Consider the following 60948-nt stretch of genomic DNA (forward strand, 5'->3'; position numbering starts at 1 on the left):
TAGTTCATTTAAAGTGTGTAGGTGTAAGAATTTGGAGCACTGTTTCAGGGGTTCCCATCTTAAGAAAATAGAGGGGAACCCAGCATGGTAGCCTAGCAGCTAACGTCCTCACCTTGCAAGCGCTGGGAAACCCATATTGGCATCGGTTCTAATCCCAGCAGCCCTGCTTCCCATCCAGCTCCCTGCTTGTGGCCTGGCAAAAGAGTCAAGAGCAGCCCAAAGCTTTGGGACCCTGCACCTGCATGGGAGACCCAGAAGAAGCTCCTGGCTCCTGACTCCTGGCTTCAGATCAGCTCAACTCCTGCCATTGCAGCTACTTGGGGAGTGAATCATCAGACAGAAGATCTTCCTCTCTGTCTCTCCTTCTCTCTGTATATTTGGCTTTCCAGTAAAAAAAAAAATAAATAAATTTTCCAAAAAGGATAAAGGAAATTGTCCCTTCATCTGCCTTTTGGCTTTAGTGGACCATTTCATGGATTATTCAACCACACTGGGGAGAGTGCATCTTCTTTCCTATTTTTACTGGTTGAAATTCTAATCTTTTGGGAAACATCTTCACAACCACAGGCATCATTTTTTACCAGTTACCTGGGCATTCTTAGCCCACTAATCAAGCAAACACAAAAAAGTGAATCATCATTGTGGTATAGTTCCATTGTTGGAAAAACAAATACAAGTGTGATAATCCAGAGAACCCAAGCAGGAGTCAGAAGACAGACAGCTCTTGTTCAAGGAATTTACGCACAGTTGACAGCACATCAAGCAGCACCCATAAGATTTCTCATAGAACGGGAGTCCATGAACACCCAGTAAGAATTTTCAGATAGTTCAATGCCCAAATAGCAAGCAGCAAGGGCCTGAAGAAAACAGAGAACTAATAATCAGAAGGAAGAGTATTTTAATAAATAGGCCTTAACTAAAAATGAATAGGAGTGCATGACTAAAACAGTGTAGAGGCGAGTACTTCAGCTGGCAGTTGCAGCACTGACTGGAACACTCGTGTTCCACATCACAAGACCAAGGTTTCATTCCTGGCTCCAGCTCCTGACTCGAGCTTCCTGGTAACACAAATCCTGAGAGGAAACAGTAAGGATAGTTCAAACAGCCGAGCTCCTGACACCCAGGAGGGAACCCTGGGTTGAGGACTTCCGGGCTTTACTCACTGGCCAGAGTCTGGAAATGAACCAGTGGATGGGAGGATTTCTCTCTGTGTGTGTTTCTCTCTCCCAAATAAAGATGTTAAAAAAATGAACAAAGCAAAAGGATTTTAAATAGGCATAATTGATATCCTTATAGAGATTTTTAAAAGCTAACACATCATTGTAAAGTAAGATAGTAAAAAGTACAGAAATTTCAAATTTAATTATTATCTTTCTGAAACACTTAACACATGAGTGGACTAGCAGAAAACTATAAATGAAAAGTAAATGGGCAAGTGGCCCATCAAACAGAGTAATTATTTTAAAATACTGTTTGAGAAATTGTTGAACTCTCAAGATGGAAAAAAATGAAATAAATTTAATAAAAATACTTAACTTTGTTATTGCAATTATTTTCACATGTATGAACAGAACATTCATAAAGAAAATAGAAGAAATGCATAATTAAAGAAAACTAACCAGTGCTGTAGGAAAGTATAAGCTTTCAGTTTGAATGTTAATCATGACAAACTAAAATAATTTGTACATGGTACACAATTGTGGAATTTCAAAATACCAAAGAATAAATGGAAGTTCTTAAAATTTCTAAAAACACGGAGGAAGTCCATTTAAAAGACAAATGTTTCAATTGATACAAACAATCTATTCTGCAGACCTGAGGGAAGCCTGATTACTTAAGGATTAAGCCTAAATAATCATTGATGAACAATGTCTAAGGAAATCATTTTGAAAATGCATCTAAAAAGCCCAAATGATTACAAACAAGACAGAAACAGGGATGAAGACAGAAGAGTGAAAGTGTGCTAATGTATTTTGTTGATAAGTATGAATTAATGATAGATCAATTTTCAAAATATGTCTTAAAGTATAGAAGTTGGTAAAAGCTTAGATACCACATATTTGCCTTAATTTAAGATGAAATGATGTCAATATGAAAAATAGTACCTGTAAAATATAATATTACCTCAACCTCAAACAGCCCATCTCACATGCAATAAGATATTGTGAAGTAACCAATGAACCAACAATCAATGTGAGGAAGATTGCTGTATGATCTACATCAAAGAACTGTAAAACCTAATATACTTTTAATATCCTATGTTATTCTGTATTGGGGTGGGAGAACAGAGAAATCTTCCATCTCCCTAGAATGTGTGAGGAAGACATGAAATATAACCTACCATGATCATAACTGGTAACTCATAGACAACAGACTCAAATCAGCATTAAACAATAGTGAAACTACAAAGACATATAGGGAGAATCAAGAGCAATCCTGACAACCTCTTAACAGGAGGTCTTATGCATGGAGCAGGGGGCGGGGGACCCCAGAGCGAAGCAGGAGGACAGGAAGAGGCTTATATCTCAACCCTGAAGACTCCCGGATCCTCACCAAGGACTATCAGTACCAGCACCAAGGACTACATCCCAACTGCCAAGGAGACCATGGGAAATTGGAGTACCTTCAGAGACCAAGAACTCTGAAGTCATCCACTCCCGCTTGGATCTACCACATGGGATGGGAGAAGTCCAAACCCTTCCTCGTAGGATCCAAGGACATCAGAACAACAGCCAGGAGCCCTGAGCAGTCCGCAGAAACAGAAGAACAATAAACTTCTTTCAGGACTATGGAGTGGAGCTTTCTCTCTGGTACTCGCTTGGTTCCAACTTTGGGTCCCCACCCTCTCTGGCAATCACCATCAGGATCGCTCTCAAAAACCCCTCAAAACAACCAACCAAACAAACAAACAAAAAAATTTAGAATAGACAGAGAACAACAAGGAAACCTTAGAATCAGACAGGAAATGATCAGCGTGGATTCACTTATACCTCACTAGGTGGGACACAAAGATTAGTTACTCCTCACTAGGTTATTGAAGATTTCTCTGCACACCCCTCCTAAAACTGTTGTGCACCTAAACTGTTGACATATGTCTTGTTACAGTTATAAGCCAGTCTAGACTACCAGGAAAAAAAGCCAGGTTCAGCAGAATTATGCTTCAGCGCTATAAAATGCTAAATACTATATTGAACATAGACACAAGACAGCTGAATACTAATTTATAGCTATTTTAAGGTGTATAGAACCCTGTTGTATATAAACTAAAATTGAAATGTCAATGAAGAAGTGACGGGTTGTGGTTAAGAACTTACTTTTTTTTTAATTTTTTAACATATTGGTTACTCAATACTATGTCAATTAATTCCACAACGTTATAAATTGTTGCTGATGCTATGTTGGGACTTTTAATGGACCAAGATGATACTCTGCTGGCTCTACCTTCAAACCAGAGATGGTCTCCCCAAGAAGTCATTGAAACTTATCTGGACAATAAGATGCTGGACTCTCTGTTTGGTATATGCTTGCAATGAAAGAATCTCAACTGAACTTGAACTGTGGTAATGCAACAAGGTGGAGGAATCCACCATGAGGGGAGGGTTTGGAGAAGAGTGGGAGGAATCCCAGTACCTATTAAAAGTGTGTCACATAATGCAATGTAATTAATTTTTAAAAAAGAAGTATAAAAGTTGGTAACCTGAAGATGAAAACAAACACATAAAAAGGGTGGGGAGAAACTCAAAATACATACATTTAGAAGTAGAGAAGAGGATCATGTAGATTTTGCAATAAATAAAAAAAATCAAAATTAAAAATGCCAAGAACATTGTGGATGATCCCTCTGAAGAGAACAGGACCCAAGGTGATGCCGAGAAACATCACGACACAGGGGCAAGGCCAGTGAAGCAACACATGTTTTATTGAACTCAACAGGATGGATGGATGGATAGATGGATAGATAGATAGATAGATAGATAGATACATAGATACAGAGATACAGAGATAGGGCAAATTAACTAGGTAACCATGGAAAGCCCCTCTAAAGATAGCAAACAAGGAAATGAAGTACCAATCACCATGAATGGATTCTAATAATCAAACCAATTAACTGAGGAAGGGGATACTCCGACTACAAGCAACTAATGAGGAAGGAGGCACAGGGAGGCGCAGCTCATCCCCAGCCATGCTTGGCCAGTGAGGCAGCCACAGTCCCACGCTAAGTCCTGCTAGCACTCTAAGTCCGCTGAGAGTGTTTGAGTTCCAGGATCCTCAGGCATTCGATGGACTGATCCAAGGGTATATGTCCACAAACATGATCAATCCAGCAAAAAAGGAGGAAGAGACATGGAGAGAGAGCAGGAAAAAAGAGAGATCAAAAAGTTTAAACATATGATTAGTACAAAGTAAATATAAACAACCCCTTTGCCTCACCTTATGCTACTTCGCTTCTCTAGAGGTAACGGCCAACAATTCAATTGCTCTGTTTCCATTTTTAACGCAGTTACAAAGATAAATTTGACAAGGAGAAGGAAATAGACAATAGACAAGGGTACATGACTGGAAGGAGGTATTCCTTGTTTCCTTCCTTTTGTCTAAACAGCAAATCAAATGCACATTTTTAAAAATTGGTAAGAAAAACTTTGCCCATTCTCCACCAAAGTAGGATAAATTATGTAATAAACCTGTATACATCCATTACCCATATACAAAATTTACCAATATTTTGTTAACTTTATTCAATCACACCCACGTTCCTAAAGCATTTTCAAGAACATCCTACACCATTTACCACTCATTTTGTAGCCACTCATTTTACATTCCTAAGTGATGTGAATTGCTCTTTACGTACTCATAGTCTACACATTATAGTCTCATCTCACAAATTTTATAACATCTTGATTGTCAATCAAACCCATGTTTCTATTTTCTGCGATTGTCTCAAAGAATTTCTGTTGTCACTGATGCATCTTTGTACAGTTAAATCAAAATTCTTCATGATATAGTTTATTGTTTATTTCCAGATTCTTTACAATGGTGGACAAGAATATAATATATGGTTTTGGTATAAAATGGGGGAAATTGCTATTTTATTGTAATTTCCTCAGTTATAAATGAGGTCAGATGTATTTTAATATTCTTATTAAATTCTTTTCTGAATTTTTAAAAAATAATCTTTGTTCACCATAGTGCTTTATTTTTATTTTGTGTTTATAAGAGCTCATTATATTTAGGTAATTTTCCTTTATTCTCATTGCATTATGTTCCCCCTAATCTATCTTTCTGTTTGTTTCGAATTTCATAACTCCTTAATTGTCATGTCTGTCAGTCTCTCCAAATTATCTTGAAGTGTGTTTATGCTATATTAAAAAATTGTCAGGAACAGTCCTTCTCTTGAGAATTGTTTTCTTCCAAGCCAGAAGTATAATCATTGATTGAAAAATCTTTCCACAGTTTTGGAGGCTTATTTTTAGACTGAATCTTAAAAAGACATTTTTTAAAAATGATTTCAGGTCTACATAGTTTTTCCTTCCACAGTATATAGAGAAAATTAAAAGTAAAGTCTCTGATCCAAGCTTCCATGTTTTGTATCTTACCCCCAAAGGACACAAAACTTTTCTCCAAGAGAAAATAGTTCCCTTATTATTAGCAATATTGAAATGATAAAATTCCAGAGCAACTGAAAACAATCCCAAGCAGGTTACTGAATGTAATGTTAGTTTTCCAGGAATTTTCACAATGACCTCATTATTCTTAATCAGAATAGCATTTTGATCAGATTATCTCAAATGTATCTTTGAAATCTTACCTCATGAAACCTAGAGCTCTAAGAGACCAAGCTTGGGAGCTGTCTCACAGCAGTACACGCAGGAGGAAAATAGCATGATAATTTTGAAGCATATTTGTAGAATATCCTTTTTATGCGTATTATTTCTAGTGAGGGTAGAACAGCTGCTGGGAGGAGGGGTTGGGGGAAAAAGACACCGGAAAAAAATGTGTATTGGAAAGTAGAGAGGAAGATCATGTAGATCTTGCAATAAAAAAGAAAAAAATCATGTCCAACTAAGATGCTGAAGAACTTGAAATTTATTCTCTCCCTGGCTCTCTTTTTCTCCATTTATTCTAAAACCAGCATCATTATTTACCAACCTCAATATATGTGGAACAAAAGATATATATCCTCACAGGACAGGACTTCAAAATAAAATTTAATTCAAAGATAAACAACAGTTTCCCCCAAAGAGTCAGCCTCTTTATCTTTTCAACAACCTTTTACTTGTGTAGCAATTCCTCTAGCACTCTCTCTCCACAAATGCAGTATCCTAAGCTTTGAATCCTAGAAGCTACTCTCCTAAAGCATGTCATACACCCTGTGTCCAAGTATGGTCAGTATGAGGTAGCTGTCACTGAGAACCCTTTGGAAAATTAATGGCTAACTAGAGAGGGCAGAATGGGAGGACAGATGGCTCTGTCACCACCGCCAGCCTGAGAGGCCGAATGAAACTCGGAGTCTGGGCAAATACTGCTGGGTTTTGTGCACTTGTTCCTTTGTTAATCCATCCTCCATGTCAGCTGCTGTCCTTCATTGTTTAGCTTTGGGAGCAGTCAAAAGGTTGATTCATTTTCTACATTTTTTGTTTCTTTCAATTTATTCATGACTCAAAGAATACGCTTCAAAAATTGTTCAAGACACCCCCTTCATAATGGAAATTTTTCTCTATTATTTTTTAAAAGAAAACAGTAAAATTTCTGTTTGTACAATTCCAAGAAAAATATTTGTCTTCATGATTATTTAAATTCTTTTAAGAAATTCTGTGTAAAAAAAAAAAAGTTGGCAGATGATACTTAATATCCTAAGGTTATACCCAGCTAACTCCAACACATAATTGGGTTAATGCAGTGAAAGGGGAAGAAAAGGTCAACACAGCAGAAGCCTGCGTGACTGGATCAATTTTGCACTTTTCTGTCATGTCTGACTCAATTAAATACCCTTTGTTTTCCAATTGAACTTTAAATCAGGAAAAGATTCTGCAAGAAGTTATAAAATTCTCACAAAATCTTTTCCATCCTTTTGGCCAGTCTTCACTCTCACTTCCCTACTTCTGTTGGTAACAGCTGGCTTCAGCAAATAAGCAAAGTGGTTTAGTTTGTCAAGTGTTAAGGCCACGCTGGAATTGAGCCACACAAAGCTGACTTCGGAGCTAAATTCACCTGCATTCTTGGTTTTTTGTAGTAAGCCCAACATGCATTCTTCCCAGGGAAATTAATTGACCCACAAATCCTTGAGATTCCCCACCAGTGTCTAACATTCTTCTCCTTCAATTTCTGATTATAATTACTAACTAAATATCACTCCTATGACTCTGCACCAGGACTGACCACCAACTTTACTGGAAATGTCAGTGATTCCTGAGTTTCCCCTCTACTGCTGTCTTGCTGAGATAATGGTCGTAGAGCTCTGGAAGTCAATTGTACTCTCACAAATTTTTGTAAATCTTAAGAAAGTTCTCACATTTCATACACTGTTTCTATAAATTGTGTAACTAAATCCAATTCATGACTTAAGTCCATGGCTTGCCACATAGTCATAGGAATTTAGAGAAAGTACCTCAAAACAACGCACACAACCGTTGTGTAAATATCCCATTTGGATGCTGAAGGAGTGTACTAGTGTGTTAATATGCAGGGGGGATGAGGACAGGCAGAATAAGGAGGGAGGAAAGGGAGGAGGGCGGGGGAGTCATAGATAATAATAATAATAACAACAATAATAAAGGTCATGCTGAGAGACTCTTCAGCCACAGTCTCACAGTCAGAACTGAAATTGCACAGTCACCACGTGATTCTCTCATTGGCAAATCTGGCTTGTAAACTCACGCCGTTCATAAGCGATGCAATACTCAATATGTGATATTTCTCTATCTTTTACTAAACCTTGTTGGTTACTACATCCAAGTGAAACAAAGTCAGAAAGTCCCTTATTTAAACACACACACACACACACACACACACACACACACACACACACACACACACACAATTTGATAATTGCATATGATTTAAGAGAAAATTTGTGTCTATAAGGCTTCTTTCCAGACTTATCCATGAATCATTCATGACCCATAAAATCTCAGCAACTCCACTCAAGCCCTTGAATATTAACATCATACTTTTTGAGCAGCTTTTGTACTAATACACCAAGCACTAGCCCCAAATCCACCACTCTACACTCTAAGGCTCCTGAAATTCCAGCAATCCCAATGTTCTCTGCTCAAGTGTTCACTGCCATCCTAATATAGCCCAGTGCGTTATGTATGCTCCATGTTCTTCTCATCTCTGCAAATACTGCACACTGCTCTGTAGCAAAGCAAACTCATGAAAATTTAGAATTAGCTGGAAACAGATGAGTTGCTCAATATTTTTCGGTTCAAAATAACTAAACAAAAATCAGAAATCCAAAGAGTTAAACACATTTTGACACCATGAGTTCTTAAGTTTAGGGTATTACTATGTTTTGGACCAATCATTGTAGAGCAATAACAAAAATATTAAAAAGTGGTTTTCAAAAAGTGTTTCTGGGGTCAATTGCTAGTGGCTAAAGTCTTCACCTTGCACTCACCAGCATCCCATATGGGTGCCAATTCTAGTACCAGCAACCCTGCTTCCCATCCAGCTCCCTGCTCATGGCCTGGAAAAGCAATGTAGGACGCCCCAAAGCTTAAGAAACCTGCACCCTTGCAGGAAACCCAGAAGAGACTCCTGGCTCCTGGCTTCAGATTGACTCAGCTCCAGCTGTTGCAGCCTCTTGGGGAGTGAGTCATCAGATGGAAGATCTTCCTCTGTCTCTGCTCTCCTCTGTATATCTGACTTGGCAATAAAAAATGAAATAAATCTTTGAAAAAATTGAAAAAATGAAGAACAACATCACCAAAGTGATTTTGTCTCAGAAAAGTCTAATAATATTTTATTTTATAAAATATGATTTATGTTAGTATATATTAGATATGCTACTTTTAGTAAATTGATAAACCAATGTTAAACTTCCCAATCTTATGTCAAATATGATAGTCATTGATAAATGTAACTACTTACACAAAAAACTCTAGAGTCCCCAATGGCATTTGAGTGTAGAAAGTTCCTAAAATTAAAAGATTCAATGGTTGCTAGCACAGGACAAAATATTACAATTGTCCACCAGAATCCAGAGTGGTTGAAAATTATGAGTATCAACAAGATGCCACAAGAGGAAAATTGCACACTTGACCTCATGTCACAGGTTGCAATCAACACTGAAAATGTCTTCAGGCTGCATGCATGATGCATGTGAGTAACCTAGATGAAATCTGTGCTCAGGTTTTCCTGCATCCAATAACATGTCTCATTATATACACATGGTATTGCAATCCTTCTTGCCCCAAAACTCCAGCATCCAATAATCTTCTGCTGGTGAATTTGAATAAGGGGTAGATGACATGAATGATTTACATGAACTGATTTAGACTAAAACAGATGAAACAAGAAAAGAACTTTCCATGTAAACAAGTCTTGCTGAGTATAGAACTAGATCAGAGTGGTGAGTCTCATGGGAGGCTTTACAAATTTAATTGGGAGGAGAGATGATATTCAGAGCAATTTTTTCTTGTTTGTCACGGTTTCTGATTGATCTGATGAGGTCTAGTTTTGCAGTTGTGTCTGGGAGGGCTCACAAGGGGCACTGGACAGGACTTAGAGGGAAAGTGGCTTTACTTTGAAGAAACTGGCAAAGATAGATGAGGAAATTCTGTGGTGGCAACAGTGTTGACAGTGGGGCAAGTCAACAGAGAACCTGTGGCACTTGAAGAAACGGGTCCGGCTGGAAGAAAGATCATCTACAGGTAGGAAAAGTAGAAAGCACAAGTGAGTCACAGAGCTGCTGCACACGGGTAGAAGAGGCTTATGTCTGAAATCCATCTGCACGTTCTGTCAATGGTGTCTTCATTCTGCTTGCTTGAAATTCCAACAACAAGGGGCTGTTATGGGAAACCAAAATGATCATCTTTGAGTTTCAATTTCCTTAACAAATGAATGTGAAAATACACAGCAGATAAATGGGTATTATGACAAGGCAACCTGCTGGGGTTTCCAATATTCCATATTGGAATGTCTGGTTTGAGATCTGAGTGGCTGCATGAGATGCCCCAAATGCGTGGGCCCCACCACCAACAGCAAAGAAGTTCCTGGGTGAAGTTCCAAGCTCTTGGTTGTGGCCTGGTCAGAGGCCTGGATATTTTGAGCATTCAGGAATGAATGGAAGATGCTGGACTGTCTGACATTATGTGTACCAGTAATGACAGGGCACGCTTGAATAACAGTGATGGAATCAGGACTGCTTATGAAGGACTATACTATTGCAGCCACATGGAGAAAATCCATTGGGATGGGGTGTGGCTTTGGAGGGGGGAAGCCCAGCAGAGATGAAATTGTACCATAAAATTGAAAAATTCAAAATGAAAATGTAACCAAAAAAATAAAGAAATCTTAAAAATATGTATTTATCTGTTTTTATTAGAAAGGCAGCTTTTGCAGAGAGAGGAGAGAAAGAAAGGTATTCCTTTCACTGGTTCATTACCCAAATAACCTTAACGGCCAGAGCTGAGATGATTCAAAGCCAGGAACCAGGAGTTTCTTCCCGTGTCCCACAAGGATACAGGGGGTCACGATTTGGGCCATCCTCCACTGCTTTCCCAAACCCAAAAGCAGGGAGCTAAATGAGAAGTGGAGCAGCTGCGACAGGAACCCATGCCCGTATGATTTGTTGGTGCTATCAGGTGGATGATTTGCCTGTTCAGCCACTGTGCCTACCCGAGGACAGACTTCTTTTAAACTTTAATTTGAGAAATAACATCAATGTGAGTGTCTGTGTACAAACTACTGTGGGAAGAAGGACATCTAATTAAATGTGGCATAGCGGCAGGAAACTTCAGCAAGGCCTCCAGTGGGCTGTTTCAGGAATCTGTCAGATATGTTGGAGCAAGCAAAGTAAAATTAGAGTTGTTTTCTAAGCTGATAAAGCAAAACATTGAAAATTTCTAGGAGGCAAAGTATTTTGTTTTTTTCTTCTTATTTTTTTTTCTTTATATTCCCTTAATGTTTGAGGCCTATCAGAGCAGAGCACTCTGGCAACCTGAACGCTGTTCACAGTGTGCTTGAGCCAGTAGGAAGCCACAGAGGAATTTCAAGCAGAGGAATTGTGCCACCCACAGTGGCAGCTGTAAAATGGGGTGCTCTGAGCAGAATCGAAGCTAAACGTAGCAAAGCTGTTCGTTGCTGTGGTGAGGACATGAAGGGAACTGATTTTTTTCTGGTATTAGGAAATCGTTGTTTTGTTTTTATAATTCATTAAAAAAATCTTTTTGTCATTTTATTTTCCGTATGACTATGACATCAATAAAAAGAAAACAGATTCATTGTGGTTCATGGATACAATTCTTTTTTTGTTTTTTTTCAACAAAGATTTTTTTTTAAAAGATTTATTTATTTTATTGGAAAGGCAGATTACATTTACAGAATGAGACAGAGAAAAAAGTCTTCCATCCACTGGTTTACTCCTCAAGTGACTGTGACATCCAGTGCCAAGCCTATTCAAAACCCGGAGCCAGGAGATTCTTCCAGGTCTTCTATGTGATTGTAGGCTTCCAAGGCTTTGGACCATCCACCCCTGATGTTCCAGGCCACTAGCATCCAGGGAGCTGAATGGGAAGTGGAGCAACTGGGACACAAACCAGTGCCAAGATAGGATGCAGGTCCATGCAGGCCCTTGTATGCGGAGGAGTAGCCAATTGAACCATCACACCAGACCCCATAGATTCTAGAATATAAAGATATTCCCTCTTTTACCCCACCCTCCCATCCCTTTCTTTCTTTTATCTTTCATTCTTTTGTTGTTTCTTCTTTTGATTTTTGAGATGATGTATTTCTCGTTTACATTATAGTCCAAGAATAGAGCTCCAGCTAATAAAGATTTCTTTGGGAATACAGGCAGAGGCTATAAGCAATGACCAAATGGGAAGTTTGCATTTAATTCATTTACAGTACATTGTAACATGATCACAGGTCCCTGTAGCAATATATCACTCTTAACCACTGGTTTGACAAAGATGTAAATCAAAATTTGACAAAAGTGTATTTGTAATATTAATACTATCTTTTAAAAGATATTATTAATGGAAAGAATATATCGATTTTATCTCTGGGGCTCCAAACTTTTGCTGGTCTTTGAATGGCTTCATTTTCTCAAGAAAGGATACAATGATGTGCTACAACTTGTCTGTGTTAATTTCCATCAAAACTATACTCACTATCCACTCCAACCTTTGCACTTTCTTTTCCTTCTTTACCAATGTTTGGCTATACGGTCTTAAAAATCTTTCTTCCAGAATTGCTGAAATCAGAAACAATCATTTTCCTCTAAATTCCTCTATAGAATCACGAGAGTAAATAAGTTAATCGTTCACTACATAAGGTAGAACATCTCTTACATTAAGCCGTTACTGAATTCCTTCTACTGTTTAATTTTTGCTGTGATCCTGTCTTGTCTCTAATAATAATTGCTGCACTTCTTGAAAGGAGGAAAAAAATTCTTTCATGCTACCATGACAATGGTGAAGAGTCAAAAATAATAGATTTGAAAAAAATATTCTAAAACATTCTAAAGGTAAAATAGTATCTAAAGGTTAAAAATTATTATTTTTCTATGCTTAATTTTTTAAAAGATTTATTTATTTTTATTGCCAAATCAGATATATATAAAGAAAGAGAGACAGAAAGATATTCGTCCAGTGATTCACTCCCCAAGTGACTGCAATGGCCGGTGCTGCACCAATCTGAAGCCAAGAGACAGGAGCTCTTCCATGTCTCCTATGCAGATGCAGGATCCCAAGGCTTTGGGCCATCCTCAATTGCTTTCCCAGGCCACAAGCCAGGAGCTGGATGGGAAGCAGGGAGCTGGGATTAGAACTTGCGCCCATATGGGATCCCAGCACGTTCAAGGTGAGAATTTTGGCCGCTAGGCCATGGCACTAGGCCCCTTTGCTTAATTTTAAGGAAAATCTCTCTTACATCAGAAACTTATAAAATGAAAGAGAAATCTTGTTCTTCAAACTCCAAACTCATTCTTTCCATAATGCAAGTTGTCTACAAGATTTGACATCTTTGAAATAAAATACCTGTTTATTTTGCTTTTCACCATCAATATCAAGAATTGTTATATTGTTTCTGCTCTTTATATGTTCCCACTGCTAGACCTATAACAGATTTGTAGTACTGTGACAATACAGGATAATCAGAAGCCAGTATTCAGGTTAATTATGTGGTCTACTTTAACTCTGCTACTGGAAAATAGAAACAGTTTTCTAAAATATATGGGAGTTACCATGACCCATAGATGCATTCAATTCTTCTTAAATAGACATCTCTTTGTTGAAGACAAATATGTCTTGTCACAATTTGGCTGCCTAATTTTAGCTGCAACTGGGGCTTGCTTAGCCATCAAGCTCCAAATCCAGGCCAGAAATAGGCAGAAGAGTGATGGTCGTGTGTTGAACAAGATCCCAGGCAACGGGCCAGCACACACTGGAGCTAGGGTGGAATTTCTTGCCTTGTGCAAATGCAGTGCTAAATCTTCCACTCCCTCTTCTCCTTTTCTCTACAAGTGGATCTCTCCTGTACAGTGAGCTGTCACCTGAAACTAACAAGGAGGATGTGCCTCGCAGCAATCTGAGCTACGATAAAAAGTGCATGACCTACCAGCTTTGACATGCCAACTTGGACCACAATTTCTGGAATGGTTAGAAAAAGTGTTGTAGCATAGTTCATCTTACTATCTTACTTCATGAATAACCTCTAAAATTTCACAGGGTACATCTTTGAAAGTTTTAACACCCTCGGTATTTAACATATAGTTCTTTTCGTACAGTAGGAAATGGGAGTTCCTGTTCCTTCAACCTTTCTCAATATCTCATTTGGAATGAACTTAAATTACACTTCTAAAACATGCATTAGCAAGTATAGTTCCAGCTGCTAAGAAATGATAACTATTACAGAAATCAACCTTTGCCCTCCAGAAGACCACAGTCTAGGAAAAGGAAAGACACACAAACAGCTGATGATAGCACAACTCTTCTAATAAGCAACCAAAATATCTTTTAATGGGTTAAAGACAAACTGCTAAATTCTCACTACAGAATACCATTTAATACGTTTTCAAATGTACTGTCAGCCAGTGAACACATAGCAAGGAACCTTAAGTGCATATTGCTACATGAAAGAAACCAATATGAGAAGGCTAAGTATTATAATTAAATACTTCCAAATACAGTGCTCTTGAAAAGGAACAACTATGGTGATAGTAAAAAGATCAGCAATTACCTAGGACTGGGATTTACACAGAGGTCGATTGCAGGGTATTTAGGCCAATTAAGCCACACCATGTGACACTGTAACAGTGGATTTTTGTCATTATATATTTTATAATATATAATATATATTTTCTCAAACCTATAGACTGTATACCATCAAGAATGAACCCTCATGTAAACCATGGACTCTGGTTCAATTGTGACAAATGCATCATTCCAGTGGTGGATAATGACAATACAAGAGGTTACATGTTTTTAGGGCAAATTTCTGTATCATCATCTTAATTTTGCTGTAAATTTAAGTCTGCTTAACAAACAACAGAAAAAAATCTGATTCTTGAGGGCCAGTGCAGTGGTGTAGCAAGCTAAGCCTCCACTTGTGGTTCCGGCATCCTGTAAAGGTAGATGTTTCATTTCTGATTCAACTCCCTGACTGTGACCTGGAAAAACAGTGGAGAATAGCCCAGGTCCTTGGGTCCCTAAGCCAGTCTCAAAATGACAAAAATTATATTCTCTCTCTAATGTAACAAACTTCATGTAGACAAAGTGAAAAATAAGTGTGTATATACCTATATATATATAGGTTATCAAGCATATACATATATTCTCAAATTACATTGTATAATAAAGATTAGCATACTAAGAAGTAAAGGTGTCTTTATTTGGGAGTGTTTCTAGTCTCAAATAAAAAAAGAATTCCCAATGAAACAGCAAAATACAATTGGAAGTATGATGCTAGATGTTCTATTTTTGCCTATACTACAATGCTGTAATACATGTAAATATCAGAATGTTGGACTTGTGATTGTTACTAAAGGACTATACCACTGTGATAATGTGGGAGAAAGTAAGGAAGATGGAGGGCAGAATCCCTACACCTACAAAACTGTACCAAATAAAATAATGAGAATAATAATAATAAATAAATATCAATTTAAATGTAATTTTAAATGACATTTTTCATGTAACTTGTGAAGATTGTATGAGAAAGTGAAAGCAGCTTCATTTTCATATGTAATGCAGAATATCTGATTATTATTCCATCTCTCTACATTCAGTTATAAAATTAAATATAAAATTATCTTCCTTTTTAATGGTTCATGTGTAATTTTATATATTTGATGCAAAATTCATTTGTTCATTTCACCTATTAATAATTTACTGACAATATACACTGTCTAATCCTTCACTCAAGCCAGAGAATTCTTATGTGTACACATGTGCAGGGATGGGGTCCAGGCATTGGCAGCCAAGTTCACTTCCCAACACAATCCTGGCCTTGATCTCCTGCAAAGTCTGTGCTCTCTCTCAGGATTTTAGCCATTGCTTCTGCTTGCAATTCTAATATTGCCATTGCCATCTCCAGTTCTAGTTCAAACTCCATTCCTGCCCATTCCTTGGGTAACTACTTCCCTAAACTGCACATGTATCCCAGGCCAACTGTCCAACTTCTGCTGCCACATACCTGACCTCACAAATGTGCAGTCGGCTACCTGGCATGCCTCTGCCTCTATTGGCTGTACTCCATTGTTTGAAGTGACATCACACACAGAGCACAAATTCAAAGATAAAATTATTCCAAATGTAAGAAGTCAGTAGCAGACCATTAAACCAAGGACAGGCCTTGTGTAACTGTACGAGTTCCTTGCCTGTGAAGCCAGGCTTAAGGATGGGGAAAGTCATGTATAATGAGAATTTTAGATTAGTTTGGGGATAGGTTTTAGTGTTCTTTGAATGTCCCAAGAAAGAACTTATGGTATTCTTTAGGCACAGAAGACTGTGAAGCGAGAAGGGGCCATGAACTTTGTGTTTTAGCATGTTCACTTTAGTGTCTAATCAGGTAGATGATTGTAGATAAATCAGCTAAAAGAAGATATGTTATTTAGGAAAGTGACTTAAAGGATGCATTTGAGGACAGTAACATATTCACATTATGCCACAGGATTTTGAGGTGATAGTAATAGTTTCAAGAAATATCTAGAGTACTAAATTGTGCTGAGAATTTTTTTTATTAAAAAATGTTACTTCTAATCTTAAAGCAACCTCTCTAAGGGGAACAATATCATCATTTTTCCAATAAGGCAGCTGAAACCTCTGAATGCAGTTACCAAATAGCAGTTACTAAATAGTCTTATCTATAACCATGTCACTTGTATTTGCTAGATTAACAAGCTCTTAAGATGTAAGGACAGCATGGTCATCATGGTTAAGAACACTAAGTTACATTAAGGGTAAATCTTAAGTATTCTAAATACACACACATAAAACAATTATGTGAAATGATGGATGTGTTAATTAGCTTGATTGTTCTGATCTAGCCATAATGCACATAAATGTTAAAACGCAAAGTTCTATACTAAGTACATTCTTGTCATTTATATCACAACAAAATCAAGGAGGAAATCCTTGGAGGTAAAGAACCAAGTTCTCAAAGAGGAGACGCTGAACTACACTGACACGCTTACAAGCACCTAGTCAGCATTCTGTAAGTCCTCATATCCCTTTCCTTTCCCAGATGCTTTCTAGTCACAGTCTCATAGTGTTAAGATTTGATTTAGCTTAGCTTAGTTCTCCCATTTTCTATTTTGTCACTAGCTGGTATTGTCTATCCCACCCTGCCACCTCACACTTTTTCCCAACTCCAGTAACTACAGATTTGCCTTCAAATCTATGGGAGGTATGCATATTTTTCAAACTATGGAGACATCACATTTATTCAGTGTAAGAATAGCCTGTGGAGAGACCTGGTTGAGAGAAATGAAAGAGATAAAGATGTAAATGAGTGAGGCAATTAGCACTCAGATAGCACCCAATAAATGTCAACAGCACATCAGCCTCATGCAGGAGAAGCATTTCAGAAAGAAGCTGCTATTCCCTACACCGAGAGATTGAGAATCCTTCTTCTGTGTGCATTCCTGGGCTGCACACAAGAAGAATCTCAGGCCAATTATGAAAACCAAAATGCATTTGTCATTCAATAAAAATGTACTGAACATCTGCTACTACAAACGTCCACTACCATGGTTACTATTTTAAAATTTGTTTTTTTCCTATCCATTTTACAATTAAGATCTCAAAATATTAGAAGTGGGAAATGATCGTAGTGCTTGAGAAGCCAGTTGCAATGTCTACATTCCATTTTGGAGTGCCTGGGTTCAATACTTGAGCTTCTGACTTCAGTTCCCTGCTAATTCAGATCCTGAGATGTAGCAGTGATGTCTGAAGTCAGGTTCTCGTCACCTACCCGAAAGGCCTGTGTTTACTTGCAACCTCTAGGCTTCAACATTGGCACTAGGGTAGTAAACTAAAGATGAGTTCTCCACTCATCTGCCCCTCACATAAATTATTTTACAAATATACTGAGAATTTATAACATTAGGACATATTATAATTTTTATATACATAGAAACGTAAAGATTCACTGATTTAATCCATCACTTCTTAAGTCAGTTCTCAACAACCAGCAGCACCCTGTTAATGTCAGCTTGAATAAGTCAGAAATTATCTCAAGAACTGGTGCTGTGATGAAGTGGATTAAATGGACTCCTGTGATACAATCCCAGATTAGAGGGCCAGTTCAAACCGTGGCTGCTCTGCCTCCAAGCCAGCTGCCTGCTTAACATGCCTGAGAAGGTAAGAGAAGAGGGTTAAAGTACGCAGGCCCAGCCAACTGTGCAGGAGAGAGAGATGGAGTTCCAGGCTCCTGGTTTCATCTTGCCATAGGGCCCATCTCCAGCCATGTGGCCATTTATGGGGAGACCAAGTGAGATTCTCCATCTGGCTCTCTTTTCTTCTCTCTGTCTCTGTCTCTCTTTTTCCCCCTTCATCCCTCCTTCTTTCTCTCTTCTATCCCCTATCTTTCTCTATGTTACTCTGCCTTTCAAATAAATGAAAGACCTTTTAAAAAGAAAAAAAGAAACTATTTCATGATAGGAAATTCTACATAGCCAGATCCCTAATATACCAATCCTGTATGTATTTGTCTTTTAAAAAATGGATATTGACAAGGTTAGCCACTTTTTAGGAATACAATGAAGTTCAAATTCAAGTCCATGCAATGGACACTTATTGGTAGGGGAGAAGCATTTGAATTTACTGAATAGTGACTTTGTAGCATCTACTAAGAAGCTCATTTACATACATACCCTCATTTACATTCACAATGATCATTATCACTGTTCACACTCATGAAAAAACTGAAACTCAAAGAAGCAAAGAAATTAAACACATATCGAATGATATGTGTAGTAGTACACATGATGTACACATGTGACATGATATGTACATACATGATATGATAGTAGTACAAAGTGAAGTCTAAATCTGATGCTACTTCTAATTGATTCCAAGTAACCTCCGGATGTCAGAGGTAGAACTTATGGATACACACAATATCTTCAGATCACTTGATTAAACTGGACAGGAAGAAGTACATAAGGACAAATCTACCCCATCCAAAATATGTGGACTTACTATGCATGACTGGTTCAATGCCATCTTGTTCTTCACCTGCTGATTTAATTGCTCTTCTGAAAATAACATATACTAAGTAAGTATTTTCTTGTTAGGACTTGAGGAAAATTAAAGTCTTAAAACAAAACTGTAATTTTCACAACTGGCCATCAAGATACATGAGTTTTTATAATAAACTAAGAAATTATTGCTCTTCCCCCACCCCCTTTAATCTAGGCAAACTGACAAATACCATGAATAAGCTTGAGTTAGACAGTTGGCTACAGTTGTGTCCTGTGTTCTCTACTTAGCAACAACTGTCTGGTCTTCCAATGATGAAAGAGCCCTAGGAGCTGGGTACTGACCCCGAGGAATGTGTGGAGTGCTGGGTGTGCAGGGTGCTGGAGGGCAGGGATTAAAAGAGGGCTGGCAAGCATGGGCTGGGCAGAGAGGACAACACTGAAAGACGAGTGTCCTGTGTGAGGAAGGGAGCTGGGTCACATAAAATGTTCTAAAGCAGGAAGCAGAGGCAAAGGATACTTGGCTGATTTTTTTGAAAGGAAGACTTCAAGTTGTGGAAGATACCTGACAAGCTCAACCACAACACATAATACATACTTCTAGTCACTGACCACAACTCCCTATTTCTCATATACTTTGAGCTATCTCTACATAGATTGTGTTCTTATTTGTCGGATCACACATCTCATTGTTTCACAATTATTTTTCCTGACATATTACTTCTTTCAAGGACATCTGTCATCCTTTCCCTTCTATTCCTCAAACTCTTCCCTCTCCTCCCTTCATCTCGCAGATATTTTCTTCAGATACAATCAATGATAGGAAGGAAAATGTCCGGGCTTCAAAGCTGACTGCAGGCTCTAGTGGGTGAAGTGTTTGATGGAAAGTTTCTCCGAATTAGAGCTTGCAAGGATGACCTCCTCTTGCTGAGGAAATGAACTCAAGCAAAAGACAGTAAGAATTTCCTAAGATCTCACTATCTCAAAAGATCCCCTCCAATAACATTTTAATAATGTCCAGCGTTTTTATATATCTGGAGCTTTTCATTTATATATGCTATGTTCATATAATGTGTCTTAAGCAATAAATTCTATAAGCATAATAATATGAAAGGTAGAATTGGCATTATATGCAATTCACACATGTGTATCTGTATACCGATATAGCTGTAGACATAAGTACAAATATAGATGCAAGCTTAAACAAATAAACTTGTAAGCCCTCTTTTTCACCTAGGATTATCAGCATTCCCCATGTCGATTAGTATTAACAAATAATTCATTTTTATTTTTAACTGACATGTACTCATTTATGAGATACAGTAAGATATAGTTTCCACATGCATCTAAATACACAATAATTAAGGTAATTAGTACATTCATTTTTTTTCAAATGTTTACAATTCTCTGTGTTCAGAAGCTTCAATCTCTTCTCCCCCTGTCATTTTGAAATAAATTATTATGGACTACATTTATCCTAATGTGCTATAAAACATTAGAATTAATTTTCTCATCTAATTCTGTTTGGGTTCTTGTAAGACTATTTTTTACTTTCCCACAATTTCCTAATCTTGTCTACTCACATATAACTAATGACATTGGATAAGACAGCTTTCCCCACACAGGAAGTCATAACTGGGAACTTAACTGAGCAATATGAGTCGCCAACCTGTCTGGAAGCTACAGGTATGAGCATTTTGCTTGAAATTAATGTCACTACTGTCATGTCTCTTCAAAAGTTACATCCCTTTTATTGTCTGAATTCATTCACAAAAATTTATATTTTTTTAATTTAGTCCCCAATGCAGTAATGTTGGGAGCTGGAGACTTTGGGAAGACATTTATATCATAAAGACTTAACCCTTATAAATGTATTGGTGACATTATGGAAGGGCCTGGGCCCAGCTTGATGGTTTGGTAGATAAATACATGTCTTGCATACGCTAGGATCCCGTATGGGCACTAGCTTCTATCCTGGCTGCTCCACTTTCTATCCAGGAAAGCAGTAGAGGATGTAGAGGATGACCCAAAGCCTTGGGACCCTGCACCCATGCGGGAGACCTGGAAGACACTCCTGGCTCCTGGTTTTGGATCAGCTCAATTCCAGCCATTGGGGCTAGTTGGGGAGTGAACCAGTAGATGGAAGATGTTTCTCTGTAAATCTCCTTTTTCAACAAAAAAAAATAAAAATAAAAATCACCCTTAAAAAAAAATAAAAGAAGGGCCTGACAAAGAACCTTTCTGCTTTTTTGTCTGCCTCCTGGTGTGTAAAAACCACTGTCCAAGGTGCCATATTAGAGCAGAGATCAGATCTTTACACGACAAACACCAGCACCTTCATCTTGAACTTCCACGGCTCCAGAACTGTGAAAAATAAATTTCTGTTATTTATAAATTCACAAAAAACAGTCATTGATTGAAGTTGTATTCCTCACTCCAGAATATATTCCCTTCAAGTGAACATACATACTCACAGTGTGTTTCCTTTAAGCTTGCACTTCAAGTGTCTTTCCAGAAATAATTTGTTCTTTTGTTCTGGACACTTCTAAATGCCAAGATAGGTGATAGAGTCATTGGATTCCTACCTACTGCATCTCCTTTGTGAAGAATTAATGTCATTAGAGGCTATAACATATTCCAGAAAGCATTCCTATCCAAGATTCTACAGCTAGAATGTAAATACATATGTATGTCAGCTGATTACTGACAAGATTTATTATTTTCCCTTCCAGAAGAAATCACCTTGTCACCAGGTAACCTGTTGTTTTACTAATTTAGGACACCATCGCTGTTGTTGGAGGCAGGAAGTTTAAATACTCAGAAAAGGCTTTGGTGAGAAAGCCAATGTACCTGGGCCTAAGTGTTGCCTTACATCTCCATTTCCACAGCTGATTCATTTATGACTGGCATAACTAATGATAAACTGATGACTGCCTAGAATCTTCTATTCACTAGATTTTGTTAATGTATCTTCTGGTATAGATGCCATCTGGAGAGCCAAAATATATGACCATAATTTTCATATTTCATTCCCACTTCCATAGGTCCATTAATATACTTTTCTTCAGAGCCATTTACCTCTTTTTCACACTTATCTCCTATGTGGTCAAGATGCTTACTACGGCTCTAATGTTAAGTAGGGTAGCTGTAAGATGTATTTTTAAACTTACGTCATTTTATTATAGGCAGAGACACAGAGAGAAATACAGACATTGATTCATACATCATTGCAACAGCTTGGGCTGCTCCAGACTGAGCCAGTAAGGAAAAAAATCAATCGAGATCCAAATATTCTATAATTTCCCAGGAGCTCATATGTACAGTAACCCTGAAAAATAGGGGTATTTTTTCCAGAAAAAAAGTAAGTGACCCTAGCTGTTTTCACTGGGGAGCCTTACCTTTGATGTGGTTTTTCATGATCACCTCTGAATTGATCTGAAGTACAACTATGATCCACTTTTGTCCCTCAACATTTTCATGAACCAAATTTGTTCTTTTCTGAGCACTTCCCACAAAATTTACACAATATTTGTGAGTTGAAATAAATGATCCAGTACAATATTGGTGAATGATACAGTACCCAGGAGCCACTTGTTTGCAACTGATTTGTGCCCTCTGTCCCTTCTCATGACAAACTCCAGAGGTACTACAGAAGAGGTAGTTTATGAAGGACAGATATCTATTCTCACATTTCTTGGAAGCTAAAAAACCCAAGATGAAGAAATAGGAAAGTTAAAAGTCTCTAGGTTCCTAGTACTGAGTTTGAAATGATTTGCTCTCTTGAGAAAAGGCATACTGTCCCCAAAAAGAGCAGGAGATAAAGAAATTCACTTTCCCAGCAATTTTTATAGAAGCATGAACATGTTTATTTGGGTGGTGTTCTCATGATCTAAGTACATCAAATTAAACCCAACATCCCAACACTGTTTAACTGGAGATCAAGTTTCCAACATTTAAATTTTAAGAGACGCATTCAAATCTGAGCAGTAGCTTTTCTAACTAAACATGTATCTAATACTATGGAAAGTATCATGATATATGTCTCCACAGCAGAGATTCTGTCAATACGGTACAGACCTTCTGAAAGTCCTTTTCTGCTCTGAGTCAGCTTTTTGTATTACTAGCACGTACTTCAGGGTAGGCCACTTAAAACTGTGATGTACCACCTCTGTAAATCAAATAAACATTCAAGACATTCTCCTTTCTTTGTGATAAAGGGCTTTTTTTTTTTAGAATGCCAAATTTTGCACTTTATCTTAAAGGTTCTTTCTTTCTATTTTACAAAAACTTGACAAACCCCTAGACCTAATAAAATTCACTCAGATGCCATGCATCTAAATTTCCAGGTGGTTTTTGCCACCTGGCCCTTTACTGTATGTTTCTTTTTTAAATTTTGAGTAGTATAAAAAGAACATGTTTCATATATCTTATAACAACAGTTCCAAGAAGATAACCCCCTCTTCCCCTCTTACAAAGTACTTACCATAACTAATGTGGCCTAAGTTAACTTATTTCCTCTATGTGGTGAACCAATGTAATGTTCGTGCATTTCTACATGGTCCCTATTTTCAACATAGAGCAAATGATTAACATGGCTCATTCTTACCCTTTCCTGTTCTCTAGAAACAAGAAAGCACACTCAGGCCTGGATGCAATGACTCAGTGGCTAAATCCTCGCCTTGCATGGACTAGGATCCTGTATAGTTAGGGTTATTGTCCCAGCTGCTCCACTTCCCATCCATCTCCCTGTTTGTGGCCTGGAAAAGCAGGACAATGCACCCATGTGGGAGACCTGCAAAAGGCTCCTGGCTTTGGATTAGCCCTGGTTCGGCCATTAGGACCACTTAGGGAGTGAACCAGCAGATGGAAGATCTTCCTCTTTGTCTCCTCTCTCTGTATATTTGCCATTTCAATAAAAACAAATCTGAAAAAATAAATAAATATAAAAGCACACTCACAATATCAATAACACTATTCTATATGCCTAAGCTCTATTTTTTTGCTATAGCAAAGGAAACTTGACATTGATATGTGACTTGGGTTATTAATTGAGATTAGTTAAACGTGAGGATATAGTGGCTCCTACTACCCTTTGATCTTCTTGTCTTACGGATCTCAATATTCTCTGTTGCTTTACTTGCTTCCAAGATAGGTTTGAATTTACTCTTAACCGATTGCCTCTCTCATGCTACCATTTCACTATGACTGCTTTTATCCCATAGTCTAAGGGATAATGTCACAGATCCACACATATTCCAATTTTGCCTAGTGGGTCTGGGGTTATTATTTGGCCTCTATTCTAATAGAATATCTATGATGATGTTTAGAGCCGCCTGATATTATGGTATAAATGTCAGTTTGGAACCTCCATCCAATAGTTCTTGAAAAATACACATATTCTCATTTCCCTATTCTAACAAGAATAAATGCCCATGGATCTCTTTGAGGAAAAATTGACAAACCATTTGCTTTAGTGTTACAGTCTTTCCTCTGGAGACCTGTGCTTCTCACTAACCAAATGGATCTCTATCAAAACTTACTTCATGGCCAGAAATTGGCAAAGAATGGTAACTTTTTACTGGGGTAGTTTTCTTACCACCTGATCATATACCTTTGATTTGTTTTTGGTAAGCAATACCCTTGGTTGGTGCCCACATAACTCATTCCTATCCATCTTAATTTTTCTCCACAGGTTGGTCCCTCCAGTTACCAATCTGAACTTCTTGCTCTTTGCAAATAACTCACCTACCATGCCTCTGATCATTAAATGCTATTGCTTTGCCTCTACTCTTTAATCATGCTATAATTTCAATAGCTGTTCTGATCGTAGGATATGGAACTAGAGACAGAATTGACAATTGTAAACACCAGGGTGCATGTAGGTGATATTGGTGACAGACTGAGCTGGACCCCATACTTGTAAGCACACACAAGAGTTAGGTCTGGGATCACCTCAGATGAGATTTATTTGGGGATTCACAAGCTGAACCACTGGTCTCAGAACTCTAACCATGAGGATAATTGCAGGTTCCACGGTCTGACCATGGAGTGCATGTGTCAGAGCTAGGCTTTCTCAATGGCTTAGAAGGAGCGGTGGGCAGAATATCCAAACAAACAGGGAGGATACGGCAGTCCATTGGAGGCTGCAGAGGACACATGGTACCATAACAGAGAACAGAGGACAGAACAAATTGATCAACTACTCCAGCCAGGCATTTGCAGTGAATATCCGGACAAATGAAGACTTTAAAGGATTCTGTCGAGTTTTGAGTGACAAGATTGACAGCAATTCAGAACTATTGAACTATCAAACCCACTTGAGCAGGACCCTTGGAGCATGCCCTACATCAGGACTCTGGGATGGCATCAGTTGATCATCCACCATCCCAGAGTACAGACTTTTCCCCTTATCTCCCCTCTTTCCTCTAGATACAGGAAGTCAAAAAAAGAATGTGGAAACAGTGATCTCACCCACTTTCCTCTAAACCTGACACTTGCCAACCTAATTAACTATGTAAACATCATTAAAAATAAAAGTTTTTTAAAAAGAATAAATCTGATAAGGGATCTACTATTCATCCTGACCTGCAAAGGATATAAATAATTGATTTCTCTCGGATAATGGAAACACTCTCACTTATTTATATCATACAGCTTCCTTGACTGCATAATAATTAAGTATATAAGACATGCCTACCTCTCCAGGATTGAGAACAACCATGAAGAGCTGTCAGAACTTCTGAGCTCTTTGAGAACTCACTAGGGTCTTCTTGTAACTGCATCACTTCACATTTCTAATCTGTGCTGTCCTACCTCCTTCGCTTCTCTAAAACATTGGCTCCAGGAATATTCTCCATTAATTGCATTGACACAAATTCATGCTTCAGAGTCCTCATAGAAAAGAGAAAGCAAACTTGGAATTGAATCACTAGCAAATATTACTCCAATTATGATCTTGGGGCACATGACTCTCTTAAGCTGAGACAAGGCTTAGAGAAAACTCATTAGCGTTATTATCAACACTCCCACTAGCAATGGGAATGCATACTTCTGTCCTACAAGATGGAATATGCATAGCACACCAACAGTAGCTATTTTTAAGAGATTTTTTATTTAAAAGGTAAAGTTACAGAGAAAGACGGAGATACAGAGAGATCTTTCATCCATTAATTCACTCTTTAAATGGTCACTATGGCCAGAGCTGAACCAATCCAAAGTCAGGAGTCAGAAGCCAGGAGCTTCTTCTGCGTCTCCCATGTGAGTACAAGTGCCAAGGTCTTGAGCCATCTTCCTTTGTTTTTCCAGACCATAAACAGGACTTGCCCTACTAACTGCACAGCACAGGCTCCAACATTGTCTCAATATCCTTATTTCATAGTAGCTCATACTTCATTTTTTAACATGGAAAAGAAACTTCTGTTGTTTATTAAATAATATGATTCAGTGAAGCAATATTTATAACCATATACCAAGTAGTATGATATCCACATAATTTTTTATATTCTCTATATGTATTAGTTCCCACAAATAAGAAAGTGGTATCTTTCTTGTGGGTCTGGGTAATTTCATTTAGTGTAATGATCTCCAGTTGTACCCATTATGTTATGAATGTTAGTATTTCATTCTCTGTATGACTAATATTCCATATTGTATATGTACCATGTTTTCTTTTTCCAGTCATCAATCAATGTACATTTAGATTTATTTCAGTTCTTAGGTATTGTGAGTTAAGCTGCTATTAGTATGAAAGTACAGGTAACTCTTGCACATGCTGATATTATTTCCTTTTAATACATTCCCAGGAGTAGGAAAGCTGGCTCATAAGGTTGATCTACTTTTAGTTTTCTGAGCAATCTTTATACACTTTTCCATAATGGTTATACACATTTTCTTTCCACCAAAGGTGTAATGGGTACTATCTCCACCTGCGGATCACTTCCCAGGTTGTCACATTCACTGCTCTTTCTTGAAACATCCTGTCACTCTACTGAAGACCATGCAGGCTAAAGATAAGGAAACTCTCACCCCAGTGAGGGAATGGGGAAAGTGGCTGCACAATGAAAAATGCAAGGCATCTGGAGGAAGTGTTCCAAGGATGTAATGTGCTTTGGTGGCCAACTGGCTGGCTATATCCTGTTCTCTCATTCTTTTATTCCCTCTAGACAGCAATTTTTCCCCCAGGCCTGGATGGTAATGACTTCTTCATCTGGCACGGCTACCAGAGGGGGAGAATGAGGCCTTTCCAGGCCACACTGGTTGTGTTCAATTGCTATTGGCCAGAAGAGATGACAGGAAAGCAGCAGCAGATGCTGCTGTCAGTCTTGTCCCATTGCTTGATTACTGGAAACCATTAATATTTGTTAGAGGCCAGTCAGCTGCTCAGTGGAGGGATTTTAGTGTTACTGTGGATCTCCAATCAGGAATATTGGAGCTTTCCAAGCAGATGCTTCCTAGTGCTACACATAAAATTCTAGTATCCACAGTCATCACTTCAGTACTTGAGGTTAGGCAATACTGAGCGTCTATGGTTTCAGAACAGCTATGTAAAATTCACTCATCTCTCCATTCCAGACTCTCTGAGAGGTCTTAGTCCCAAGAGTGTGATGTCTATTTTCTATTTCCTTCTTTTTATATAGTAATTTCTTATTATCTGATTGCATGATTTACAGACAGTGTGTTATTTTGAGAAAATTGATGGTGTATAGGGCTGTCTAAATGTAGGTGTCTAAATCCTTAATGTGGATAATATATGACACATCAATTATTATAAATTAAACTTAACTAGCAAAAGAAACAGAAAATAAGTTTACCCTTTATTAGATTGTAGAAAAGTTAATGTTATTTTTTAAATGTCATAGGAGCATTTACTTTTTCTTTCTGGAGTGACTTGTTTGGAATGTACAAGTGAAAGAAAAAAAGGGATGCTATGGATATTTGTGCTTGTCTTCTTGTGTCTCTGGAGATTAGAAATCTATAAACTTATATATATATGTGTGTGTGTGTGTTATGTGACCCTCCTCACCCTAATCAAAAATTCACATCGGCTTGTGTCTCACTCAACTATGTAAACAATATAAAAATAATTTTTTAAATATATTTTTAAAATGAGAGTTTAGAGGTGACATTAATACAAGGTAATTAAGTATGAGATAGTATTCTAAGAAAATATTACCATTGGCTTGCCCCATGAGATCAGATTGTTATATAATTCAGATCACTCATTTAATCATATTAAAGCACTGGCCCCTTCGGCATGAAGCTAGTTCCCGTTCTGTTTGCCACCACATTTCAAGGCAGACAAAGGATCTTGTCTAGGATGCTAGCACTGCATGGTTGGGGCATTCTATGCAGAAGAACTGTGAATCAAATGAACCTCTATAATTTATTAAGAATCGTAGGGCCAGCATTGAGGTGCATCATGTCAAGCCACTGCCTGAAATACAGGCATCTCATTTTGGAGCACCATTTAAGTCATGTCTGCTCCACTTCCAATGCAGCTTCCTGCTAGTGCAACTGGCAAGGCAGCAGATAACACAGATTGCCACTGCCAATGTTTTGGGAGATGCAGATAATATTCTAGGCCCCTGCCTTCTCCTGCCATAACCCTGAATGTTGTAGCAATTCAGGAAATGAAGCAACAATGGACCATCTCCTTCTTATTGTCTCTCTCATGTGTCACCCTGTTTTCCAAATAAACAAATCTTAAAATGTAAATTACTCAGTTGTAAGTATGCTATTATATTAACACAAAACAAACTAATACAACAGGTGATGTAGGCACTGCTAGTAGGGGGAAGAGGGCAACCACCCACTGAGAACCACTGCTAGGGAGAAAATAAAAAGAAGTAAAAGGAGGCATTGAGCTGAACCAAAGAAATTCACTAGTGATCTAAAGAAATTGGTTTCAGAATTTAGAATATATTCTTTTTAGAATAGGAAGGGTTTGCAAAGGTGTAAGAACCTACTGCATGCTAGTAAGTATTGTAGCACATAGGGATAAAATGGTGAACAAAACAGGGAGGGGAACAAAATAGATCTCTGCCCTCACGGATTTATAGTTCTATTGGGGAAGCACGTGATGGACACATAGTCAGTTGTGCTATAAATATAATGTAGAATAAGGAGACAGAAAATTATGAGAGCACTCTATTAGATTTAATGATTAGTAAAAATCTCTTTGAAAAACTATTTGTACAGAGGTTTCAACCAAATTAGAAAGTAGTAATGAGGACAGCTGGAACTTCAAAGGCAGAGAAATAACAAAGATGAGATACAAAGTATTTTGCTGTTGCATTTATATGTTTCACAATCTTCAAGATCAACAAAACCATTTTTGACAGGAAACTCTTACCTTTTCAATTAAAAGTACACAAAATATCTCCCATAAACATTAAAAAGTGCATATGCAATTTCTAGAATTAAAAAAAAGATAAAGAGTAAGTAGCCAAGCAATTGATTCAGTGTGGAATATGAACATAATGCTACTGCAACATTATGTGGATATTATTTAGGCATATCTCAGAATTATAAAAATAATGCAGGCAGAAAAGAGAATGTATATGATGGGATTAAAATATCTGGTGATATTTTCTGCAGTTGTGATAATTTTCATATGTCAACTTGAAATTTAGTAGAAGAATATCAAAAGGCAATACTAGGATGGCTGAACATTCACCATAGATAAAAATCAACTATAATAACAAAACAAATATGGAAAATGCAGAATACTGTTATGACAAGAAATAATAAAAATGAAAGGATGCCATCACAAGTATAAGTTGAAAAAACAAATTACTCTGTTCAGAAAGATTATGCCAAGCATAAAAATCACGCTAAAAAATTAACACAGATTTGAGCCCAACACCATGACTCATTGACTAAACCCTTGCCTTACAAGTGCCAGGATTCCCTATGAGTGCCGGTTCGTGTCCCAGCTGCCTCACCTCCCATCCTGCTTCCTGCTTATGGCCTGGGAAAGCCTTGGGACCATGCCCTGTATAACAGATCTAGAAGAAGCTCCTAGCTTCTGGCTTCGGATTGGTTCTCCTCTGGCCAATGTGGCCACATGGGAAGTGAAGCAGTAGATGAAAGATCTTTCTTTCTGTCTCTCTTTCTCTCTGTAAATCTGCCTTTCCAGTAAAAACAAATAACTTGTTAAGAAAAAGAAAAAGAAAAACTGGGCCCAGTGCAGTAACCTAATGACTCAAATCTTCACCTTGCACGAGCCAGGATTCCATATGGGCACAAGGCTGTCATCTTAGAGGCCACAATTCCCATCCAGTTACCTGCCTCTGGTCTGCTAAACCAGTCGAGAACAGCCCAAAGCCTTTGGTCCCTGCACCCATGTAGGAGACCTAGAAGAGGCTCCTGACTCCTGGCTCCTGGCTCCTGGTGCCTGGCTTTGGAACTGGCCATTGTGGCCACTCAGAGGGTGAATCAATAGACAGAAAATCTTCCTCTCTGTCTCTTCTCCTCTGTATATATCTGACTTTCCAATAAAAAAAAAAATTAAGGGGGGTCCAGCGCGATATTATAGTGTTAAAATCCTCGCCTTGAATGCACCAGGATCCCATATGGGTGCCTGTTCTAATCCTGCCAGCCCTGCTTCCCATCCAGCTCCCTGCCTGTAGCCAGGGAAAGTAGTCAAGGACAGCCCAAAGCCTTGGGACCCTGCGTTCGCATGGGAGACCCGGAAGAAGCTCCTGGAACCTGGCTTTGGATCGGCTCAGCTCCAGTCATTGAGGTCACTTGGGGAGTGAATCATCGGATGGAAGATCTTCCTCTCTTCTATCCTCCTCTCTGTATATCTGCCTTTTCAATAAAAATAAATAAATCTTTAAAAAAGAAAGACTAACTCTGATTTTTACCTGTTGTTGAACTACTAGAGAAGAAAAATAAGAACATTAGAATTAAATACTATTTCCTTGGTTTGACATAAGTGAATATTTTTAAAACAACTAAGTTTTAGATATTAATTTTAATAATTTTTGAGAGCACATATAAAATAATAATGCTAACAATGATGATGAAGAAAAGGGTATACAAGCCAAAATTTCAGTCACAAAACAGATGCTTTCTGCCAAGCATAATGTGCATACTTTGTTAGTAGGAGGCATGCACTCTACTGAGCAACACCAGCAACCCACATGGGCACCAGTTCAAGTCCTAGCCGCTCTACTTCTGATCGCACTCCCTGCTAATGATCAAGGAAAGCAGCAGAGAATGGCTCAAGTCCTTGGACCCCTGAACTAACGGGGAAGAATTGAAAGAAGCTCCTGGCTCCCAGATTCTAACTAGCCCAGCACCAGCCATTGAAGCCATTTGCAGAGTAAACCAGTTGATAGATCTCTCTCTCTCTCTTTCCCTCCCTATCTCTCTCTTTTTCTCCTGCTTCCCATCTCTCTGTAACTGTCATTTTCCAATAAATAAATAATTTTAAAATTTCTTTTTGTTATTTTTCATGATACAGTTTTGTAAGTATAGGGATTCCCATTTTTCTTTTCTTTTTCCCTCCCACCTTGTCCCCCACCCCCACCACACTAATTTAGTAACAATTACAAATTTAACATTCTTCTGTTTAAGTGCAAAGGTAGAAAATCTAGCATCATACTTTCAAGGCATATTAAACATTTTCATTGGGAATCCTTCTTTTATTCAGAGGTAGCGATGTGTACTACAGAGTATCTTCACTTCCCATTTAGTCAGTCTCCATTATACAGTTCATTTATGAGAATATATCTATATACATATTCACCTATATATCTATTTATTTTGTATTTTGAACTAATGTTGTCTTATATGAGAGAGGGCATACGATATTTGTCCTTTGTTTTTGGCTTATTTTACTGAGCATAATAATCACCAGTTGGTATCATTTTGTTACAAATGATAGAATTCATTTTTTAATGGCTGACTAGTATTCCATGGAGTAGATGCACTGCAGTTTCTTTATTCATTTCTCTTTTGATGGAAACCTGCACTGTTTTCATATTTTTGCTACTATGGATTGTTCTGCTATAAATATAGGATTGCATATTGCTTTCTCATATGTAGATTCTTCCAGTCTTCCATCTGGTAAAGTTGGGATTTTAAAATATAAATGTTTTTATTTTTAAAGATTTATTTATTATTATCATTATTTGAAAAACAGAGTTAATGGCAGGGGTGGAGACAGAGAGAGAGAGATCTTCCATCTATTGATTCATTCTCCAGAAGATTCCAACAACCAGGGCTGAACCAGGTCAAAGCCAAGAACTAGGACAGCAAGGAGTTGGGTTGGAAGTAGAGCAGCCGTAATACAAATTAACACCCATATGAGATGCTGGTGTAACAGACAGAGGCTTCATCTGTGAAGTCACAAGGCTGGCTCCAATCCTTTGTTTCCTTAAGGAGCATATGCTCGATCTACATCTCACTAATAAACTCAGTCACACACACACAAAATGTAATGTGAAGTTTTGCCTCCAGTATTGGACATTAGAGATCTCAGCTTCACTCACTACATGCTTGCCAGGCACATCTGTCTTTTGAATTACACTTCTCAAAATTTCTTAAAGATCTGTGGCTGAATGCTACTGTTAAAAAGTTAATTACACATCCTTTCTAGGTGAAAATATGTGAAAGAACAATTGGTTTCCAAGTAAAATCTATAATGTCCTATTTTTTTTAATCTTGAATTGGAAACAATGCCCATGTCAAAAATCTTCAGAAAGTTGCATACTAATTGCAAATAAAATGTTTGTTCCAGTTTGAGAATATGAAGCCTTAAACATCTTTAGTGATCATCTTACTCAATATTTCCACTGTACAGGTGAATAAATTAAGGGATGAAGGAGTAACTCCATTTCACAACTTGGGATAAAGCCCAGTGTCTCAAGATCCAGTTTCTTCCATTACTATTCACCAGCCTCCTCCATCGTTAAGAAAACAGCTAGGATCATTTCATTAGAGGCTGGACAGCTTTCCAGAGAAGGCAAGGCAACGTGCCAGGAAATCAGACCAATGAGCTAAGTTCCCAAAGTATGTGACCTTTACAGTGATGGGCACCAGGGATCAGGCCAGGTACTTCATCTGTTTCAAGATGGTAATCAGCATCAGGCTCCTCCCACTCCCTTTTAACTCCATGGGTTATCTCCAATTCTCTGCTACTTGCCTACAGAACTAGTTGACAACATGTGCCTTAAAATATCATCTTTTGATACATACTATTAGTATTTTCTTTCTGTTTATGTATTCTCTTGGCCTTTCTGATCTCCTACCAAAGGTTAAAAGAGCTTGGATTCTCCTTCACTTGTTGATATGGCTGTCTCAACTTAGCACTTCTTTTTATTATCTATTTTTAATATATATAAAGTTTGTGTTTGTCAATATAGGGTGTGCAAAGTGATATTCTGGGATGTGTATACATTGTGGAGTAGCTAAATCTATTAATTGCATATTACCTCATATTCTTTTTAAAAAGGGTTGTTTTTGTATGGTGTGAATACTTCAAATTCATTCCTTTTTCAATTTGCCACATGCAATAGATCATTACTATCCATAGTCATCATAACACAAAATAGACCTAGTGAACATGTTACTACTAACTGAAATTTTGTGTCTTTTGAGCAGTATTTTCACAATCTCCCCCACTTGCATAAATAGAAAGATAATGCCTATTTTTCTAATAACAAATGTCAATTAGTAATGAAGTTATTTTATTACCTTTCTGAGAGTCTATTTTATCACATTCATTTCCAAAAATGACAAAGGTCTTTGCCAAATAGCTACCCCCACAAACACTCCAAAGCAAGCTACAAATGTTAATATAATGTAGGGTTTCAAATGTATTTTGTATTCAAGTATATAAAGAGGAAAAAAGAAAGCAAAAGGGATAAAAACAGGTGATCATCTAGAAGCATTTCAGAATCGCTATCTTCCAAAAAATATTTCCAAACATTGTTCATTGTTACTAAGGTTAGGGCCGCATTCTGAGTACACTTTATGTTTAGAAAAGGAACAAGTATGTCTAGGATTACAGGAAGTAGTTAGCTAATATATGGAGTAGTTTAATTAAGGAAATCCATTTAAACATAAACCTAGTGATGTTTAGTTAATTTTTGTTACAAATTCTCTGGACAGCCACTTCGATTCACTTTGTAGCAGAACCCTTCATGCAGTATATATAAACTGTGTAAAAAAGTTTATGTTTCACTTTTTAAAAATATAAACAATGTGATGCATGGATTATTTTTTATTATCTTTTAAAGACTTATTTATTTTTGTTGGAAAGACAGATATATAGAAAGGAAGAAAGACAGAGAGGAAGATCTTCCATCCGATGACTCACTCCCCAAGTGACCTCAATGACTGGAGCTGAGCCAATCCAAAGCCAGGAGCCAGGAACACTCCTGGGTCTCCCACGTGGGTGCAGGGTCCCAAGGCTTTGGGCCGTCCTCAACTGCTTTCCCAGGCCACAAGCAGGTAGCTGGATGAGAAGCGGGACCGCCGGGATCAGAACCGGCGCCCATATGGTATCCTGGCATGTGCAAGGTGAGGACTTTAACCACTACGCTATTGCGCTGGGCCCAGATTATTTTTTAAAATGTATATTGATTCATGTCTCTCTTAAATATGAAAGAATATTACCACCTGGTGAGATCTGACTTTCATAGAAAAACAATGTCTTTTTTCCTTATGTAGTATTTATAGCATGAAATCAAGAACAAAAATTAAAAGTACAGGCTGCTTTATAGTCTACTAAGCTATGTCTTGATCCATAATCAAGCTTTCTCGTAGGTAAAGTATTTTATATATAGTAAAATTTAACTTATATTATTCTAAAATTTGTTTAAAACTCACTAAATCCAAAATTATTAGAAATGAATGTAAGTGTAACCATCAGGACCAAAACTTCTTCCATGCATGCCAACAGAAACTTCCTACAAGAGTTTCTAAGGAGCTGTTTCAAGACCTCTTGAAACATGTGACGGTACATCATGCTCAGATGAATGTCTTCACCTTCTGTCTGTAATTACTGTGGTCGCCTATTAATCCCTCTAGCATTCTGCTGAAATGAAGTCTATAAACAGAAGTGTAGGAATGGATCAACACCAATACTGACACATATTTAAGTCAATAGTTTAAATCCCTCTGTCCACTTGTCCCTTCTGAATATCAGAATTTTTCTGTGTCCTTGTATCCTAAAAGAGACATTTTGCAGTTTTTACGTTGTTATCTTCATATCATGTGTCTTAAAAGAAAAAGTAAGTTTATAAGATTAGAACTTAAAGGCAATTAAAGTGACTCTTCCTGCCCACGTCATAAAGGAAAACAACTTCCTCTTAATAAAAATTGCTAACTGCTTTCTAATCTAATTCTGTGTATCTAAGTAAACACTCTAGAATACAAATTAGCTTCTCATGTTTTCTTTTGTAGAAAAAAATATACCAAAATATTATTTTGTTATTTGTGTGATCATTTAATGGCTTAGGCTTCTATGGTCATATCTTTAAGCTAAACATTTTGTGAAGAATCATTTAAAAAAAAAGAACTCATTGCTCAAAGATAACATTCTTAAGTATATTTCTCAGTATTGGCAATGGGTTTTAACATCAGCATCGATGAAACAGAAACGTAAATTCAGGGAGTTGTGATTATTTCACACAACTGATACTGAGTTCTACAATAGCACAAAAATATATTTTCAAAAATACTGACTTAAAGTTTAACATTGTTATGATTACCAAATATATATTATAAAGTAATATTATCTATTCAGACAATTTTGAAGAATTTTTAGTTCGGAACAGTATCCTATCACCTACTCTAAGTTAGCAAGAAAATTGTTCAACTTTGTTGCTCTTGTTTTTTACTAAATCAAACTGCAGTTCCTCCTTTTAGCTATTGGGTAAGTATTAGCGTTCACAGATTTCTCCTTTTTCTTTTTTTATTTTTTTAAGATAAAAGCATCACACAGATTCTCCATTGTAATAGTGTCATTCCAGAAATGCTTTCAAATTTGCTTATTTGTTTACTTATTTATAAGAAATAGAGGGGCAGCACACCCAAGGGCTGGTTTACTCCATGACTACAGGCAAGGCCCACAGCCAGAGCCTGTAACTCAATCCAGATCTCCACATAGGTGACAAGAACACAATTAGTTGAACTATCATCATTGGCATCAAAAGTCCCAGCAGGGTATAGAACCCAGGGACTCTGACGTAGGAGACAGACGTCTTCACTGGCATCCCAACCACTAGGCTAAAACCTGGCCCACTGCCCATAACTACACGTTTTTTCATACTTTCCAATCTTTAATTGCCAAATAATAATTGTATGTATTTATGAGGTACTTGTGTACAATGTTGATGATAAAATTATAAGTGGTATATCCGTCACCTCATTCATTGTCTCTTTCTTCAATAAATATCAAAACAGCTTGAATACACAGAATTTTGTCAGCTACTGTCCTAAGTCCAAACCCATCTCTCTCCAGTAAAATAAGCAAGGGCAGGTTTACAGAACAACTTGCTTTCAGCGTTGTTAGGTCAGTATCTCTACCAGGTCATTTAGGAATTAATAGTGGTTATATAAGCCATTACTATGAAGCTACTGTCTTAAAACTCTTTATTTAAATAATTAAATGCTCTTGAATTTGCATGCTCAATAAAGCTATCCTTTTGTATTTAAAAAAAAAAAATTGGCTTAGGATACCTGCATCCTATATAGTGTGTCTAGATTCAAGTTCTGGCTCTAATTCCAATTTCAGGCTCCTGCTAATGATACCCTTGGATACAGTTGATGGTGGTTCAAGTGATTGAATCTCTCCTTATCCATGTGGGAGAACAGGGTTAGTTCCAGCTCCCTGGTTTTTATTTGGCCTTGTCCGAATGGTTATAGGCATTTCAAAACTGAACCAGAAGAATGAAGATAAATGTAAAATACAAAAGGCATTAAAAAAATAAGACTTTCAATTTATTAGCTGAGGAAGCAAAGGTTTGCAGCTTTAGCTATTGTTCTAGAGTATAAAAAAAAAAGGTTTTCATAGGGTTACCAAAATTCTGATGTGGCTCCTCCATGGCAGCTCAATGCATTGTTTTGTGTTTACCATAAAGTAGGTTCATAAAGAGGAAAAGAGACAATAGGAGACAGAATTTACTAGTTGTTCTCCTTCAATCTGTGGTATAGTCTCAAGAGTCTGAACTAAGATTGGACTTGTCCGTATTGAAGTCTTGGTTGTTTGAATGCTGGGAGGGCAAAGGGGCTCAACTTTAGTGTTGCTTTCTACTTCAGAATGGAAACACCAGAATATCCCATGAGATCAGAAACAATCCTCCCAGTTTGCCAATATTGAAAAAAGGCAGAACATGCCCCCAGGCTTCTGGACATATTTTAAAACTTTGGCTGATTCTCTTTCTTCCTTGACTTCAGATTTAAAGGAATGGGAAGATTTTGCCATCTAAACTCAAGATTGAACCCTTTGAATCCAGTTCCCCATATTCCTTAAGCCCTTTCTGCATGTACCTTCACTCAGCTTCAGCAAGATATTCAAAAAACTGTTTCAAGCAAGACAGGGAAAATGTCTACAGCAAGCAGTCTTCAAAAACCAGAATCATTCACTGTGTCCTATTCAACTGTGCAAATACGCTGTTCCTGTTCATTCTTTTCCAAAATAACTAACATTATTTGGACTTGTTGAAAATTTCACAGAGTTGTGATTTTCTCCAGAATCTGTATAAGTCAAAACTTTCGGGCCCGGCGCGGAGGCGCAAGTGGTTAAAGGTCCTCGCCTTGCACGCCCAGGATCCCATATGGGCGCCGGTTCTAATCCCGGCAGCCCCGCTTCCCTTCCAGCTCCCTGCCTGTGGCCTGGGAAAGCAGTCGAGGACGGCCCAAAGCTTTGGGAACCTGCACCCGCGTGGGATACCCGGAAGAGGCTCCTGGCTTCGGATGGGCATAGTATCGGCCCGTTGCGCTCACTTGGGGAGTGAATCATCGGACGGAAGAGCTTCCTCTCTGTCTCTCCTCTCTGTATATCCTCCTTTCCAATGAAAAAATAATAATAAAAAATAAATCTTTAAAAAAAAAAAAACTTTCATAGCCCATGGCCAAAGTGAGTCACAATAAATACGGGAGTGGGAACTTGGGAGAAGAAGCAGCTCTCACTCAGGAAGTGAAGAAGAGCAGAACATCATATACACAATATATGTATATACATACGTTCTCAGAGATGAACTGTATAATGGAGACTAACATACTGGGAAGTGATGATATGTTACAGTATGTATCTCTACTCCTGAATAAAAGGACTTCCAAAAAAACTGTTAATTATATCCTGACCATAGGATTCTAGACTTTCTACCACTGTTTAAAATGCCATGATACAGTTAGATGACAGAATGTTGGACTTGTGACTTGCTGATGGACTACACTATTATAATACTATGGGGACAAACAGGGCAAGGGGACAGGGAATCCCTATGCCTACAAAACTATATCATGAAAAGTCACATATATATACATATATATGAAATGTAAATGGAATATAAGCATTTTTTTAAAGAAGAGCAAAATTTCCAAGCGTTGATCACACACGTGGTCAAGCACTTGCCTCCTACTGCTTTGCCTGGGCATTTTTGGCATTTGGGTGCCCAACTGCTGGACCCAACAAGAGCCAGAAGGAGTGTGCCTCCCGTGCCACTGATGCTCCCCTCTGGAGAAGCCCTAAGCCTGGCAAAAGCGAAACCACAAGCTATGTGTTCCAGGATGAAGTGATGCTGGACCTAAGCAAAACTGAGAGTTGGACCCGCGCGTCTGTTGCGTTGCGTCCTCAGTCAGTGCTCAGCTCATGGGCACCCGGAGTTCCGGAGGTGTCCACACAGCTGCGCTCTGACTGAAGCCAACCTAGAGCCCTGGTCCAGGGAGGGTCAGAGCGGCCCCAGCCTGCAAGGGCACTCAGCTGGGTACTGTCAAGAAGCACAGTTCCTTAGATGACAGTCGGCTTTACAAATTTTGGTTTTTACTCCTGGGAAAGTGTAGAGAGACAATTATTCTGCCTGTCCCACAGCCCTACCGCTAAGAAGACTCTTGGTTATACAACTAGGCTAGAGGACTGTCTATTCGTTTTTTTAAAAAGCATATATATATATATGTATATATATATATATATATATTTTTTTTTTTTAAAGACAAACAGATGGGAAGAGGTGAAGGGAGATACTCAATCCACTGGTTCACTTTCCAGCCGCAACCAGGGCAAATCCAGGAGTAAGGAATTCCATTCTGATCTCTCATACCAGTACATAGGTGGCAGGGGCCGAGGTACTTGGGCCGTATTCGCTCTCTTCCCAGGTATTCCCAGGTGCAGTTGCAGAAAACTGGATAGCATAGTGGTTAAAGTCTTCGCCTAGCATGCAGGGATCCCATATGCTCGCAGGTTCTAATCCCTGCAGTCCTGCTTCCCATCCAGCTCCCTGCCTGTGGCCTGGGAAAGCAGTCAAGGATGGCCCATGGCCTTGGGACCCTGCACCTACATGGGAGACGTGGAGGAAGCTCCTGGCTCCTGGCTTTGGATTGGCTCAGCTCCAGCCACTGCAGTGTCTTTGGGATTGAATCATCGGATGGAAGATCTTCCTCTCTGTCTCTCCTCTTCTCTGTATATTTGGCTTTCCAAATAAATAAATAAATCTTTTAGAAAAGAGAAGGAAAAAAAGAGAAGAAAAGAAAAGAGAATCAGAAGCACAGTGGCCAGAATTCCAATAGGTTGCTAGGATACAAGGACATTACAGGGCAAGGAGAGGCTTAACCTGCTGAAACAGAAATGTGTCCTTGTCTTCATTGTTAATTTTCATTTATGTTAATTACATGGTAGATGGTCCAGGAAATTCAGATCTCTTAGGATGGCTCCCTATTTAATTACAGAATGAACTGAAGACATTGCCCATTTGTAAACAGGTGAAAAATAAAAATTCAACATTCAAACAATCAGTTTAAAATATACCTTTCTAAAACTATATATAAATGTGTGTGCATATACATACACATATCTACACAAATCTAAAGCTTAAATCCATCACAAACATCTTCCCCATAACCTTTTCAAAGGAGTCATTTGCAGTTTTATAGCCTGGGAATCCCTGCGGAGCTTTCCATTCCATTTTAGCTAGGGGATAGCTGCACATCTATCCATAGCCTCTGTTGTCCTCGCTCCTTGCTTTTTTTTTTAATTTATTGATTGATTACATTGCATCATGTGACACAGTTTTACAGGCACTGAGATCCCCTGCTCCCCTCCCCAAAAACCTGTCCCTCCCCCCCCATGGTGGATTCTTCCATCTTATTGCATTACCACAGGTCAAATTCAGTTGAGATTTTTTCCTTGCAAGCATTTACAAAGCATAGAGTCCAGCATCTTATTGTCCAGTTAAGTTCAACAGTTTCATGGGGAGACAGTCTCTGGTCTGAAGGTACAGCCAAAAGAGTTTCATCCCAATCAATTAAAAGCCCCGACATTACATCAGTAACAATTTATAACGTAATGGAATTAGTTGACATGGTATTGTGTAACCAGCATGTTCAAGGAGAGAGAGAAAAAACAAAAAACAAAACAAAACAAAAAAAAAGAGTGCAAGTTCTGAACCACATCCTATGACTTCTACATTGACATTACAATTATTAGTTTATATACAGCTGGGTTCTATACACCTTAAAATGGCTATAGATTACTATTCAGCTGTCTCATGTCTATTTTAATTTTAGTATTTAGCAGTTCGTAGCATTGAAGCATGATTTTGCAGAACCTGGCTGTTTTTCTGGTAGTCTAACTCTTTAACTGTAACAAGACATATGTCAACAGTTCAGGTGAACGGTTTTAGGAGGGGTGTGCAGAGAAATCTTCAATACTCTAGTGAGGAGTAACTAATCTTCGTGTCCCAACCAGTGAGTTATAAGTGCATCCCCACTACCCATTTCCTGTTTCTAAGCTTTCCTTGCTGTTCTCCATCTATTCTAGGGTTTTTGTTTGTTTGTTTGTTTGTTTGTTTTGAGGGGTTTCTGGAGCAATCCTGATGATCATTATGGGAGAGAGTGGGGACCCAATGTTAGAACCAGGCAAGAACCAGAGAAAGCTCCTCTCCCTAGTCCCGAAGGAAGTTTACTGTTTTGTTTCTGCGGACTGCTCAGTGCTCCTGGTTGTCGTTCTGATGACCTTGGATCCTGCAAGGTGTGGTATGGACTTCTACCATCCCATGTGGGAGATCCAAATGGAGATGGGTGACCTCAGAGTTCTCGGCCTCCGAAGGCACTCCAATTCCCTGTGGTCTCCTTGGTGGTTGGTCCTTGGTGAGGATCTAGGAGTCTTCAGGGTTGGGATACATTCCTCTTCCTGTTTGCCTGCTCCACTCTGGGGTCCCCCCACCCCCGCTCTGTGCATATGACCTCCTATTAAGAGGTTGTTGGGATTGCTCCTGAGTCCCCCCATATGCCTTCGTAGTTTTGCTATTGTCTAATGCTGATTTGAGTCTGTTGTTGTACTTCCCGTCTTCCTCACACCTTCTTGGGTGATGTAAGATTTCTCTGCCCTCCCTCCCCCTTTCCGAGTAGCATAGAGCCTTACAAGTATATTAGGTTTTACAATTCTTTGATGTAGATCAGAAGCAGTCTGACTCATATCGATTATTGATTCAATGATTACTTCACAATATCTTATTGCATGAGATACAGGCTGTTTGGGGTTGAAATAATATTACTGTTTCAAATGAGTCAATCACAAAAGAACAAATACCATATATTCTCTCTCATATAAGGAAGCCAACATGGAAAGGGTAACTCCAACAGTCCAATCTATCCTGGTTTTTATTTTATGTATTTTATTTTATTGTTTTTTTTTTCAGTTTGGTTGCTTCCAAATAACCTCTATTCTCTAGTAGAATTCATCACGTGCTCAGGAAGTATATGATGGCACCATTTTTCCCAAGAGACTTCTGTGTTTCCCTTTTGTCATGCATGTGTTGGCTATTCAGTGGTGTGTTATTTTTTTTTTCAGGGTGATATACTTCGTTGTTGATGTTGTTGTTGTTGTTGTTGTTGATGTGGCTGTTATGACTTGATGTCAATATGAAACAGTAATATTGTTTCAGCTCCTGGCTTTCTTAAGTCTGGCTCCCAAAGGTCCCAAACTCTGCTCCTCTCCCCCAAGTCAGACAGCCACTATTCCTTTCCGCTCCACCTGACCCAGCTAGGCAACCAAGCACTTCCAAACTTCCAAACTTCCAGGAGGAGAACGCCACAGTCACAGCCGGTTCTCCGGGCACCAGGGGAAGTCAACCAACACCGCTCCCTAGCGGTGCGCGGTTCGCCGACGGAGGGCACATTCTGTGAACTAGTTAAAATGAAGCGGAGCGTCGCGTTTTCCGTTGCCTGCTCATGGATCAGCCAAAGCCGCCTGTGCTTCCTAGAACTACTCCTCTAAAAGCCATTGAGTCCTAGTTCCAAACATTTGCCCAGATTTTAAAGGACACCGGCTGAGGAGCCGCCGCCGGGGAAAGCGGGCTGTGTGGGGCTGGACAAGCCCTCCGCACTCCTCGAAAGCAGCTCGCAGCCGCAGCCGGGAGAAGAGGAGCGACCGCAGCCTGAGGGGAATCAGGGGTAAAGGAGTCCCAGAGAAAAGGGCAGGGTCTGACTTCACAGGGGCAGAATGGGATGTCGGCCCGAGACAGCAGAACTGGGACGTGGGAGCTACAGGCCAGGAGGCGCAGAAGCGGTGGCAGAACAGCGGTCACCAGCTTCAGCAACCACATTTCACCGTCCAAGAGAGCTCGATCGCGCTCGGGAACGACCGGTCCCCGAGTCCCTGAACATTGGCGGCGACCTGGATCCCTTAAGGAGATTCGTGGGACAGCGCTCTCAGGTCTGCTTACACGCATCGCTGGGAACCCAGAGCACGGAATTTGCTCCTCTTAAGACTAGCTCCCCAAGCTTGAACCTGGGGCTCTCCCAGGAGCCCTCTGCCCAACTCCTCCTGTTCCATCTAAGAGTCCCAATTCCCCCTGCGAGCAAGCGAGCGAGCTATTGCTCGCGCGCTCCCTCTCTCTCTCTTCCTCTCATAATACCCTAGGAAATTCCTCCTTGTACTGTGAAGCCTCAGGCCCCGCAGTCCGCGCCAAGCTGGGCCGCGTGCTGGCTGCCCCGGACCCTTAGGGAAACACGCGCGCCCACTGGGGCGCGCATTCCTCACTGCCCATTGGCCCCCAGCACTCGGTCCCACCCTCCCGCCTCCCACTCCGCGGCCCCGAGTGGCGTCAGCACGCCCGCCAGGCGTGGGGTTTAAATGTCCACTGGCTGGAGCCTAGGCGCGCCTGTCCCGAGCGCGATCGGGGCTAGAATTGCGGGAGTGGGAAGGGAAAGGAGCGGGCGGGATCCCGAGCTGCAGAGCGCGCTGCCGCTCGCTGCGCTGCCCATGACTTGGGAGCTGGAACCCAAGTGCCGCCGGTGCAGTATCGCTGAGTTCTGCCGAAGGAGTGTTGATGAAAAATCATTTAACTTCCACTGCGGAGAGCCATGAGCTGTCTGGATGTTATGTACCAAGTCTATGGTCCTCCGCAGCCTTACTTCGCAGCCGCCTACACGCCTTATCACCAGGTACGTGGTCCTCTTGGTGTGAGTCCGGGACCTCGGGGAGCAGTAGCGCTCAGTGCTGCCGGAACATCGCTGAACTCCCAGTTCCCTGATGCCTCCGCGCGCCCGGGGCATCGGACCAGCGGCTGCCGGTCCGGATGCGAGGATTGCCCGCGCTGTCTCATGGTTGGTTGCACAATTATCCCTTCTAGTTCGTCTGTTTGCTCTCTCCAGGCAGCAGCTAAAGCTTGCTAAGGTGTGCCCGTGTCCTACCCGTAATCTGTATCAAACGAGGCAGCACAGACTGGACTTAACTTGATGGAGTCTTACCGAACTTCCAATCTGTTGCTGGTGCTTGGAGCAGTGGAAAGGGCCCGCGTAAGCAAAACTAAATTTTGGTCCGCCTGAAAAAAGTGACAACAGCAAGGAGAATGAAAAGCAAAGATCAACCTCTCGTTTTCTCTTTGAGATGCAAAGGTCCTCCTTATCTTTGTAAATTTGTCTCAGGAAGAGTTCCTTCCATTTCAGTTCTCAGGCGAGCCCACTGATTAACTACAGAACCAGCAAATCAGTAGCAAGGCCCAGCTGCTCAGATCGCATTGGTTTTACGATGTTTGTAAACTTCCTGGGAGTCTTACTAGGGAGTGTTTGATCCAGCAGAGGCAAGCTGCATGGGTACCTCTGCTTTCTCCAGTTTGACTAGCTGAATCAGCAGCCCTGCTTTCAACCAACTCATTTTTTAAGAGACCACTTAACTCCGATTCTGTAAACTCTATAACTTTCATTAAATTTGACCAATTTTCCTGTTATTTGGGCTGTTTATAGCCTGAGTTTCATTTCTTCCATTTCCTCAGTTGACATATCAGAATCTAAGGAAATGGATAAAATAGGGGTTCTGACCAGGTCGGAAAGGGCCGGTCTACACTTCCTGCTTTGGGAAAACTGGAGGACACTCCAACCACAGAGTTGATGTTTCCTACTAATTTTGTTTGCAAATACAAAATATCTGCTCGGGAATTTGATGATAAATTGGTGATGAATTGGGTAGGTATTGTTTTTTGTTTTGTTTCCTCTTCCCCTTTTTAAAGACCTTCTGACCAGTATTTTGTGTAGTCTCCATGTTAATTTTAGGAATCACCAGAGTCCCTCATTGTAAGACAGGTGGAAAGGTAGCAGTTAAGAAATGGTGATATTACTAAATAACTGGACCCTACTGGCTCCAACCTCTGAGATGAGCTCCTTCCAAAGATGAGACTATTGCAAAGAGAAGAGAGGCAGGTTGGTCTGTTACATTAAGATCTCTCTGCTCATTCTGCGGCAGCAGACCCCAGCAAGGCTGTCTGCCTGCAGAATGCTTTACTTATTCTGAAGAACATGTTCTCAGCAGATGCACTTGACTTTTAAAATTGAACCAGACCTCATAGTTTACCCAAAAGTGCAACCAGAACGTTGATCTTCCACATCATGTTATGACTTATTTCCTCTGTGTGTATTGAGAAGTCTCCGTTGGACAATGGTGATCCATTGCTTCTTCCTTACTTAGGAGATCTGTTTTAATAGTGAGACCAATTTTTAAATGAAGGCTTAGCGGTGAGCAAACAAATATCAATTTACATTGATTAAAGTATACTAGATTAACCAAAGTCAGAATATTATTTCACATTTCTATCATGGGAATCATGCTAAATGCAGCTGTTTCACACTGCCTGTGGCAGCTCTTCCTTTACATTCTTGGTTTCCAGGAGTGGATTTGCAAGTGTGTCTGTGTTGGTAAGCAGGCACATTCTCATATGAGTATTAATATTGCATCTTAGGCTTCTGTCCTGGATTCTCAGACAGGGAACAGTCAGGACTTAGCCAGACTTGGATGCCCTTTATCTCTGGAAGCTGGTTTTTAAACAGTATCGGCTCTGAACCCAGCTCTGAGGTCAAATTCAACTTGCAACCTGGCTGATTAGGTGTCTTCTGAGACTTTCATCCTGGTACTTTCTCAGTAGCAACTCCAGGAAGGCAAAGACCATCAATGGTAATCTTCTAAGAAAGACTCCACCTATCCTGCCCCACCCCTCCTTGCTTAAGTGCAAGTTTAGATCCCTTCTGCCCCTGGGTCCCACATCGCTGCTATTACCCACAGAGAGCACAGGGCTTAGGCATGCAAGCCAGGTTTGCTGTGGTAATGTTAGACTTTGGGATGAAAGTTTCTGTTAAACCCAATCTGCCACGTCTTTTGAAACTGATGTTCGTATTCTTTCTCTCTCTAAGCAGAAACTAGCCTATTACTCCAAAATGCAGGAAGCCCAGGAATGCAACGCCAGCCCCAGCAGCAGCGCCAGCGGCAGCTCCTCTTTTTCCAGCCAAACCCCAGCCAGTATAAAAGAGGAAGAAGGCAGTCCAGAGAAAGAGCGCCCACCAGAGGCAGAGTACATCAACTCTCGCTGTGTCCTCTTCACCTATTTCCAAGGGGACATCAGCTCTGTGGTGGATGAACATTTTAGCAGGGCTCTAAGCCAGCCTAGTAGCTACTCGCCAAGCTGTACCATCAGCAAAACACCAAGAGGCTCTGGGCCCTGGCGAGGTGAGTTTGAGACCCTAACAAGAAGAGGTCCTCTTAGCCTGGGGTCCACTCAGGGAGACCCAGGGATATGCAGCTAGTGTAACTCCCAGTATCTGCGAAGGGGTGAAGATGAGCATTTAGGAGAACACAGAACTGGGGAAGAGACAGAGCAGAACCGTGACCTGGGATCAAACACTAACCCTGGAATTGGAAGGCGTGGGTGTGTAAGTTGGCTCCACCAGTGCCTAACAATATGACCTTGGGCAAGTCTCTTAACCTTTTTGAGGTCACTCTATTTACTGATCTCTAAAATTAGAATAACATTTGTCCTCCTTACTATCCTTAGAAGGCTGTGGGATTCAAACATTTTAAAAAAAGCATGTAGGTGTACTGTGGAAACACAACTTTCCCAGCACCCTCCCAAACCAGAGGGCAGATGACCTCCATCAGCCATAACTTACTGGCCACTTTCCCACTTTCTGAAAATTTGCCCAGGACAAAAAGCCCTAGACCCACAACCAAAGCCTAGTGATGAGTGTCTCCTGAAACAGACATGTGCCTTCTGCAGACTGCAATTACTTGGGAAATCTTGAAACAGATAATCCTTCAATATGTCAGGAAAACAGCCAAGGAGCAGCCAAGATATCATTAAGAGTTTTCCCAAAATACATTCTGTCTTTATTTTCTGGAGTCCCCCGCAAGGCACTGCCTTACTATAGCCTGGAATAAGGATTTCTTAGGTCTGTACAAATCAATGAATTCTTCCTACTATTTGGAAATCTCAATATTATTCATCAACTTTGAGACAAACACAGGAGGAGTGTTTAGAAGGCATCTTCAGGAACTTTATTTTTTTTTAATATGCACCATGCTCTGAAATCAAGATTTATTTTTTTAAAGAGACAAATTTTCATTTGCCACTTAGAGGAAATGATAACCCTCATTCTCGATTTTTTTTTTTCTTGAGAAAGTTTGGCAATTTGCGCAATCTTGCCCTTAAACAAGATACAAATAGGGCAGTCATTTTAATTGCATTCGGTTTTCATTCCATTTGCCTTTATCTTTTAAATAGGAAGACAGTTCAACATTTAGAATGTACATGTAAAAATCATTCTCAATTATCTGAGATGTGGTGAATATGTCTTCTCCAAGGTATAAAGGCTCTCTTAAGTAAATGTCTTTCCCAACTGCAAGCAGCAAACGCTGTAGAAATGCTGCGCTCATAAAACGTTCCCAGTTCGTTCATTATAACTTGGGCGGGAAAGCACCTCTTTTAGGTACTTGTGTAACTAGTAGAGCCGGCTTTTACATAAATCCTGTTGATTTTTTCTCCGGAGTTCTTAAGGGGCGGGGGGGGGGTGGATATGTGAATGGTTTCTAGAAAGAAAACTAATAATAGCAAGACTTCGAAATATGTCAATGGCCTTCCAGTTTCTCTGAGGCTTCAGAGGGGCAGGTTTTCTGGAGACAGGCGGGCAGGAAGGCGCGAGGGGCAGTGAGAGCGCCAGGCGGCAGACTGAGCAGGAGGGAAGAGATATAACATCAGCTAGGTGAGGGCGGGGAAGGGGAGGTTGGAGTCTGCCCTGAGGCTGCGGAGGGGGAGCTGCCGCGAACTCAGCTCCCCGGGGTTTCTGCTTGGAGCACGCAACTTTCTTCCCCAGGTGCTCCAGGAAATCGTCTTTGCACCTTGCAGCCCCTAGGAAGCGGAGGCTGCTCACTGCCGTAGCCGAAGCTTTCCTGCTATTTGCGGGTCCCGCGCCTTTTGGTTGGGTGCGGGTTGGAGGCTCCTGGCAGTGACATGTCCTGTCTTCCTTTTCTCCCCTCCGCCTCTCTGGCCCGCAGACGGCTCCTTTCCGATGAGCCAGCGCAGCTTCCCTGCCTCCTTCTGGAACAGCGCGTATCAGGCTCCGGTACCCGCGCCCCTGGGCAGCCCTTTGGCCGCTGCGCACTCTGAGCTGCCTTTTGCCGCTGCCGACCCATATTCGCCCGCGACATTGCACAGCCACCTGCACCAGGGCGCCGCCGAGCCCTGGCACCACGCGCACCCGCATCATGCACATCCGCATCACCCCTACGCGCTGGGCGGCGCCCTGGGCGCCCAGGCCGCCGCCTACCCTCGGCCGGCGGCTGTGCACGAGGTCTACGCGCCACACTTCGATCCACGCTACGGCCCGCTGTTGATGCCAGCCGCTTCGGGTCGCCCGGCACGCCTCGCCCCTGCCTCTGCCCCTGCTCCCGCTCCAGGTAGTCCACCTTGCGAGCTCTCCTCCAAGGGTGAATCGGCCGGCCCCTCCTGGAGTGCCCCCGGGGGTCCCTTCGCAAGTCCCACGGGGGACGTGGCGCAGGGCCTGAGCCTCAGCGTGGATTCAGGTAAGCGCAAGAGGGAGTTTGGCCTCTCCGAGGCGGCGCGTGTTGCCAAGTTTCAGACCCCTGGGCCAAGCCCCAACGCCCGTAGCTGTCTTGGAGACCCCGCAGGAGTCAGTAGCTAAAAGTGCCTGGCATAGTGCTTCGACATGATAGGTGACACTTTGCCAGGGTGGAATGAACATGTAAGATTTGCCCTAACCTAGCTGGTAAATATCACAGAGGACGTTATGTTTTAAATAAAAGAAAAAAATTGGATGGGCAGAGTCTAGCTCTGTGCTGTTCAATGCTGCAGCCACTAGCCGTTGATATGTGGCTAGGGCAGATTAAAAAGTGCTCCCTGGGTACAGCTGCGTTTCTAAAATTGCAAAACTGCTTGAAGGTCATCTCGAACATACAGTTATGAACGAGACTGCATGTTCGAAATACCTTCAACACATTGCATATTTACTATATTAGGTTCAGTGTATTAAAGCTCACTTATTTCTTTTTGCTTTTCTTCAATGTGGCTGCTAGAACATTTGGAATTATGCCTATGGCTCCCGTTGTATTTTTTCATTGGAAGGCGCTGATCTAAGGACCTTGCTGGGGATGTCATTATAACCCTCCATGGGTTTAGGGTCTTTCCACCTGGTCGCAAATAATCAGGAAAGAAAAAGGTGGGGGCTGTAATAGCTGCATAACTGGCAGATTAAATAGCTCTCTTTGGAAATGAAAAACAACATTTCAACAATAATATTTAGTCTCTGAATGAAAGAGTTAAGTTTAAATGGTACATTTAAATATGGCTTTTGGTTTCATTTTAGCTCACTTTACTTTGGAGGCAAAGCAAACTAGATATATAACAGGTGCATTCTTTGGCTTAACTGTAGTCTTACCTACTCCCAATTCCCTAGGTTGTTTTTTGTTTGTTTCTTTGTTTCTTTGTTCCTTTGCGTTTACTGTCACTCACCCTGCCTGGTTAGGTGGAGTCTATGACTGTCGCAATGAAACTAAGATGTGTGTCTTTCTCTTTCCTTAATATCTGTGCCTTTCCTCCCCACCCCCTTTGTCCCTCTTTTCCTCTCTCTACCTCCCTCCCTGCCTTTATCTCTTCGTCCCCTCCTCTCTCTCCTCTGTCTCTCTCCCCCTTGTCTCTGTTTACAGGTTTGCAGCCTCAGAACAAAAGCAAGGATGTGTACTGGTTTTAGACAACCCACCTTCTCCCCTGTAGGTCTCTGCATAGTGCGATTGGTGACACTCAGCCGAAATGGAGTGGGTTTGTAATGGCTTCTGATCTTGGTTTGCAGCTCGTCGCTATTCCCTCTGTGGTGCACCCCTTCTGAGCTGATCTGCTGACCCAGGCTTTCCCTTCCCTTTTCCTTCTCACCAGCCACGGAGGTGCAACATCTGTGCCTCCCACTTCGTGGATGAGAACACAAGGGGAAAGCAGAGACTTCAAACTTCTCCATGTGTTGGGAAAACCAAAAACCACATCTGCAGAAATCTCATCTCAAATTTGCTCTAAAACTGAAAGAGCAGATCCAAAGACTGGATTGTTTGTAAGGACTTTGGCCCAGTCAGTGGAAGGAACTAATTATGGTGAGATGATTGGTCAGGTCTTATGGTATCATGTGCTTTCCTGGAAAGAGGGAAAGTGAAAAAGACTTTTGGGTGTGAATATTTTAGGCTGATGTGAATTTTTTTCATTAGGTAGTGTGGATGTAGCACTACTAATGCCATTATACTCAGATTCTAAAATGCATTTATATGCATCAAAAACTGTGGTAGAGAAGTGAAAAGAACCTTGTTCCTTCTTCCTCATTGCTCAGCCACCAGCTCCCTTGCTGCCCCAAATCAACACCCGCTCCAGACACAAAGACACACTTTTTCCTCTGGACTGTGAACATGGACTCCTCAGTCTGAATGTGAGTGGCAAGTGGCTTATCTGGAGCCACCTGCCAAAGTCTTACTGAAATGCAGCTGTTGTAAGACAACTGTTTAAAACTCCAGAAATACACTGACCAACGTGGCACTTCCCAGTATTTGGCAGAACAATTGCAACTGCTCTGGATATATTTTATATGTATGTATATGTATAAAACTTTTGTACAAGGAACATTTTATGATGAAAGAAGAAACCCTTCCTCTCTTCAACAAATTCTATCCCTTCTATATCCTCTGGATTAAAAAAAAAAATGGCAACAAGAGATTGCAACTAGGAATCAGCACAAGAGGAAGAAATGTAGGTGGAGTCTCTGGTACCACGAATATTTTTGTCAGTCGCTACAGTTGTGATTTGGTTACTTTAGTGTTGGGACAGGAGGAGGAATTTGCATGTGAGCAAAGCTGAAGGTGATGAGAAAAAAAAATGAACATTATGAACATTAAAAATACATGTTTACTATGAGTTCACAATGTTGTTTCATGAAAGAAAAACCAGTGTCACTGTTTTTCTCTAGTGGAATAAAATATAGTACAGCTATATACATATGGATGCATATATGTTTTTTGTTTGCTCATAATGCTTGCTATGCTGTGAAGTCAGCTAACTCCATTCCTATTCATATCAACTCTGGGCATAAGAAGTTAAATTTCTTCCCTCTGTCATACAGATGAGAAAAGCTTGGCTTGTAGAATCCAAAGGCCCACCTGTTAACACAGAGCAAGTCAGAAACAGAGGTGTTCCACAGAGCGTCACCTTTACATCCTTATACAGACACAGATTCATTATTTCCCAAGTGGGAATTACTGATACTTGTTAAATTCTAGATTATGAAGGCAGTCAAGTTTAAAATGTTTCTGAATTATTGGGATTCTTATATTTAAATAAAAATAAGCTTAGAAACCAGATCTTTCACTGGACAGAAAATTGGAGGAAGAGAGGGAGAGAAGGAATGAAGGGAGGAGACAAAGAAAGGGAGAAGAAACAAGACATAGATACCAAGAAACTGACATTTTCTGAGGAGACATTTTACATCATGCTCAAATTGTCTTGGTACATTGTCAAAGGTTAAAAAACATTATTCCACTTCTGGCTTTCATGATAACATGAAAAACAAATATAGTCCATCTTGGATAATAATCTCGAGAATTGGAAACAGTTAAAGTATCTTACTTAGGACACGTACTTGGTGGAATTATCTGTCTCTCTTTCTACATTTGCAAACATGTGAAGGAAATACTATAACCACAAAAACGCTATTGCAGTTCTTGCTCAGATGCACTGTGATTGTGGGTATGCTGCCCCAATGTTAATTATTTCTCATGCACCAGACACTACTCTGAAAGCTTTATGTAAATATTAATTCATTCAATCCTCAAAACATTTCTATGTGATATTTATTACGATAATCTTAGAGACTGGAAAACTAAGACACACCAAGGAGAATCATTGGCCGATCATAAGCCTTGCAGGTGGCAAAGCCAGGATGCAAATGCAGGCAGCAATAAGTGCTTGTCTGATTCTAATTTGTTTCCTTGCTGTCCAACTTTGGGCTTGTTTGTTCTCCACAGTAGATGAACACAAAAGGAAAAAGAGCAGAGCAAGCACTGGTATTTTGTGGGACTCAAAGTAATCCAAACTTTAAAGGAATATCACAGGATATTGTCTAAACTCCTTTATCAAATGCTACTACCTTTAGACCTGCCAGATGCAGATCTCTATTTGTCTCTAGAAGGGAATTACTATTGTGTCTCTTATTAATTCATTTCAGTATGTAACATTCCTCTCTCTTCTAAAGTTCTTCACACCCAAACCTAACCCAGCCCAGTGAGAGCTGCTCTGAAGTTTGGATATAGCAGCAATAACTAAAATTAACTTTGGACTTCTCTGTGGATTTTTTTAAATCCATGTTCCACTGGCATGGATTACTGGTGTCTACGAGCATAAATAAAATGTATTAAATCCCAGTGTGCTTTTCAGAATTTGTCACAGAATATGCCATAGGAGATAAAAACACAGCAGTGCATGCTCTGCTCAACATAGTCATCAAGTGTTGCCAATGGAAGCGGTCTTTACCTGTGCTCCACCTGCGTTAGCACTCACAAGTTCTGTGGTCAGAACCGACAGAGAGTATTTTCCCAGCCACGAGGTTCTAATTACCGAAATCTCTCTTCTAAGCCACATCTGACCTGAATATCAGGTTGCTGGTGAGGAGACTCATTCACTGGAACTGGCCTTATGCAGTCTTCAACGGAACATCCAGACTGCTGCTGATGATCTCAGTCCAGGCTCCTGCAGCCTGGCACATACAACCTGCAAAGTCACAGCATTTCTCTCTGTTTTATATCCACCCAGCTTAAGAGTGCAGGATGATTAAGAGCTATAATGATTTGATTCTGTATTATAAGAATGTCCAAGGGAACTTCAGTGAAGTAATAGCCTTGTTATTCTCTAGGCACACCAGTCTTACAAAACAGAAACTCCCCTGCCTCGCTTGCTAATGTTGGTGAAACTGTAGAACCAAGTAAGTTCTAACATTGGGAAAATGATGTTCTATGAAATGAGGGATGGTACAAGAAAAGGAAACATGGCGTATACAAATATATAACCTGATTGAGGGTCCTAAAAGTTTGATTCTCCTTGGCACCTGATGTCCTCCTCACCCACAGCTTCCCCTTTGCACTTGGCTTAAGCCAAGGAAGAGGTGATGAAAAGGGGAGAGACGGCACTCTACCGCGAAGTAATACTTGTGCCCCTTGCTTTCTGGCTGAGAACTGAGTCTACCCAGCTGCATGGAATTCTATCTGTTCCACTGCTTTAGTTTAAAGAGAGCAGCCACCGAGTCTTTTTCCCCTTTGAAGTCTGTTTCAATGCATGGTAAATTCTAGCAATGACTTAACATTGATTTGGGCCTGGATAGGAGGTAGGGTAGAAGCAGTGGGAATTAGAATGCCAATTCCCTGCTTTTAGAAGCTTCTCTGGCCATTCTTGTTTTAAGTACTGTTTTTTTTTTTTTTCTGTGCCTACTTGTATCTAAGAAAAGTAACTCTTAAGGTAATTTTAACTTCTGTTGTGGTTTTGAATCACAAAGCTTATATATTTGTTTAGGCATGCAGATATAGATTTTTTTTTAAAGGCTCTTATTTCACACAATGATTGGTTACTTTACTTAAAAAAAAAAAAAAAACTTAGGGGCCAGCATGTTGGCTCAACTGTTGTAATCCTCTACCTGCAAGTACCAGCATCCCATTTGGAAACTGGTTTGTGTCCTTGTGTCCTAGCTGCTCCACTTTCCATCCAACTCCCTGCTGGTGACCTGGGAGAGCAGAGGAGGATGAATCAAAGTGCTTGGACCCTGACCTGCATAGGAGACCCAAAATAAGCTCCAGGCTTCTGACTTCAGATCAGCTCAGCTCTAGCCATTGCAGCCATTTGGAGAGTGAGCTAATGGATAGAAGATCTTCCTCTTTATAATTCTGTATTTCAAAAATAATAATTTTTAAAAACTTAAGAATTGGCTTTCCACAATAGAAACCATTTTCGTAAACTGCATTTTTAGTTTTGTGAGGGGATGTATTAGCATGGAAAAACAACTTTTGAAAATTCTCAGAAAAACCTTAAAGATATACAATATTAAAAATATATTTCATTATAGAGTTAAACAGGCATTTTGTCAGCTTGCATGCAAATAATTCATAGTTTATATTTTACAAAGTCTTTTGTTTTCTATTCTTCCTCCTAACATTTTAGGAATAAAGGAATAATGTCCTACCTAAAGACAATATCAGCACAGTCATTATTGTATACAACTTAAGTGACATTTATGTGAGCACCAGAGTTAAGGTGACACAAATTCCAAATTTCTAAAATACTGTATCGCTCATATTATACTAAAACTCTACATACCAGTAGAGTATCCACACAATAGAATTTGTTGATTCACAAATATTATTTGTCTCAAAACACTCAACACACACACACTCACACTCCTAAAGAGAAATCAGAGACACCATGCCCTCAGACAGGCACAGACACAAATGATTACTCTCACTTGACACAACAACTGTACTGTTCTTTCCTTGTAGTTCACTCCAGACCCAGAGGGCTGGATCAAGAAAGAGATACTTGATAGCTGCTGTTTCCGTAGCTGAAATATTTGTGAAGTTAACGCATAATCTGAAAGCAGAAGCTAATAAATTATAGGGTGCTAATTGGAGCTGGTGTGGAGCTGCCAATCATGTTATCCTAAACACAGTGAGACCCTCATAACCTAAAAAGGCAAAGTAGACTCCCAGAACAGCTCCCAGTTGTTTTCAGCCGTGACCTGCAAATATCACATCCAGCCAAAGCTTGACAGTAGACAGAGGTAATTCTGCTACTACAACTTGAATTCCAGACATTAATTTTCTTTTAGAGAGAAGTAGAAAAATGTTTTGCTGAAAAGATTGTGGTATTTCATTGGTGAAATATGTCTAGAATTTTCAAGAATAATTATTGCTTTGGTAAAATATGTTGCCCTTCATTTGGAATTTTGTCAATCATTTAGAAAAGTTAATGCAAAATGAAAAATCTGAAATTCCCTATGAGTCATATCACATTTCTATGAGCTTTAAAATACACTCTTTAGGAAACTAATCTCTTCTAAAAATTAAGAAATCCAAATTTCGTCTGACTTCCTAAAGTTCTGTTGATCAAATTATATCAGCAACATGTTTCTTATTTCTTGTTTTGTTCTTAATAAGTTTAAGTTTTAAATATCTCCCAGTACCCCAGCTATAGGCAACTGCCTCAGTTTCCTTATACCTAGGCAAGTGTTACACTGTTAGGTGAAAAGCTGCCAGTAGCTGGAGGGCATTCTGGGCCTGATTAATGTCAAGTTTGTGTTAACTACATCAGTATGCCAGCATAGCGGGAAAGATGGGGAACTCCTGGCAAGGACATAACAACCCAGCCCACATGTGACAGATTGCCCAAGGAAGGGGTCTGGGGATATATCAGAGTGGGAATGGCAGAGGGCATGTTTCACAGGGAAGGGATGATTTCTGGGGTTTTCCACAGGCCACGCCACTGCACTCACAGGCAGGCAAGAGAGTTGGGACAGAATGGTTTAGAAGGGGTAAAAAAAAAAAGGCATGTCCAGGTCAGGCCAAGACACCCACCCCATGTGGGAAACCTGGGCTGGGCTAAATAGCATCACCTGCTGTCCACTGGTGCTTGCAAAGGCTGGGGTAGGTGGTGGGGGACATGCCTGGCTTGGCTAGGCCACAGTAATCTGCCACTGAGTATCAGAGCATGTCAGACTGGACCACAGCACCTCCAGGAAAATGAGAGAGCCAGATCTGGAGGCTGATTCTGTAGGCGAATTGTGAACTCGCTTCTGTGATGTGATAGCACCCAGTGGTTTATATGGAAAGCTAAGGGTGTGTTGGACCAAGCCAGGCTGGACCATGGAACTCACCTGACAGGAACCCACCTGACACTTAAGGGGCTGTGACTGTTGAAAAGCCTAGTGGGACCAGGCTGCAGCACCAGCTAGCACATGCAGAGGCTGAGATTTTGGGCAGATCATACTAAGCAGGGATGCTATCCTCACTAGCATTCAAGAGATCCAGGGCTGGAAGCAGGCCTGGTAGGCAACTTGAGGGATTCCCCTACTGGACCACAGATCCCTCTGGGGAGCATGGGAGCCAGGGCTGGGATTGGGCCAGGCAAGGCTATGACATTTTTCAGCATTTGTGTGAGCTGGGTCTGGGGACCAACTGGGCTTGGCTGTGCCTAAGCATCCCTGTAATATTCAAGAACCAGAACAGGGTGTGGATTATGCCTGGATGGTCTGGGCTGGGCTGTAACACCTACCAATGAAAGATGAGACTGTGGGTACACCACACTGTACCTACCAGCACATGCAATATCTGGGTCTGGGAATGGCTCTGGTAGAGGAACTCTTGGGACTCTGTTGGGTGACATCTCCCACTGCTAAATACAAAAGCTGAGGCTGTGGGCAGACCAGGCTGAAATATGCTGCAGTATCCATCTGCATGCATGTTGCTGGGTCTGGGGACCAAACTGGGCTGGGTTGCAACACCTACTGGTGCTTATCAGAATCAGAATGGGTTTGGGACAGGCAAGACTAGGTCATGACACCCTCTGGTTCACATGAGAGCTAGGTCTGGAGGTGAGCCAGGCTGGAGCAGACTGTAGCACCCTCCAGTGAGAGCCAGAATGGGTAGAGCCAGTAGGGCTAGGTTGTAATATCAACCAGTGACTTCCAGGACTGACAGTGGGCCATATTAGTCTGATCAGCAAACCTAGGGTTAAGAGTGGGCCTGGTAGGGGAACTTGGGGAACTCTTCCACCAGGCACAGCCCTCACTTATGTATGTGAGAGCCAGGGCTGGAAGTAGGCTAGCCCAGGCTGGGCTACAACACCCATTGACACATGTGTGGCCCATGTCGGGGGTGGATCAGACAGGGTTAGTTCATAGCACACACTGATAGAAGTGAGAGTCAGGACAGGGTGCAGGTCAGGCCAGGTTGAGCTATAATACCCACCACTTCACATGATGGATGCGAGTGGACTAGGCTGTGCTAGGCTGCGGCACCTGCTGGTGAATGCCAAAACTGGAAAAGAGCCACCTCAGGCTGATCCACCTCACCTACTACATACACAAGACCTAGTGCTGGAATAGGGAACTCTGGGGACTCCCCCTGCTTATACTGGTGGATATAAGAGCTGGCACTAGGGTGGCTTAGTTTGAGGTTAGGCCAGAATTGGTTAGGCTATTGCACCCACTGCCATGTTCAAGAGGCAGAATGGATGTGGGCCAGCCAGACTAGGCTGTGGAACTGTTGGTAAGTGCTGGGACTGGGTGCAAGTCATGTCAAGCTGGACGGCACTAACCCCTGAGAGGTACATGACCTGGGGCTTGAAACATGTCTGACAGGGTACACCTGTTGCTGGTTAGCACAAGAACAAGGGCCGGGGGGGGGGGGGTCAAGGCTGGACAAGGTGGTGGCAAATCAGCACATATGAGGACCGGGTTGGGGGCAGATTGGTCTGAGCTAAACTGCAGTGCCCATGGGAATGTGCATGAGAGTTGGAAAGGATGTGGGCTGGGCTGGGCTGCCGTGCATCAGAAGTTGACATGTGAAAAAACCAGGGCTGGAGGTTATTGGGGATTGCCTCAACTAGGCCATGGCATCTGTTTATATTCATGAGCACTGGGTCCATGATGAGTTGGCTGGCCTGGGACACGGCACCTCTCAGTTCATGTGAGATGTAGGTCTGAGGCAGAACTGATCTGGCAGCTGCATCCATGGGTATGTGCACTGGCTCCTGCAGGTAAAAGACCACACATAACTCTGCACTGGCTGGCACACATAAGAGTCAAGTATGAGTTCACCCCAGGTTAAGTGTTTGGGGGAACTCCCCAATTGCACTGCCAGACTCAGACACTGGCCACACAGAAAATCACAGAATGTGTAGGACAACCTTGGAGTACATGTATCAGGACTATGCCTCCTCAGTTGCTGATACTTGTGTAGTGGACAACATGCCCAGATGCATACAGAGGGCATGATGGCCAGCTCATCTTAGCCAGCAGGGGATGTCAACTACCTCAACAGAGAATGGAAAGCACGTTGGACAGTTCTGGGCAAGCTTTGCAGCACGTTGCTGGGCCACTGGATGTAATAAGATGGACTTTACCAACCAGTAGACCTTGGAAAGATTTTTCTCAACCTTGGAGCAATGAAACCACCAACTTCTCAGAACAATCAAAACAACTCAAGTAACACCCTCAGAATACTCTTCCCCACATCGGGGTCTCTAAGACACCATGAAATTACTGTGCCCCATCCCTGGGTGCTGATGTAGTTTGATAGCAGGGAACAACCTCCTCTCCTTCCTTCCCAGGTTACACAGGAGGAAAAAAATGAAACATATTCCCCACCTACCTTCCTCCATACCTGACCCTAGTTGTAGACCACATGGGTATACATCCCTCTCAACTACAGACAGCATTAAAAATAATTTTTTAAATAAAGAAAACTTATAAATGTAAAAAAATATATATTTCCTAGTGTTTCAAAATAAGTAAAGTGGTTTTACTCAAACTGTTCTCTTGTTGTCATTATTTCTACTTCCTGTCAAAAGTGAATAAATGAATAAACATATGAAAGATCTTCAGAAAATTTCTGGGAAAAATGTCCATTATGAAAACACTGCAGAGATTTCAAAAAAGTTTGCACCAAAATAAGCCTGTGTTTTTAATTCTGTTCCTCTATAAACTTTCTGAAATGTCCTTCAATAATTATGATTACTCAGAAGAAATTCAAATTATAAGTAAACTAAACTTTAGAAAAGCAAACGAAGAATTAAGATGTCTTTGTTCTTCCTCAAGCTTTGCTCCACTGTAATGATATGGTTACCAACTAGAAAATTTTATTTTTGAATATATATTTTAATCTCCATGGATATTTACAACTAGGAAAATTTTCTATTTACCTTGTTATCAGGAACGTTTTTTATTACCATGTTTCAAATAAAATAACTTTCCTTCAGAAAAAGTCAAGGATCTTAAAATTTTAAACACATACTTTTGAGAAATATATATGATTGAGATCATTGAGAAGAATTCATGAGCAACTCTTGTTAATTCTTTATAACTTTGCTCTTATTTTTAACAACTGTATTATCCATCTATGTCAAGAATGCTATTGCCATGAAATCAAATGGAGAACAAAACAAAATGATATTTGTTGTTATTGCTGGTTATTTTTATAAGATAGAGCAGTATTTCTTTTTTCTTCTTCTAGTATGTGTTACATACTATAATTAAAACTAGAAAGCAATTGGATATTTTTCCTATCATGATTTTTTCCTGTCTTTTCCTGCTTTGGGAAGTACTGCCTAAATACAATACATATTCTGGGAAGCACTGCCTAATGCATTATTATTATTATTATTATTATTATTATTATTATTATTATCATCATCATCATCATCAACCCATTTTGCCCATGTGAAAGCCTGTTTTTCCTGAGGCAATTTCTTCTCTGAAAATAGGGAAAAGGACATTGACAGATTTTGAAAAAAAAAAAAAAAGGAAGAATGAATGAATGAGAAAGAAAGAGAGAGAGAGAGAGAGAAAGGGAAGGAGGAAGGAAAGTTTAAGTGAACTTTTGGTATTTGTTCCTCCTTGTCCAAAAAATTGTTTACAAAACATTTTTAATTTGTGCCTTTTGAAAGGAATAAAAAGGGCCTTGCACAATGGCTCAGTGACTAAATCCTCACCTTGCATGTTCCAGGATTCCATATGGGTGCTGGTTCATGTCCCAGTTACTCCACTTCCTTTCTAGGTCCCTGACTGTTGCCTAGCAAAGCAGTAAAGGACAGTCCAAAGCCCTGGTACCCTTCATCCATACAGGAAATATACAGGAAGCTGTAAACCCCAACATACTAAAAAACCTTCACCCTCACTTTCTTTTATACAGATACTGTCTACCTTTTTATGGTCTAACTTTAAGTTTTGCCTCTTCTATGAAAGCTTGTCTCCACATCATGCCACACTGCAGTGAGTGGTCTCACACTGTGAAAATCCTCTCCACCTGTTGTTTTTGCCAATTATTTGGTGTATATTATATAACAATAGTATCTTGTGATGCAAGTTCAAAATTCAGGAAGCTGTGGTGCTAATAATTACCTATTCTTTCCTGACATTACATTCTTTTTTTTTAAGTATAACCTTTTTTTTAAATCATTATTTTTCATGATACAGCTCCTTAGGATCAGAGATTCCCCCACTAATCCCTCAAGCACTGTTTTTCCTTACATTGTAACAAGAGTTTTGCCCCTCAACAACAGTCACAAACCCATCACTCTATTAATTGTATCCCAATACTGCAGATATAGACAATGGTATAAAGTCCAGTGTTGTAGTAGCAAGATATATATAAAAGTTTCACTGGGAATCCATCTTTTATTCAGAAGTAGAGATGCATAGTGCAATGTATCTCCACTTCATAGTATACATTCTTTATTCTTAACCAGATATTAACTACATCACCAACTGTCAGCCTACACACACTAGTAGCTGCAAATGTTGGATCAGTTCTGTCTCCAGCTCTGCCTCTTACATAAACCAATGGTTACTGTGGCCCAGCCCAACCCTTCCCACCCCACACACATGTACATAAGCAAGAATTGTAGCCTAGTTGGAGCGACCCCCAATAATCCATACTAGGCCTGCCCTAAGCCCTGGCTCCTCTACTTGCCAATTTCATTAGCAGACTGGTCCAATGTGTCCCACATCCAATTCAGCTCTCATGTATGTGAATTGCATCAAAGCCTGGCTCAACACAACCAATCCCACTACCCAGCCCACACTGGTGCCAGCAGGTGCCACCACCAGTCTATCCAGGCTTGTCCTCAGCCCTGGTTGCCATACTCACCAGTGGGAATTGCAACCCATCAGAGAGGTGCCCACGGTTTCCTTAATGGGCCTACTCCCAACCCCACATCTTGCACTTTACAGGCGGTTCTGCATCTAACTTGACAAGATTTGCCCCCAGTCCCAGCACTTGTATAATGCTGCTGCAGCAATGTCCAACCAACTTGTACCTACTTTGGCTTTGGCAAGTACCAGTA

General features: G+C 40.3%; 1 protein-coding gene across 2 annotated transcripts; it reads left to right on the forward strand.

Moving 5' to 3' along the window:
* Nucleotides 1-43322: 43322 nt before the first annotated feature.
* VGLL2 (vestigial like family member 2) lies at nt 43323-49873 on the forward strand. 2 transcript variants are annotated; one of them, XM_040965519.1, is made up of 4 exons: nt 43393-43483; nt 45725-46034; nt 47856-48383; nt 49667-49873. In XM_040965519.1, exons 1-4 carry the CDS (start codon nt 43403-43405, stop codon nt 49705-49707), a joined length of 960 nt encoding a protein of 319 aa, XP_040821453.1. In that variant the 5' UTR covers nt 43393-43402; the 3' UTR covers nt 49708-49873. The 2 variants fall into 2 exon arrangements, with proteins under 2 accessions (XP_040821455.1, XP_040821453.1); XM_040965521.1 differs by lacking the exon at nt 47856-48383 and having other exon boundaries at nt 43323-43483; nt 49667-49784.
* The last annotated feature ends 11075 nt before the right edge of the window (nt 49874-60948 follow it).

The sequence above is a fragment of the Ochotona curzoniae genome, unplaced genomic scaffold (assembly GCF_017591425.1).
Source record: "Ochotona curzoniae isolate NIBS_2020 unplaced genomic scaffold, NIBS_Ocur_1.0 scaffold_3890, whole genome shotgun sequence".
NCBI lineage: Eukaryota > Metazoa > Chordata > Mammalia > Lagomorpha > Ochotonidae > Ochotona > Ochotona curzoniae.

Bases quoted from the DNA above. Each gene is read 5' to 3' on its own strand.
- VGLL2 (XM_040965519.1), top strand. From the start codon at position 43,403: ATGAGCTGTCTGGATGTTATGTACCAAGTCTATGGTCCTCCGCAGCCT. The intron at 43,484-45,724 runs GTACGTGGTCCT...CTCTCTAAGCAG, and splicing joins CCTACACGCCTTATCACCAG to AAACTAGCCTATTACTCCAA. The intron at 48,384-49,666 runs GTAAGCGCAAGA...CTTGGTTTGCAG, and splicing joins GAGCCTCAGCGTGGATTCAG to CTCGTCGCTATTCCCTCTGT.